General features: G+C 42.4%; 1 protein-coding gene across 1 annotated transcript; it reads left to right on the top strand.

Annotated features, from left to right (window-relative positions):
• The first annotated feature begins 30,757 nt into the window (after window positions 1–30,757).
• LOC138361513 (F-box DNA helicase 1-like) lies at window positions 30,758–62,328 on the top strand. Its single transcript, XM_069320812.1, has 14 exons — window positions 30,758–30,895; window positions 31,306–31,484; window positions 32,923–33,086; window positions 34,544–34,691; window positions 37,449–37,569; window positions 39,470–39,663; window positions 40,665–40,751; window positions 48,911–49,052; window positions 52,595–52,669; window positions 52,952–53,080; window positions 58,045–58,980; window positions 59,180–59,277; window positions 60,287–60,401; window positions 62,308–62,328. Exons 1-14 carry the CDS (start codon window positions 30,758–30,760, stop codon window positions 62,326–62,328), a joined length of 2,547 nt encoding a protein of 848 aa, XP_069176913.1.
• The last annotated feature ends 9,761 nt before the right edge of the window (window positions 62,329–72,089 follow it).

The following is a 72,089-nucleotide window of genomic DNA, read 5'->3' as shown; positions in this document are numbered from 1 at the left end:
GTTAGCACCAGCTAACGAGCTCACTGTAGCTCACCCTGTCAACACTGTTGACGAGTTCACTGTAACTCACTCTGTTAACTGTTAACGAGCTCCATGTAGCTCACCCTGTTAGCACCAGCTAACGAGCTCACTGTAGCTCACCCTGTCAACACTGTTGACGAGTTCACTGCAACTCACCCTGTTAGCACTAGCTGACGAGCTCCATGCAGCTCACCCTGTTAGCACCAGCTAACGAGCTCACTGTAGCTCACCCTGTCAGCACTGCTGACGAGCTCACTGTAGCTCACCATGTTCAAGAGTTTAATATAACTCGACTTGTTAATGAGCTTAATACTGCTCACAATGTTAATTTGAGTACATATTTGCTCACAATTAGCTTAGTCCCTTACTTAGGTAGGTTAGAAATTCAAACCATTTATTTAGGTAGGCTTAGGGACTTTAGTAGTGTCAACTGAGTACTAGCCTAATCTGTACTCACCATTAATTACAGTTGACTATACTTATAGAGACTGATCTAATCAACTCAAATTCATGTAAAGGTGATTTCGTATTAAACAGTTTACAGTGTCAAACCTATGAGCTACCATTTAATTAGCTCATAAGTCAGAATGACTAGGCTACTAATCTCACTGTCGACTCAGACTTGATTTTAATGAATAAACTTTTCAGTTCTCTACTTTTCTACTAATTTAGCTAGTTAGCAATTAGTTGTACCATCAGTCAACATGACTACTGCACGGTAGTGCACATTTAATTCAATTTCCTCATTTGAATTTGAGGTGATCGTGATGCTGCGGGATGTTATTGTCTAGTAACTCAATAGTTACAAGTCACAGTGACCTTACTGTAGTATCATAGTCTCCTTGACCTTGAATGACTAATAATACTTTACTGTATAATTATACAATAGTGTTATCAGTTCTTAGGAACTTATTCTGAGTTTACCTACGATTCAGCAGCTACGTAATACACCATTACATGTCACTGCGACCCTAGTTGTTGAGTTTATTGTGAGCTTTAGAGTGTTCCTGATTACCGATAACTTAATCATTTAATGTTTCGTTATTTCATGCATGTTTCCACTAAGGGAAACTGCAAGCCTATTACAACTCTGAAGAATGGTAATTTCCTTCACTTCCCACTGAGATAACTATGATGAAACTACGATGTGATATCACGTAACGAAACATTACACGTCACCATGACCCAAGATATCACATCACTGTAGATTCTGTTAGTTTAAATTGGGAGAGTTAAATTCTATAAATCTTGTGTAGGCTACAAACAACATGTTTCATTTGACATGCACATAGCAAGACTCAAGTTCTTGTAAGTCCTTGATAAAATCGGGACGTTCGTTATGTGTGTACTAACATACTAATGTATTAATCTTAATATCACTTCGGGATAGGTCAGTACAACACAGTACACTGCGACCCTGAGAATCCCCCCCCCGGAGTTATGTTGGATATTTCCAACATCGAATACAGCATTGTTGTATTCTCATTACTTATTACTAACCATATTAATATTGTAGTAAGTGAAATTAACAACTCGTAGAATTCTCATGTACTAATAATTCATCTGTGCATTAGGCTAGAATTCTCACGTCACCTGACTCCAGTATTGCGTCAGATTTCTTTACAGTAAAACACATTATATTCAATTTGTGTGAGAATTAAATACGATTCTCCATAATTAAAGCATTCTGTATGACAACTGATTGCAGACGAATTGTTCTCTAACTAAAAGCCGAATAGAGCGTTAGAATCATAGCGTCTACCTCACAATAGAGTTACGTCATCAATGAATGCCATGGGGAGACATTAATTCCTCTCCCTTATATATTTACTATCCTTAAATAGTTAAATAATAATATTTCGTTCCTCTAAATAATAAACCCGTCCAGTCTTTAGAGTTTCAAGCGCGAATGCGAGAAATATTAATGTTCAAGACAATAATTTGTGTAATGAACGTCGACTCGGCGTGGGTAGGGGGACGCCATCCTCAGTCGGGAAGCGGACACGTGCAAGGCCAGAAGGAGGCAAAGCTGCGCTTACCGTACTCACAAAAGACGCCATTGTCCAGCAAATAGGACAAGTGTGTCCATCCACAGATGAAAGCCGCCACTGTGAGGCGTGAACGACCTTGCAGATAATATCTTCAACTAGTGCTGGTGTTAAATAAGGGACCCCTAGACTTGGTTCCTGACGACACGTGATCAGCCAGCTTGAAACGCATCAATCCAGGATAGGTTCACCGGAACTTGGGATGCGTAATTACGGCAATCTTAATACTTACAGTGCCCACAGCTAAGTACTTTTTATTTGATGCATCATTTATAAGTTTATTAATAGCGGGGTGATTGCACGTCACGCGGCAAGACAACACCTAATAACAGGTGATTAGAATTCAATCTGTAGATATCAATAATCTTGAATATGAATTGAGTAGTTAAATCAATTGCTACTGGTAGTTATTTATCTTGCAGCTTGAGAGACGGATTCCTCATGCTGCCTTCTCCATGTTAATCGTGCCATTCGTCAATGTGCCAGACTTGGAGATTAAGAGGACTTCCAGAGTTATCTAAAGGAACCTACTACAAGCTAAGGCTTATTTCTTTTTCCTATATTTTAGCAATTTGATACATTCAGAATGTTCAACATAATGTGTGATTTACTGTAACTCATTACTATGCTCATATTCATGTTCTTCTTTGTATGAATAATATTATATTCAACATTATTTATAGGATTAGATTATTAATAATTGAATTAGTGAACGAACCACACTGATTCCTGGACGTACTGACCTCCAGTAATAACCCCCAATGTAGGTGTTTGAGGTTTGGTTTTTAATAATACAGCCCATTAATTATTCTTATAAGAACATAAGAACATAAGAACAAAGGTAACTGCAGAAGGCCTATTGGCCCATACGAGGCAGCTCCTATTCTATAACCACCCAATCCCACTCATATACTTGTCCAACCCGTGCTTGAAACAATCGAGGGACCCCACCTCCACAATGTTACGCGGCAATTGGTTCCACAAATCAACAACCCTGTTACTGAACCAGTATTTACCCAAGTCTTTCCTAAATCTAAACTTATCCAATTTATACCCATTGTTTCGTGTTCTGTCCTGTGTTGATACTTTTAATACCCTATTAATATCCCCCCGGTTATGTCCATTCATCCACTTGTAAACCTCTATCATGTCACCCCTAACTCTTCGCCTTTCCAGTGAATGCAACTTAAGCTTTGTTAATCTTTCTTCATATGAAAGATTTCTAATTTGGGGAATTAACTTAGTCATCCTACGCTGGACACGTTCAAGTGAATTTATATCCATTCTATAATATGGCGACCAAAACTGAACTGCATAATCTAAATGGGGCCTAACTAGAGCAAGATATAGCTTGAGAACCACACCAGGTGTCTTGTTACTAACGCTGCGATTAATAAATCCAAGTGTCCGATTTGCCTTATTACGAACATTTATGCATTGATCCTTTTGTTTTAAATTCTTACTAATCATAACTCCCAGATCCCTTTCGCAATCCGACTTCGCAATCACAACACCATCTAGCTCGTATCTTGTAACTCTATCATCATTACCTAACCTCAGAACTTTACATTTATCAGCATTAAACTGCATCTGCCAATCCTTTGACCATTTCAAAACCCTATCTAGATCAACTTGAAGTGATAGTGAGTCCTCCTCCGAATTAATTTCCCTACCGATTTTCGTATCATCGGCAAATTTGCAAATGTTGCTACTCAAACCTGAATCTAAATCATTTATATATATTATAAACAACAGAGGTCCCAGGACAGAGCCTTGAGGCACTCCACTTACAACATTTTCCCACTCTGACTTGATTCCATTTATACTAACTCTCTGTTTCCTTTGGTATAGCCATGCCCTAATCCAGCTTAATATAGCACCCCCAATACCATGAGACTCTATCTTTTTAATCAGTCTTTCATGTGGCACTGTATCAAAAGCTTTGCTAAAGTCAAGGTATACAACATCGCAATCCTTACCACTATCAACTGCCTCAACAATGCTAGAATAAAAAGATAACAAATTTGACAAATTTGTTAAACATGAAATGTTTAACAAATTTGTTTATGATCATACTTTCTAGTCATATCCATAGTCACTGGTTTTCTCTAGAATTTTATCTAATGATCTGAAATTCTCAGTTTCCCTCTTTACTTTAAAAGCGGGTGGTCCTTCGTAATTTAATTTACTACTTTAATTATTAATTAATCAGAATCAAACCCAAATATCCCACATGGCCTGTTGGCCCATACTAGGCAGCTCCTATTTATAACCACCCAATCCCACTCATATACATGTCCAACCCATGCTTGAAACAATCGAGGGATCCCACCTCCACAATGTTACGCGGCCATTTGTTCCACAAATCAACAACCCTGTTACTGAACCAGTATTTACCCAAGTCTTTCCTAAATCTAAACTTATCCAATTTATACCCATTGTTTCGTGTTCTGTCTTGTGTTGATACTTTTAATACCCTATTAATATCCCCTTTGTTATGTCCATTCACCCACTTGTAAACCTCTATCATGTCACCCCTAACTCTTCGCCTTTCCAGTGAATGCAACTTAAGCTTTGTTAATCTTTCTTCATATGAAAGATTTCTAATTTGGGGAATTAATTTAGTCATCCTACGCTGGACACGTTCAAGTGAATTTATATCCATTCTATAATATGGCGACCAAAACTGAACTGCATAATCTAAATGGGGCCTAACTAGAGCAAGATATAGATTGAGAACCACACCAGGTGTCTTGTTACTAACGCTGCGATTAATAAATCCAAGTGTCCGATTTGCCTTATTACGAACATTTATGCATTGATCCTTTTGTTTTAAATTCTTACTAATCATAACTCCCAGATCCCTTTCGCAATTCGACTTCGCAATCTCAACACCATCTAGCTCGTATCTTGTAACCCTATCATCATTACATAACCTCAGAACTTTACATTTATCAACATTAAGCTGCATCTGCCAATCCTTTGACCATTTCAAAACCCTATCTAGATCAACTTGAAGTGATAGTGAGTCCTCCTCCGAATTAATTTCCCTACCGATTTTCGTATCATCGGCAAATTTGCAAATGTTGCTACTCAAACATAAGAACATAAGAACAAAGGTAACTGCAGAAGGCCTATTGGCCCATACGAGGCAGCTCCTATCTATAACCACCCAATCCCACTCATATACTTGTCCAACCCGTGCTTGAAACAATCGAGGGACCCCACCTCCACCACGTTACGCTGCAATTGGTTCCACAAATCAACAACCCTGTTACTGAACCAGTATTTACCCAAGTCTTTCCTAAATCTAAACTTATCCAATTTATACCCATTGTTTCGTGTTCTGTCTTGTGTTGATATTTTTAATACCCTATTAATATCCCCCCTATTATGTCCATTCACCCACTTGTAAACCTCTATCATGTCACCCCTAACTCTTTGCCTTTCTAGTGAATGCAACTTAAGCTTTGTTAATCTTTCTTCATATGAAAGATTTCTAATTTGGGGAATTAACTAAGTCATCCTACGTTGGACACGTTCAAGTGAATTTATATCCATTCTATAATACGGCGACCAAAACTGAACTACATAATCTAAATGGTGCCTAACCAGAGCAAGATATAGCTTAAGAACCACACCCGGTGTCTTGTTACTAACGCTTCGATAAATAAATCCCAGTGTCCTATTCGCCTTATTACGAACATTTATGCATTGATCCTTTTGTTTTAAATTCTTACTAATCATAAGAACAAAGGCAACTGCAGATGGCCTGTTGGCCCATACTAGGCAGCTCCTATTTATAACCACCCAATCCCACTCATATACATGTCCAACCCATGCTTGAAACAATCGAGGGATCCCACCTCCACAATGTTACGCGGCCATTTGTTCCACAAATCAACAACCCTGTTACTGAACCAGTATTTACCCAAGTCTTTCCTAAATCTAAACTTATCCAATTTATACCCATTGTTTCGTGTTCTGTCTTGTGTTGATGATTTTAATACCCTATTAATATCCCCTTTGTTATGTCCATTCACCCACTTGTAAACCTCTATCATGTCACCCCTAACTCTTCGCCTTTCCAGTGAATGCAACTTAAGCTTTGTTAATCTTTCTTCATATGAAAGATTTCTAATTTGGGGAATTAACTTAGTCATCCTACGCTGGACACGTTGAAGTGAATTTATATCCATTCTATAATATGGCGACCAAAACTGAACTGCATAATCTAAATGGGGCCTAACTAGAGCAAGATATAGATTGAGAACCACACCAGGTGTCTTGTTACTAACGCTGCGATTAATAAATCCAAGTTTCCGATTTGCCTTATTACGAACATTTATGCATTGATCCTTTTGTTTTAATTTCTTACTAATCATAACTCCCAGATCCCTTTCGCAATTCGACTTCGCAATCTCAACACTATCTAGCTCGTATCTTGTAACCCTATCATCATTACCTAACCTCAGAACTTTACATTTATCAGCATTAAACTGCATCTACCAATCCTTCGACCATTTCAAAACCCTATCTAGATCAACTTGAAGTGATAGTGAGTCCTCCTCCGAATTAATTTCCCTACCGATTTTCGTATCATCGGCAAATTTGCAAATGTTGCTACTCAAACCTGAATCTAAATCATTTATATATATTATAAACAACAGAGGTCCCAGGATAGAGCCCTGAGGCACCCCACTTACAACATTTTCCCACCGATTGATTGATTGATAAAGATTAAGCCACCCAAGAGGTGGCACGGGCATGAATAGCCCGTAAGTGGTACAATTTTCTTTTTCTCAGTATTCTGAGGTTGCATTTAACCATCAAGCTGTTATCGCGGGGGAGGATACTGCTTCACAGTCTTTATGAGGGTGTCCAGCTGCTGGACACCTTTGTTGACCAGGAGAGTAGCTGTGTTGATGGCTTCAGGGTGGCCACTGCATGATTCAGGAACTCTTAAAGCTCTTCTAAGGTCATTGGTTGCTTCACATTCCAGAAGATAGTGAAGTAATGGCTTTTCTGTGACAGTTTGACAGAAGATGCACTCTCTCTGTCGGGGTTCACCAATATCCCAGTTGCATCTGTAACCTAGACGTAGTCTATATAGCCTAACTGCTATTTCCCTGTGGATTCCTTTTGGGATATTTAACCTTTCTAATTTGGTTGCCTGAAGATACCATGTTGCAGATGGCGAACCTTCAGCTATTCTCTGGTGCAGGTAGGCTTTGTTGAGATGTGAGAGTTTTTTGGTGATGATGTTTTTTATGTTCTCTAGGCTGGGTTGAATTGTTTTATGTATCACTGGATGACGAGTTGCCAATTTAGCAATTTCATCAGCTTTTTCATTTAATGGGATTCCAATATGGGATGGGATCCAGTTTAAAGTTATGTTGAGTCCTTTGCCTTTAGCGACTGCTCCAAGATACAAAATGGTGGTAATTATTTCCACATTATCTTTCCACTGTTTTTGTCCTAGTATTTGAAGTGCAGCTTTTGAGTCTGTGTGTATGATTGCATTTTGAGTGTTTTGTTCAATCACATATGTGAATGCCTGTTGTATGGCGAACAGCTCAGTTTGGGTTAATGATACTAGTCCTCCCAGTCTCCAATATGCCTGTACGCTGGTCGTGCAAAGAGCAGCGCCAGCACTCTCATTTTCTGTGTCCACCGATCCGTCTGTGAAGATGTGGGTGGCTCCTGCTACTGCTATGCTATACATTTGCTCTTCTATTATGCGCCTTAGGATTGTCGGATCATAGGCAGCCTTTTTCATTGGCAGGCTTTCAATTACTATTTTGAAAGTAGGCTCTTCCCACGGTGCGGGAGGAGTGTAATTTGGGTGTGGATGATCACCCTCTCTATCAAGAATCATGTTTTTTAAATGTAGTCTGTTTAGGACTTTTCCTGCTCTTGCAACCCAAGAGTTTCCATTGTTTTGGCCTAGTCCAACCACCAAGGCCTGCCGTATTGGGATTGGATCAGAAGAAATAATTATCTTACTGATAATTGTAGCTGTCCTTTGTGATATTCTTTCTTGTAGAGAGGGCAAACCCGTCTCCAGTCTAAGAGTTTCAAACCTGGTCCACATGGAAGCTCCCAGTGCAGCTCTCATAGCATTGTTTTGGGCAACTTCAAACTTTTTCCACTGTTGGTGTGATAAATTTGTGAGTGCAGGTGCGGCATAATCGATCACTGATCTGACTGCCTGTACATAGTATGTGCGAAGGACTTGCAGATTGGCTCCTCCAGAAAGGGAGGTTAGCGACCTGAGGATTGCCATCCGGGCCGCAGTTCGCTCTCTCAAGTAAGTGACCTCAGAATTGAAATTCATGTGTGTGTCCAGGATGATTCCTAGATACTGATAGGTGTCGACTCATTCTATTGGTTGACCCTGTACTGTGAGTTGGATGTTGGGCTTCGCTATTTTTATGGGCATGGCCTTTGACTTTGAGGGGTTGAGTTTGATCCCAATCTGTTTTGCCTCTTTACTGATGCAGTCTAAGCATTTGGGTGCAAGGCGCGCCGCATCCCTTCCTTTTATGATGATGACAAAGTCGTCCGCGTAGTTTAGCAGCCTGCAGTGATGTGGGAGTTTCAACCTCATTATTCTTTCCATTAAACAGTTGAAGAGAAGAGGGCTAAGAATACATCCTTGCGGTGTACCATTTTCATGTCTTTTGTACTCAGAGACTGTGCCATGAAGTTTTACTCTTGCTTCTCTGTTTATGAGACAGTTTTTGGTCCAGGAGAGCAGGTTGCCTCTGACCTCTTTGTCAATGAAGCAGCAGAGAATAGCTGGGGCGCTAGCCAGTTCAAAGGCTTTTTCGAGGTCCTGGAATATCAGCATTCCTGGTCTGTCATTCATGTGGGCTAACAAAGTTGTAATACATTCCACTGTGCCAACCCCTCTTGTATAGGCATACATATCATGGTGCAGTTTAGGCATTTTCCACTCCAGTCTGTTGAGTGCCATTCTGTCAGCCGACTTGGCTGCACAGCTTTGAAGAGAGAGAGGCCTGGGATTAGCTGGATCTTTGGGTTTTGGGATCGGCACTATGTCTGCTCTGTTCCAAGCAGAAGGTCTAGTTTGAGAAGTCCAGGCTAAATTAATTAACCTTAGGTATGCAGCGTCTCCCTCTGGGCCGAGGTTTCTAATAATTGTATAGGTTATTTTGTCGGCTCCAGGGGATGTATCCTTGGAGTTTTTCTTAGCCCGATTGAGCTCATCCAGTGTGAAGGAGGCATTAGTGTCAGAGACTTCTTCACATGCTGTAAGGATTCTGTGCCACCTTTCTTCCTCTAGTCCGGTCTGTACTGCTAATACATCTGGTGGAAGTTGATTGCTGGCTGCTCTCACTGCAAACCTGGTTGCCAGTACTTCGGCTTCCTGTTGAGGATCCTTGGGGTGTGGAGCTTTAGGCGTTTTATTCCCTTTGGCCCGGTGAATTTGCTGCCACATCTCTCCGAGAGAGGTGTGTTCATTCAGGTGTGAACACCATTCCAGCCACTTTTGTTCTTTTATTTGTCTGGTCTCTCGATGTACATGTTCCTTGACCTCACAAAGTAAGATCCTGTTGCGGTCACTTGGCTGCTTTTTGTATAGCTTTCTTGTTCTATTGAGTCTATGGTTGAGTTCTTTGACACGTTCGCAATAGTACCAATGATCTTTATGGTGTCCGGTGGACTGTTTTTTCAGTGGGATTGAGTGGTTGGCTGCACTTTGAATCACTTTGACAAATTCTTGTTCTGCCTGATTAATGTCTTCGGGAAGATCATAGTTTCTTTGTCACTCTGAAATGATGTTTTGAAATCGGTTCCAGTTTGCTAAAGCAAAGTTCCAGGCTTCAGATGGAGGCGGAGGTGGGGTGGGTAGGTCTAACTGAAGATCAATTTGGACCCCATAGTGGTCGCTTGTCAGTGTGGGCTCAACTGACCATGTTGCTGCATCTCTTAGGGAGGCTGAAACGAAGGTTAGATCTAATCTGCCTCCTTGGATGTGGGTAGGTTCATTCTTGTTTAGGATTTGTATTTCTGGAAGCTGGTCCAGTAGATGTGTAATGTGTATGCCGGCTTCATTTGTTTTGTTCGAGCCCAGTGCCAATCGATGATGGGCATTAAAATCTCCACAAATGATTGTGTTTGTTGTTGTCGCGTGTCCAAATAACACAGAGAGATCCATTTCGGCTTGTGGAGACCTGTACACATTGAACACTTCAAGTTTGTCGTGTCTTAGCTCAATGGTGACTCCCATTACCTCTGTCCCTGCTCCACAATTGGGTGGGCTGGTTATGGATTTGGAGATCAGGTCACATTTTACATAGATTGCACATCCCCTGGATTGCCCATTGATCCATGGAAGGAAGAAGCCTCGATAGCCTGAGATTTTAGGTTCTAATCCGGCTCGAAGCAAGCTCTCCTGTAGTATCAGGATGTCTATGCCCTTGGTTGATGCTATGCATTGCAAGTGTTGCAATTTAGTGCGCAGTCCTTGCGCATTCCATTGCAGGATCTTTAGAATTCTAGGTTCTTGGAATTTGCTGATAATTCCGTGGTATCCATGGAATCTGATGAACACGCCATGGAAGTTGCAATTGGTGTATAGGTTCTTAGTGGACCTGAAATTGACTCATCAATGTCGCTTTCCGACGAGCTGGACTCTATCTGCTTTTTATGGGGGTGTCTCCTGCCCTGCTGTCTTGAAGGTGTGGATATTACGTCTTCGAATTTTTTGAGCTTGTGCTCAATTGTTTTCCGAGTCTCTGTGGTTTGCTTGATTCCATGTGAAGACAGCAGACTTTCGATCAACTCAGTGACCAAAGTTTTGAGCATTGGCCAGAGAGCGTTCAGTTCAGTGGGAGCACTATTTAATGTTGTGCAGGTTAGGGGCCTAGTGGCTTTTAGACCCTTCTCGGTGGTAACTTTGGCACTGGAATTGCTACTCCTATTGGCCCCAGTGTGCTTGCTATTTTCCCACCCTGACTTGACTCCATTTATACTAACTCTCTGTTTCCTTTGGTATAGCCATGCCCAAATCCAGCTTAATATAGCACCCCCAATACCATGAGACTCTATCTTTTTAATCAGTCTTTCATGTGGCACTGTATCAAAAGCTTTGTCAAGGTACACAACATCGCAATCCTTACCACTATCAACTGCCTCAACAATGCTAGAATAAAAAGATAACATTTTTGTTAAACATGAACGGCCATTTATAAAACCATGTTGCGACTCAATTATTAATTTATGTTTTTCAAGATGAAGACGAATTTTATTTGCTATTATAGATTCGAGTAACTTTCCCACAATAGACGTTAGGCTAATTGGTCGATAGTTGGACGCAAGTGATCTATCTCCTTTCTTAAAAACTGGTATCACATTAGACACTTTCCAAAACTCTGGCACTCTGCCTGACTATTGATTTATTAAATATGGTTGACAGTGGGTCACAAAGCTCCTCTTTGCATTCTTTAAGCACCCTGGCAAACACTTCATCCGGCCCTGGGGATTTGTTTGCTTTGAGTTTTAGTATTTGTTTAAGAACATCCTCCCTGGTAACTGCTAAACTCATCAACCTGTCCTCGTCCCCACCCACATAGACTTGTTCGGCTTAAGGCATATTGTTTAGTTCCTCTTTAGTAAATACAGAAAAAAAATATTTATTAAAAATACTACTCATCTCTTTATCACTATCTGTTATTTGACCTGTCTCAGTTTTTAATGGACCTATCCTTTCCCTAGTCTTAGTTCGATATAACTGAAAAACCCTTTAGGATTTGTCTTTGCTTGCCCTGCTATGCGAACTTCATAGTTTCTTTTTGCTTTCCTTATCTCTTTTTTAACATTTCTAACCAGTTGTACGAATTCCTGTTCTAAAGTGACCTCCCCATTTTTAATCCTTTTGTACCAAGCTCTCTTTTTACCTATAAGGTTCTTCAAATTCTTTGTTATCCACTTTGGGTCATTAGCATTCGATCTATTCAATTTGTATGGTATACTACGTTCCTGTGCTTTGTTTAGAATATTCTTAAATATGTTATATATTGAATCCACATCGAAATCCCCATTTACGTCACCTATCGCTGGGTTCATGTAACCTCCAAAACCGGCCCCCACCCCATACCCAAGACTTTCCAATCAATTTGACCCAAAAAATTTCTTAGGCTATTAAAATCAGCTTTTCGAAAATCTGGCACTTTAACAGAATTTTCTCCTACAGGTCTATTCCATTCTATGCTAAATCTGATTTCTTTGTGATCACTGTTCCCTAGCTCATTTCCTGTTTCGATGTCATTAATTTGTGTTTCCCTGTTAGTTAACACTAAATCTAAAATATTATTTTCCCGTGTTGGTTCCTTAATGTGTTGCGTAAGAAAGCAATCGTCAATTAATTCTAGAAAATTTTCTGCTTCACTATTCCCTGTTTTGTTCAACCAGTTTATTCCACTAAAATTAAAGTCACCCATGACGTAAATACTGTTAGATCTAGATGCCCTAGATATTTCATCCCATAGATGCTTTGCTTCCTTTCTGTCTAAATTTTGGTGGCCTATATATAACTCCTATAATAATGTTATTTGCTTTTTCGTATAATTCTATCCAAATAGTTTCTGTGTGTGGCTCAGTTTTGATTCCCTCTTTGAGACTACATTTCAAATTATCCCTAACATATACGGCTACTCCCCCTCCTCGTCTAATATATCTATCTGCGTGCAATAGTTTAAATCCATTTATTTGATATTCAGCTAATAGTTCTCTATTTTCTACATTCATCCACGTTTCGGCAAGTGCAATAATATCTATTTTTTCTGTGCAGACAAGAGCATTTAATTCGTTAATTTTATTTCTTAGACTTCTACTGTTAGTGTAATATACCCTAAGTGAATTGTTATTTTGAGGCCCTTCTCTTTCCCTGATCATTTTGCCAATTCCTTTTTCCCACAAATACATACTTTTATTATCTCCTTCCTCCAAATCAATTCCCATATCTCTATCTACTAACAGTTTAACCCCAAACACCTCTAACCACTTCTTCCAACGAGTTCGCAGCAGCAACAACCCCAGCTCTCGATAGATGCACCCCATCCCGAGCCTACATTTCATTTCTTCCAAAGAAGTGTTCCCAGTTGTCTATGAAAGATATTGCATTTGATTTGCATTTGATTTGCAATATCTTTCCAGCCGGCAATTGACACCAATTGCCCTCGACATCCATTCATTTCCCACTCCCTTTCTTGGAAGAATGCCACATATGATCGGGATTCCTCCCTTGCTCCTAACTAATTCAATGGCTGTCCTGAATCTCTGTATTAGTTCCTCACTCCTAACTCGTCCAACATCATTACCCCCTACACTAATACAAATAATGGGTTTGTTCCCATTTCCTGTCATAATATCATTCATGTGATAATGATGATAGAGTTATAAGAGACGAGTTAGATGGTGTTGAGATTGAGAAGTCGAATTGCGAAAGGGATCTAGGAGTTATGATAAGTAAGAATTTAAAACAAAAGGATCAATGCATGAATGTTCATAATAAGGCAAATAGGACACTGGGATTTGTTAATCGAAGCATTAGTAACAAGACACCTGGTGTGGTTCTTCAGCTATATCTTGCTCTGGTTAGGTCCCATTTAGGGTATGCAGTTCAGTTTTGGTCGCCATACTATAGAATGGATATAAATTCACTTGACCGTGTCCAACGTAGGATGACTAAGTTAATTCCCCAAATTAGAAATCTTTCATATGAAGAAAGATTAACAAAGCTTATATTGCATTCACTGGAAAGGCGAAGAGTTAGTGGTAACATGATAGAGGTTTACAAGTGGAAGAATGGGTCAGTCAGGTGAAGTCACAGTGAGAGGTTGTGTTAACCGGAGCTCCTGAGTGTTGTTATATTATCATAGCAATATGGAAGTTGTAGTTAAGGACCTGGTGACTCTAGTGGGAGCCCTGAGGACAGAGTTGGACTCTCTGCGGGAGGAGGTGCGTCAGCTTAAAGAACAACGAGAAGTAACGAAGGAGGAGACCAGTAGTAAAGGGACCTCGTCTTGGAGAGTTGTGAAAGACAGGGGCCTTAAGAAGACTTTGATAAAGCCGCCTTCAAACGCCATAGCAACTTCTAATTCATTTGACGTTTTGGAGGACGAGTGCTGTGGTGAGACTGCGGATCGCGCAAAAGGGAAAGCAACGAAGAGAAAGGAAGCGCAGGCCCCTCAGAAAGTAAAGGTACCTAAGCAAACATTAGTTGTGGGAGATTCCCAGATAAGGTATTTGGATAGAGCGTTTTGTGCTAGAGATAGGGGGAACAGGTTAAGGGTTTGCTATCCCGGAGCTGGCATTGGTGATATTATAAACAACATGAATGATATTATGGCTGGTAATGGGAACAATCCCATTATTTGCATTAGCGTGGGAGGAAATGATGTTGGTCGAGTTAGGAGTGAGGAACTGATTCAGAGGTATAAAACAGCCATAGAATTAGTTAGGAGCAAGGGAGGAATCCCGATCATATGTGGCATTCTTCCAAGAAAGGGAGTGGGAAATGAATGGATATCGAGGGCACTTGGTGTCAATTGCCGGCTGGAAAGATATTGCAAATCAAATGCAATATCTTTCATAGACAACTGGGAACACTTCTATGGAAGAAATGAAATGTATGCTCGTGATGGGGTGCATCTATCGAGAGCTGGGGTTGTTGCTGTTGCGAACTCGTTGGAAGAAGTGGTTAGAGGTGTTTGTTTGGGTTTAAACTGTTAGTAGATAGAGGTATGGGAATTGATTTGGAGGAAGGAGGTAATAAAAGTATGTGTTTGTGGGAGAAAGGAATTGGCAAAACGATCAGGGAAAGAGAAGGTCCGCAAAATAACAATTCACTTAGGGTATATTACACTAACAGTAGAAGTCTAAGAAATAAAATTAACGAATTAAATGCTCTTGTCTGCACAGAAAAAATAGATATTATTGCACTTACCGAAACGTGGATGAATGTAGAAAATAAAGAACTATTAGCTGAATATCAAATATACGGATTTAAACTATTTCACACAGATAGATATATTAGGCGAGGAGGTGGAGTAGCCATATATGTTAGGGACAATTTGAAATGTAGTCTCAAAGAGGGAATCAAAACAGAGCCACACACAGAAACTATTTGGATAGAATTAAACGAAAAAGCTAATAATATTATAATAGGAGTAATATATAGGCCACCAAATTTAGACAGAATGGAAGCAAAGCACCTATGGGATGAAATATCTAGAGCATCTAGATCTTACAGTATTTATGTCATGGGTGACTTTAATTTTAGCAGAATAAACTGGTTGAACAAAACAGGGAATAGTGAAGCAGAAGATTTTCTAGAATTAATTGACGATCGCTTTCTTACGCAACACATTAAGGAACCAACACGGGAAAATAATATTTTAGATTTAGTGTTAACTAACAGGGAAACGCAAATTAATGACATCGAAATAGGGAGTGAGCTAGGGAACAGTGATCACAAAGAAATCAGATTTAGCATAGAATGGAATAGACCAGTAGGAGAAAATTCTGTTAAAGTGCCAGATTTTCGAAAAGCTGATTTTAATAGCCTAAGAAATTTTTTGGGTCAAATTGATTGGAAAGTCTTGGGTATGGGGTGTGGGCCGGTCTTGGAGCGAGACATGAACCCAGCGATAGGTGACTTATATGGGGATTTCGATGTGGATTCAATATATAACTTATTTAAGAATATTCTAAACAAAGCACAGGAACGTAGTATACCATACAAATTGAATAGATCGAATACTAATGACCCAAAGTGGATAACAAAGAATTTGAAGAACCTTATAGGTAAAAAGAGAGCTTGGTACAAAAGGATTAAAAATGGGGAGGTCACTTTAGAACAGGAATTCGTACAACTGGTTAGAAATGTTAAAAAAGAGATAAGGAAAGCAAAAAGAAACTATGAAGTTCGCATAGCAGGGCAAGCAAAGACAAATCCTAAAGGGTTTTTTCAGTTATATCGTACTAAGACTAGGGAAAGGATAGGTCCATTAAAAACTGATACAGGTCAAATAACAGATAGTGATGAAGAGATGAGTAGTATTTTTAATAAATATTTTGTATCTGTATTTACTAAAGAGGAACTTAACAATATGCCTTCAGCTGAACAAGTCTATGTGGGTGGGGACGAGGACAGGTTGACGAGTTTAGCAGTTACCAGGGAGGATGTTCTTAAACAAATAGTAAAACTCAAACCAAACAAATCCCCAGGGCCGGATGAAGTGTTTGCCAGGGTGCTTAAAGAATGCAAAGAGGAGCTTTGTGACCCACTGTCAACCATATTTAATAAATCAATAGAGTCAGGCAGAGTGCCAGAGTTTTGGAAAGTTGCTAATGTGATACCAGTTTTTAAGAAAGGAGATAGATCACTTGCGTCTAACTATCGACCAATTAGCCTAACGTCTATTGTGGGAAAGTTACTCGAATCTATAATAGCAAATAAAATTCGTCTTCATCTTGAAAAACATAAATTAATAATTGAGTCTCAACATGGTTTTATAAATGGCCGTTCATGTTTAACAAATTTGTTATCTTTTTATTCTAGCATTGTTGAGGCAGTTGATAGTGGTAAGGATTGCGATGTTGTATACCTTGACTTTAGCAAAGCTTTTGATACAGTGCCACATGAAAGACTGATTAAAAAGATAGAGTCTCATGGTATTGGGGGTGCTATATTAAGCTGGATTAGGGCATGGCTATACCAAAGGAAACAGAGAGTTAGTATAAATGGAATCAAGTCAGAGTGGGAAAATGTTGTAAGCGGAGTGCCTCAAGGCTCTGTCCTGGGACCTCTGTTGTTTATAATATATATAAATGATTTAGATTCAGGTTTGAGTAGCAACATTTGCAAATTTGCCGATGATACGAAAATCGGTAGGGAAATTAATTCGGAGGAGGACTCACTATCACTTCAAGTTGATCTAGATAGGGTTTTGAAATGGTCAAAGGATTGGCAGATGCAGTTTAATGCTGATAAATGTAAAGTTCTGAGGTTAGGTAATGATGATAGAGTTACAAGATACGAGCTAGATGGTGTTGTGATTGCGAAGTCGGATTGCGAAAGGGATCTGGGAGTTATGATTAGTAAGAATTTAAAACAAAAGGATCAATGCATAAATGTTCGTAATAAGGCAAATCGGACACTTGGATTTATTAATCGCAGCGTTAGTAACAAGACACCTGGTGTGGTTCTCAAGCTATATCTTGCTCTAGTTAGGCCCCATTTAGATTATGCAGTTCAGTTTTGGTCGCCATATTATAGAATGGATATAAATTCACTTGAACGTGTCCAGCGTAGGATGACTAAGTTAATTCCCCAAATTAGAAATCTTTCTATGAAGAAAGATTAACAAAGCTTAAGTTGCATTCACTGGAAAGGCGAAGAGTTAGGGGCGACATGATAGAGGTTTACAAGTGGGTGAATGGACATAACAAGGGGGATATTAATAGGGTATTAAAAGTATCAACACAGGACAGAACACGAAATAATGGGTATAAATTGGATAAGTTTAGATTTAGGAAAGACTTGGGTAAATACTGGTTCAGTAACAGGGTTGTTGATTTGTGGAACCAATTGCCGCGTAACGTGGTGGAGGTGGGGTCCCTCGATTGTTTCAAGCACGGGTTGGACAAGTATATGAGTGGGATTGGGTGGTTATAGAATAGGAGCTGCCTCGAATGGGCCAATAGGCCTTCTGCAGTTACCTTTGTTCTTATGTTCTTAATGGACATAACAAAGGAGATATTAATAGGGTAATAAAAGTATCAACACAAAACAGAACACGAAACAATGGGTATAAATTGGATAAGTTTAGATTTAGGAAAGACTTGGGTAAATACTGGTTCGGTAACAGGGTTGTTGATTTGTGGAACCAATTACCGTCTAACGTGGTGGAGGTGGGGTCCCACTATTGTTTCTAGCGCGGGTTGGACAAGTATATGAGTGGGATTGGGGGGTTATAGATAGGAGCTGCCTCGTATGGGCCAATAGGCCTTCTGCAGTTACCTTTGTTCTTATGTTCTTAAATAGTTTAAATTCATTTTTTGATAATCAGCTAATAGTTCTTTATTTTCTACATTCATCCACGTTTCGGTAAGCGCGATAATATCTATTTTTTCTGTGCAGACAAGGGCATTTATTTCGTTTATTTCGTTGAAAGAAATTTTATTTCTTAGACTTCTACTGTTAGTGTAATATACCCTAAGTGAATTGTTATTTTGAGAGCCCTGATCATTTTGTCAATTCCTTTCTCCCTCAAACACATACTTTTATTACCTCCTTCCTCCCTATAAATTCCCATACCACTATCTACTAACAGTTTAAACCCAAACAAATGCATCTGATAAATGGTTCCAACGAGTTCGCAATAGCAACAACCCCAGCCCTCGATAGATGCACCCCATCCCGAGCATACATTTCATTTCTTCCAAAGAAGTGTTCCCAGTTGTCTATGAAAGATATTGCATTAGATTTGCAATATCTTTCCAGCCGGCAATTGACACCAAGTGCCCTCGACATCCATTCATTTCCAACTCCCTTTCTTGGAAGAATGCCACATATGATCCTTCCATTATTTCTATATCATGCTCTGGTTAGGCCCCATTTAGATTATGCAGTTCAGTTTTGGTCGCCATATTATAGAATGGATATAAATTCACTTGAACGTGTCCAGCGTAGGATGACTAAGTTAATTCACCAAATTAGAAATATTTCATATGAAGAAAGATTAACAAAGCTTAATGCATTCACTGGAAAGGCGAAGAGTTAGGGGTGACATGATAGAGGTTTACAAGTGGACGAATGGACATAACAAAGGGGATATTAATAGGGTATTAAAAGTATCGACACAACACAGAACATGAAACAATGGGTATAAATTGGATAACTTTAGATTTAGGAAAGACTTGGGTAAATACTGGTTCGGTAACAGGGTTGTTGATTTGTGGATCCAATTGCCGCGTAACATGGTGGAGGTGGGATCCCTCGATTGTTTCAAGATACATGGGTTGTACATGTATATGAGTGGGATTGGGTGGTTATAAATAGGAGCTGCCTCGCATGGCCAGTAGGTCTTCTGCAATTGCCTTTGTTCTTATGTAACAGTTGATTGTTTCAAGCGTGGGTTCGACATGTATATGAGTAGGATTGTGTGGTTATAAATAGGAGCTGCGTCGTATGGGCCAATAGGCCTTCTGCAGTTACCTTTGTTCTTATGGTCATATGGTATTAAAAGTATCAACACAAGACAGAACACGAAACAATGGGTATAAATTGGATAAGTATAGATATAGGAAAGACTTGGGCAAATACTGGTTCGGTAACAAGGTTGTTGATTCGTGGAACCAATTATTAGAAGTCTTTCATATGAAGAAAGATTAATAAAGCTTAAATTGCATTCACTGGAAAGACGAAGAATTAGGGGTGACATGATAGAAGTTTACAAGTGAATGAATGGACATAACAAAGGGGATATTAATAGGGTATTAAAAGTATCAACACAAGACAGAACACGAAACAATGGGTATAAATTGGATAAGTTTAGATTTAGGAACGACCTGGGTAAAAATAAATTATAAATATTCTGGGTAAATACTGGTTCGGTAACAGGGTTGTTGATTTGTGGAACTAATTACCGCGTAACGTGGTGGAGGTGGGGTCCCTCGATTGTTTCAATCGCGGGTTGGACATGTATATGAGTGGGATTTGGTGGTTATAGATAGGAGCTGCCTCGTATGGGCCAATAGGCCTTCTGCAGTTACCTTTGTTCTTATGTTCTCCTAGACTGGAGACGGGTTTGCCCTCTCTACAAGAAAGAATATCACAAAGGACAGCTACAATTTTCCGTAAGATAATTATTTCTTCTGATCCAATCCCAGAACGGCAGGCCTTGGTGGTTAATAGGTGGAGGTGGGGTCCCTAGATTGTTTCAAACGCGGGTTGGACAAGTATATGAGTGGGATTGGGTGGTTATTGATAGGAACTGCCTCGTATGTGCCAATAGGCCTGCTGCAGTTACCTTTGTTCTTATGTTCTTATATAGGCCACCAAATTTAGACAGAATGGAAGCAAAGCATCTATGGGATGAAATATCTAGAGCATCTAGATATTTCTAACAATATTTATGTCATGGGTGACTTTAATTTTAGTGGAATAAACTGATTGAACAAAACAGGGAATAATGAAGCAGAAGATTTTCTAGAATTAATTGACGATTGCATTCATTCTAGATGAAATATCTAGAGCATCTAGATATTTCTAACAATATTTATGTCATGGGTGACTTTAATTTTAGTGGAATAAACTGATTGAACAAAACAGGGAATAATGAAGCAGAAGATTTTCTATAATTATTTGACGATTGCATTCTTACGCAACACATTAAGGAACAAACGCGGGAAAATAATATTTTAAAATTAACTTTTCTACTATACACAGACGCCGTCTTGTAGAATCGGCTCTGATACACAATGTACCCAACATGAACATGAGTCCTGGCTTTGTTGCTGTGGACTCTTCTCTTTCACAGTATATACTCAAATGCTCTAATCTTTCTAACAAACGTGACTTAACATAAGCTTACCCCTTCAATTTATCTTTCTTTCTCTTTCCTTTTCTTTCTCTCTTCTCCCCTTTTTCTGTTCATTGTCTTCTCCTGTCTTGCTATCCTCTTCTTTTTCCTATTACTATCTCCTTCTCATTCGGTGCTTATAATAGCGAGGAGCTGCCTCGTAAGAGCCAATAGGCTCTCTGCAATTCTCCTTATTACTACTATCCCCTACACCTTACTTCCCTCCTCAGCTCTCTCTTGCCTATTTATTGCCTGTCTAGAATAGAGTGATGGTCCAGGACGGTCGTAAACGTCGTCGTCCCTTCAACTTGTAGTGTGTGATCTGGTCAACATACTTCAGCCGATCAATCATACTCCGATTGGTCAACATACTTCAGCCACGTTATTGTGACTCATCGCCTGTACATTCATCCATGTTTCAGTAAGCATGATAATATCTATTTTTTTCTGCATTTAATTAAATTAGCATTTAAATCGTTTATTTTATTTCTTAGACTTCTACTGTTAGTGTAATATACCCTAAGTGAATTGTTATTTTGAGGCCCTTCAATTTCAATGATCATTTTGCCAATTCCTTTCTCCCCCAAACATATACTTTTATTATGTCCTTCCTCCAAATCAATTCCCATACCAATATCTACTCACAGTTTAAACCCAAACAAACACCTCTAATCACTGGTTCCAACGAGTTCGCAACAGCAACGACCCAAGCCCTTGATAGATGCACCCAATCCCGAGCATACATATCATTTCTTCCATAGAAGTGTTCCCAGTTGTCTATGAAAGATATTGCATTAGATTTGCAATATCTTTCCAGCCTGCAATTGACACCAAGTGCCCTCGACATCCATTCATTTCCCACTCCCTTTCTTGGAAGAATGCCACATATGATCGGGATTCCTCCCTTGCTCCTAATTCTATTGTTGCTTTGAATCTGTATTCAAATCAATAAAATCAAATATTTATTTAGGTAAGCTACATACAAGAGATTTTACAAAGAGTGATGGATTGCCATATTGGCTAAGTATATTGTGTTTGGCTAGATAAGAGTTAAGCTGCTTGTAGATTAGTTTTTCAAAAATTTGTGACAAGTTAGGCAGGATTGATATAGGTCTGTAGTTGTTAACATCTGTAAGATCACCACATTTGTGTACAGGGGTTACTCTCGCTCTTTTTAGGATATCTGGAAAGGTTTGGAGTTCAAGTGACTTGCTATTAGTTCCTCACTCCTAACTAGCCCAACATCATTACCCCCTGCACAAATACAAATAATGGGTTTGTTCCCATTTCCTGTCATGATATCTTTTATGTTTCCAACAATATCACCAATACCAGCTCCCGGATAGCAAATCCTTAACCTGTTCCCCTTATCTCTGGCACAAAACGTTCTGTCTAAATATCTCACCTGGGAATCTCCCACAACCAAAATTCGCTTCGTTCCAATCAGGAACGTTAGTTTACCTGCGCTTCAATTCTCCTCGTTGCTTTGCCTCCTCCTTGAACTACAGGTTCACCACAGCACTCGTCCTCTAAGACATCAAATGCGTTAGAAGTCTTTAGGCTATTAGGTGTCGGTTTTGCCAAGGTCTTCTTAAGACCCCTGTCCTTTACAACTTGCCAAGACGAGGCTTTTTAATACTGGTTAATATATATAATATGCCTAAATATTTATATATATTAACTCTATATTTTTACCGTTTATTTTCAATATAATGGGCCTCCGACGTCTACATTCAACGGTTTGTGTCTTCTTGGCTGGAGTGGAGACTTTCTTCTTGGTGGGTGAGGAGACTCTTGGTTGGGTTGAAGCGTTGCTACATCCAGCTACTGGGGCATTTGATGATGTAGGAATCATCATTTCTGCTTGGGAGGTCTTGGAGGCAACGGCAGGTATGTTCGTTTTGCTGCCTTGATCTATTCCGTTGCTGTTTCTTAGTGGAGTAGTGCTTCTTTGTTTCCTCCAGTTGTTGGAGGCCCTGTCCTTGCTCAGACTAGAAGGATTTGGTATGTCAGTTTGTTGCTGATCATCATTTATTCGGATTTGTCGAGGGGTGTACCACTGGCTTTTTACCGAGGGTCTGGTCGATTGGGGTCTAGAAGTTGTTACTTTGGGTTGCTGGGTTGACCCGAAAGCTAATATTATTTTTCCCCTTTCTGGACATCGTTTGTCGCTTTCTGGACAGCGTGATGTGTATCCCCGCAGTTCGGATACTGCGGGGGATACACATTTTTGTGTATGGGGGATACACGGGGGATCTTTCGTTTGTTTGCCTTCTTTGTGCAGATTCTTGCATATGTCGGTATTGTGGAGCTCCCTACATACACCACATCGTTCCGGGCCTCTGCAGCCATCTTTGTGGTGGCCGAAGCGCTGATATCTGTAGCAGCGCATGGGTTCTGGGTTGTACAGTCTTAGCCTGAATTGACCATAGATCCCAACACTCAGTGTTGATGCGAGGTCCTTTTATTGTTACAAGAACCTGTCTTGTTTCTATATTGTTGTGCTTGCATCTTTCCGCCGTTGTAACATTTGGGCATTCTAAGAGACTGTTTACATGAACTTCGACCGGGAAATTTTGAACTATCATTTTGGTGATTTTTTCTTCTGGTTTCAGTTCAACTAGGTGTTCTGTGTTCCTGAGGTTTGTGACTATATTCGGATTAGCTGTGGATATATTATATTTACCTCTAATGTCGGGTTTGGCTCTAAGATCTGATCCTGGATTTTTGGTTTTGAATATGGTCCTTGTCATTGGTTTGGGTGCTGTTCTTGAGTTCTGGTTGGCTTCTAGTATGGTTTCTTTGGACGTTTCTTCGGTTCTTCTTCGTTTGTTTGCCTACAAGTTGCCACGGTGCTTCGTTTAGGGTTGGGTCGTCTTTAGCAATTTTCCTTGCTCTTGCTACTAGATCACTGTGTCCTTCTGACGTTAATAATTCAGGAAGGATGGTTAGGAAAGACATATACGGGGGAGACATGGTTACACTGTATTAAAAGAGTAACTGAGGGAGTGACTGTAACTGTGTACTGCTACACTCAGCGACTAACCTTTTTCGACTGAACCTTGGGTGACAAGAAACCGCAATTATAGTTCCTATTCCAAAACCTAAAGTCCCAGGAAATCCAAGACCCATCTCATTAACAAGCTGTCTGGCCAAAACTGCAGAAAGAATGGCCCTTAATCGAACTGAATGGAAAGCCAATCCACTACACCAAAATATGTTTGCTTACAGAAAAGGTGTTGGAACCATAGAATGCCTTACCTCCCTCCTGAATCAAATCAATGACAAACCTGGAATCCTTATTTTTCACAACCAGTTTTTCACAACCCTATTTTTAAACAACCAGTTGAAATTTACTCAAGAAATTGAATATCCAAGGAGTGCCGGACCAACCGGGCTGTGGTGGGTATGTGGGCCTGCGGGCCGCTCCAAGCAACAGCCTGGTGGACCAAACTCTCACAAGTCGAGCCTGGCCTCGGACCGGGCTTGGGGAGTAGAAGAACTCCCAGAACCCCATCAACTAGGTATCAACCAGGTATCTTCGGCAACGCTGTAAAGACAGAAACTCAGCTTTGCGCTCCCTGACCAGTCTTAGAGAGGGTGCATCTCTACCAGTACTCAAAATGTACTACGTTCAAGCAGTTAGGTCACTCATCGACTATGCTTCCCTTGCTCTTACATCCCTCAGTGATAACCAATGGGAGAAACTGGAAGTGTCTCAAAATGATGCTCTGAGAACAATGCTGGGAGCACCTATATGGACGCGTAGAGAGAACCTTAGAATGGAAACAAATTTACCAGCATTAGAAAACAGGATGAAACAAAGGATAGCCACCATAATAGGAAAACTTACTGGAACAACCGCCAGACTGTCAATCAAAGACAGCATACATAGATCCTTTCAGAAAGACCTACAGTATAGAACAAGCTCATGGATGGATAATGTGGTCAAGATTTTAGAGAAAATGAACCATTGAAAACAGAGGGGAAGATAGACCATATCAACACTTTCGACAGCCTCCTCCATGGGAAGAATCGAATCTAAAGATAATCATTGAAAGATTACCAGTTAAAAAAACAGCATGTGACCCGCAGAGGCTCAAGGAAGTAATAGAGCAACAAATGGAAACTATCTCTGGACCTACGACTCACATCTTCACAGACGGATCAGTTGATCAAGAAAAAGGTTCTGCTGTGGCAGTAGTTTACACTAGCAACCATGAAGCTTACTGGGTGCTCAACATTGCAAACAGAATTATATGCCCTGAAAGAGGCAATAAACTACACAGTTGACAATAATTTACATGTCATCATTCATACAGACTCTAAATCTTCGCTCCATGCATTGTTATTCAGTCAGCACAGAGATAATATACAACTTCTCACAGAAATTCAACATATAGGAAAAGAAGCCCATAATCGAGGGCTGTCAATCACCCTAAATTGGATACCAAGTCACATCGGCATAGATGGTAATGAAAAGGCAGACTCACTAGCAAAAACTGTCACTACTCTACCTGTTGTACAGGTTCAAATACCTCCAAGTTTCTCACAGATAAAGGAGCAAATCAAGAAGAAAATATTCTCAACTATCAAAAGTCGCCAAAGTAGCGGAAGGAAGATCCACTGCGATATGGTACGAACAAGCCACTGATTACTCCTCTTTCAAGCCTGGTAAAAAGATATCCAGAGACATTGCAGTAGCCATACACAGACTCAGACTTGGTTACAAGTGCTGCTGGGAGGTAATGAACCCAATAGTTAAAGAGTGTCACATCTGTGAAACCGAAACAAAGGCGCCAAAATTGCACTACTTACTGGAATGTGAAGCTACTGAACCCCTGCACATCAAACTCAACATTAATTCAACGACAGCAGCTGCATTAGATGTGCATTCCACCGACTATTGAAAGGAAAAGCTATTGAGGAATGGGACTCATTAGTGAGCATTCTGCATCTACATCCGCAACCAAGATAATATTAACAAAACAAGATTAAAACCAGTGCACTAAAACAGAAGCGATAAATAAGCAGGGAAAAAGGAGATCTCCTCAATTCTAAACGTAGACCCAAATATCACAGGAAAAAGGTTATCATGTATAACCAAACTCAATTACGGGCTCACCATAGCCCGTGCTACATGGACACTTCGTCCTGAGTAGCTAAATCTGAAACAACAACATTCTACATTCAAACTTAGTTTTGTCTTCATTAACCACCAGTCCCATATGGTGTTGGATAATTCCGAAATTATCCAACACTGTTTGAACCTTTGAAATATCTTTGCCCTGAAACAAAATATCATCGGCATATATGATCGGAGTTACCCCATTTGAGAATCTCTGAGATGCTATCATATTCATTAGCACATTAAACACTCCTCCCTGAGGTGTGCCGAGTTCAAAAGATCTCACACCTGACATACAACCCTTGATACCACACCTAAGCCTTCCTTTCGTAAAGATAATCCCCTATCCAGCACAATATTCTCCCTTTAACACCAAGACCAGCTAATTCATATAAAATAACCTCTTTGTTGGCTTTATCAAAAGCTCCTTGTAAATCAATAAAAAATTCTATAATAATCATTATCATTAACTAGACATTTAATAATACAGTCAGAGGTACTTTTTCCTCTGAGGAATCCGAACAAATTACTAGACAGCTGATCACCTGTTATATATAAAAGTCTATTTAAAATGATCCTCTACATCATTTTACAAAAACACGAGGGTAAGGACACAGATCTGTACTCTCCATTAGCTTTAGGAATAGGGATGATCAAAGCTTTTTTTCCATTTACTGGGAATTCTGCCCTCCTTATAACTAATATTAAAGAGGTATATCAGTGGGCTTTTCGTCATAATGGCAAGTTCATTAAGTATTTCATAAGTTACTCCATCCTCCCCAGGGGCGGTAGATTTCCCAACTTTAATCGCCGTTATTAGTTCTTCTCTGGTAATACCAGAGAAGAACCCGAACAAATTGCTGGCCATTTTTGCTTCCTGACACTGTTTATTAAACCATGGGTTATTATATTCCCTTTACTGTTGGTATAAATCTCTCTTCGGCCTCCTGGTATTTCCGTATGACTAGGTCCATCATATCTTGGACTGTTTTTCATCTAATTTTTTCCTCCCACTGCACTTTTTCACTCCCACTCCCGGATAGTCCCTTATCCTCCTGTAGTCAACTCTCCTTTCCCAGACTTCTTGTCCTATGGTCACAAGTTTGAATTCCATCATGTAGTCAAAGACTAGGACACAATTTTTCGCTGGCCCCTAGAGGTATTTCATGCTCCAAATTCTTGATGTCTTCTACGTTCTGGGTGAAAATCAGGTCTAATAGACTCGGTGCATCTCCTCTTAACTTTGTGTCTTCCTTCACATGTTGTGTTAGGAAATTCCTGTCTATAACATCTACTAACTTTGCTCCCCACGTTTCGTCCCCTCCATAGGGATTCCTTGATTCCCAATTTATCATGATTTAGGTCCCCCATGACCGGCAATTGCTCTCATTCTGTGAGCTAATGTTGCTGCCTTCTGCAGTTCATCTATGCATGCCTTATTGTTGTCATCATACTCCTGCCTGGGTCTTCTACTGTTTGGTGGGGGATTGTATATTACCAAGATCACAATCTTTCTCCCATCTGCTGTCAGGGTGTCATGTATGAAGCTTGTGCTCTCATTGGTAACCCGATTTCCCAGGTCTTCAATCTTCCCTTTCCGCTCTATTAGGAGTGCCACTCCCCCTCCCTATCTCTGTCCTCTCTTTTCTTATCACCTGGTAGCCCTCCAGAAAGATTGCATCTGAGATTCTTATGTTTTGATAAGTTCTTATGTTTTGATACAGTGCCACATGAAAGACTGATTAAAAAAATAGAGTCTCATGGTATTGGGGGTGCTATATTAAGCTGGATTAGGGCATGGCTATACCAAAGGAAACAGAGAGTTAGTATAAATGGAATCAAGTCAGAGTGGGAAAATGTTGTAAGTGGAGTGCCTCAAGGCTCTGTCCTGGGACCTCTGTTGTTTATAATATATATAAATGATTTAGATTCAGGTTTGAGTAGCAACATTTGCAAATTTGCCGATGATACGAAAATCGGTAGGGAAATTAATTCGGAGGAGGACTCACTATCACTTCAAGTTGATCTAGATAGGGTTTTGAAATGGTCAAAGGATTGGCAGATGCAGTTTAATGCTGATAAATGTAAAGTTCTGAGGTTAGGTAATGATGATAGAGTTACAAGATACGAGCTAGATGGTGTTGTGATTGCGAAGTCGGATTGCGAAAGGGATCTGGGAGTTATGATTAGTAAGAATTTAAAACAAAAGGATCAATGCATAAATGTTCGTAATAAGGCAAATCGGACACTTGGATTTATTAATCGCAGCGTTAGTAACAAGACACCTGGTGTGGTTCTCAAGCTATATCTTGCTCTAGTTAGGCCCCATTTAGATTATGCAGTTCAGTTTTGGTCGCCATATTATAGAATGGATATAAATTCACTTGAACGTGTCCAGCGTAGGATGACTAAGTTAATTCCCCAAATTAGAAATCTTTCATATGAAGAAAGATTAACAAAGCTTAAGTTGCATTCACTGGAAAGGCGAAGAGTTAGGGGTGACATGATAGAGGTTTACAAGTGGATGAATGGACATAACCGGGGGGATATTAATAGGGTATTAAAAGTATCAACACAGGACAGAACACGAAACAATGGATATAAATTGGATAAGTTTAGATTTAGGAAAGACTTGGGTAAATACTGGTTCAGTAACAGGGTTGTTGATTTGTGGAACCAATTGCCGCGTAACATTGTGGAGGTGGGGTCCCTCGATTGTTTCAAGCACGGGTTGGACAAGTATATGAGTGGGATTGGGTGGTTATAGAATAGAAGCTGCCTCGTATGGGCCAATAGGCCTTCTGCAGTTACCTTTGTTCTTATGTTCTTATGTTCTTATGAGATCACGTCATTTATTTTCCACTATTGCAACTATATCAGGATCTGCCTCACTCACTTTATAAGAACATAAGACAAAGGTAACTGCAGAAGGCCTATTGGCCCATACAATGCCAATATTTTATAACCATAACCATATATTATAACTATAACCATATTACTATAAATATATAATCTATTTATAACCACCCAATCTCACTCATATACATGTCCAACCCACGTTTGAAACAATCGAGGGACCCCACCTCCACCATGTTACTCGGCAATTGGTTCCACAAATCAACAACATTGTTACTGAACCAGTATTTACCCAAGTCTTTCCTAAATCTAAACTTATCCAATTTATACCCATTGTTTTGTCTTCTGTCTTGTGTTGATACTTTTAATACCATATTAATATCCCCTTTGTTATGTCCATTCATCCACTTGTAAACCTCTATCATGTCAACCCTAACTTTTCGCCTTTCCAGTGAATGCATCTTAAGCTTTGTTAATCTTTCTTCGTGTGAAAGATTTCTAATTTGTAGAATTAACTTAGTAATCCTACACTGGACACGTTCAAGTGAATTTATATTCATTCTTTAGTACGGCGACAAAAACTACGGAGACTTTACCAGTCTCCACGGAGACTTTACCAGTCTCCGTGGTGTAGTGGTAAGACACTCGCCTGGCGTTTTCAAAATCTGGTCACCATTTGGTCCGGGAGACATCTCCCGTCACGCTGGGTGCAGTCGCACCTCCACAGATCTCTAGTATCATCTATTGATACTGGTGATCGCTCAAAAGGGCCACCACTTACGAGCTATTCATGCCCGTGCCACCTTTTGGGTGGCTTCATCTTCATCGTAACACATTCACAAGGGAGACATCATGCAGGGTGCATTCGCACCTCCACAGATCTTCAGTATCAGCTCTTGATACTGGTAATGGCTTAAAATAGCCACCACTTATGGGCTATTTATGCCTGTGCCACCTTTTGGGTTGCTTCATCTTCATCTTAACACATTCATAAGGGAGACATCTCCCGTCATGCAGGGTGCATTCGCACCTCCACAGATCTCCAGTATCAGCTCTTGATACTGGTAATGGCTTAAAAGGGCCACCACTTACGGGCTATTCATGCCCGTGCCACCTTTTAGGTGGCTTAATCTTCATCATCATCACCTGGCGTTCCTGGAGGGGTGTTTGGTGGGGTGAATGTGGGCTGGGGGGATCCGAGAAGTATCTGGGGGGGTGAATGGGGGTCTGGGGGAGGTGCTTGGGGGGCGAATGGGGGCTGGGCATCTAGGGAGGTAGGTAGGAAGGTCTGGGGGGTAGGGCCTGGTTAGGTAGGTTTGGAGTAGGAAGGGAATACTGGGTCTGAAGATTAGGAAGGGTCTGAGAGGCTGAGAGGGGTTGAGAGGTAGCGTATGGTTGAGAGTCAGATAGAGGTTGAGAGGTTAGGGGGAGAAGGATAGAGGGGGTAGGGGGGGGAAGAGGGGCGGATGGAGCATAGATAGTGAGAGGGGGGAGGTGTTATTAGTCAGGGGGAACTCAGGGTAGGAGTGGTCATTAGGGAAGAAGGGAGGGAAAAGGGAAATGGAGGAAGAGGTGTAGGGTCCCCCCATCCCCCATGGGGGGACCATGTGCCCCCCCCTCTCGCAAGGGTAGGGGGGTCACATGGCAGGAGAAGGAATGAGGAGGGGTGATGGCTGGGCAGGTTTTGGGGGTTGAAAGGATGAGGGCTGGGAGGGTTTTGGGGGTTGAGGGGATGAGGACACCCTTGGAATGTGGGATGAAGCAGATGGATTTGAATGCGATGGTGTCAGGGGAGGTGTTGGGGAGATAAGAAGGAGGAGGGAGGGCTGATTTGGGGAGGAAGTGACCTGGGAAGCAGGTGTGAGCTGGTTAGCACCGGGTTGGGCACGGGGTGGGTACTACGCTCAAATGGAAAGAGTTGTATCGTGGAGGTTTGCTCGCCTGTGGGCTATCTGTTCCTCTTTTGTCATGTATCTGTCAATATACATGTTGTAGTAGTTTTTGCTACCTTTTGGGTAAGTGTTTGTGATGCAGTATGTAATCTTGCCAGATGTGTTCCAAAGTAATGAACATGTAGCTATTGCAGGATGTGTTCGGAAGTGGTGTATTTCAGCCTGCCCACAGAGGTGCTGGAGCTGGTGTTTGCACATGTGCCTATAGTACATCTGTTGACTGTCGATGCAACTGTCTGCCGCTACTGGTACACAGTTATACTTAACCCTGCGGTGAGTAATGCAACCCTACAGTGAGTAATGCAACCCTGCAGTGAGTAGTAGAACCCTGCAGTGAGTAATTCAACCCTTCAGTTAGTAATAAAACATAATGTTGATATATGTAATCGTTCACTGAGTAATACATTATAGTGGTGAGTAATATAAACCTACAATGAGTAATACAACACTGAATTAAATATTACATAAATTGTACATTGAAGTTTTCATGTTATGTAGGAAATGAATTTCGAAATTATATGTAAGTATGGAAAATTGCTGCATTCAGAATGTGAATTTTTCGTAATTTACGTAATGTTCGTACTGATACATTAATGTACATACATAATGTACGTATTGTTATGTAATTACATAATGTCATACTGTTAATTCGTTTGTCTTAATTCTCTATTGAACTATTTCAGTTTATCCCCTGGAGAAAAATTCACCATAGACTGAAACTGGCGACATGGAGAGTACCATCCAGCATACCGCTCTTCCACACTTGCAGGAGTGACATGGTGCCAACCACTCACATCATGTCTACCCACTGTCAGCGCCACGGTTTTACTTCCGTGAGAGACTGTATCCCCAGTGTCATCAGGTAAGATAACACAACGATAGACTGTATCACCAGTATCATCAGGTAATATATCACCACGAGAGACTGAATCCCAAGTGTCATCAGGTAGGATAACACCATGAGAGACTGTATTACCAGTGTCATAAGGTAAGATAACACCATGATAGACTGTATCACCAGTGTTATCAGTTAAGATAACACCATGAGAAACTGTATCCCTAGTGTCATCAGGTAAGATAACATCACGAGAAGTTGTATTCCCAATTTCATCAGGTAAAATAACAGCATGAGAGACTATATCACCTGTGTTATCAGTTTAGATAACACCATGATAGACTGAATCACCAGTGCCAGCAGGTGAGATAACACCATGAGAGACTATATCACCAGTGTCATCAAGTAGGATAATACCATGAAAGACAGTATAAGTAGTGTCATCATGTAAGATAACAGTAGTGGATACCAAGACTATAACAGTTCATTTTAGCTTTCTCATGGCAGGATTGTAGTCTGGGTCGTTTTAAGTTACGTGGTGACACACGGTCATAGTCTGGGCCCTTTTTAGTTACCCCTACAATGCAGTTGTAACACAGGGCATTTTAGTTACCTCGGTGATGCGCGGTTCCAGTCATCCCTAATTTTAGATGAGTGACAAAATCAGCCAGTTTTAATCATCTTTCAAATAGTCCAGTTTTTGAAAATGAAATGAAAATCAATGAAAATGGGATTTTTAATAAATAATTGAAAATGGGGAAAAATATGCAATCATTATTGCATATTTTTTCCCATTTTCAATTATTTATTATAAATCCCATTTCCATTGATTATTTATTTATACCCATTTTCAATTATTTATAATTAAATCATATTTTCAGTGATCGCATGTGTATTACCATTTTCAAAGATTGCTTGTTTATACCAAATAGCTACTTATAGATTACTTATTTAATGCAGGCCAAACCTGAAACACATTTATTCCCCCCCCCCTATGTCAAGTCAGTCATTAACTGACACTAAAAATTTAAATAAACTGCAGAAGGCCTCTCCACAAGAAGCAAGAAAAAAGCACAATGCTCTCTCTCACACACACACATAGCCGGTGGCCGAGCGGACAGCACGCTGGGCACGTGATCCTGTGGTCCCAGGTTCAATCCCGGTCGCCGTCGAGAAACGATGGGCAGAGTTTCTTTCACCCTATGCCCCTGTTACCTAGCAGTAAATAGGTACCTGGGAGTTAGTCAGCTGTTAGTTAGCAGAATTCTGTGTTTAGTTTCATGTAGGAGAGGGAGAATGCTGAGAAGCTGCCCTTTCTAGATGTAACAGATGTAGATGTAAGAGACAACATTAGCAGCATGATAGAGCATCACTAACGGTGTTGTGGATATTGGAGGATGATGGGCAGCAGGCAGGTGCCAGAAGAAAGGGTAAAGGATCACTAACAGTATTGTGAATATTGCAGGATGATGGGAAGCAGGCAGGGGCCAGGAGCTGGAGCAGCCACCAAGTTGGTCCTTGAGAGACACAGACTGTACACCTTGGCAAGTGATACTCTGGAGAACATGGAGGAGGCGCTCATGCCCAGACCCTTCAACCTCTGGCACGTCGCTACCCTCATTGTGTTCCGTAGGTGTTCCATGCTCATGTTCTCCTCTCATTGTATTTATTTTCCTGCCTCGCTCCTGTTCTCCTCCACTTGGTCCTGTTCTCTTTCCTCCTCCTTCCCAAGTCTGCAGTTCTCCTCTAGTTGTTCGTGTTCTCACTTTTATCCTGTTCTTCCATAGCTCGTGTTCACCTTCAATTGCTCATGTTTTCCTCCCCTTTCTCCTGTTCTCCTTCCCTTCCTTCTGTTCTCCCTCCCACTATGTCCTGCTCTCCTTCCCTTTCTTCTGTTTCTCCTCCAACTGTTATTCTTCTCCTCCTATGCTATTGCTATACTCCACCTGTTCCTGTTCTACTCCCATTTTTTCTGTTTTAGCTGTTCTGTTCACTATCCATTGCTTCCGTTCTCCTTTCCTTGCTTCTGATTTCCTCCCTTAGCTTCTGTTCTCCTCTCCTTTCTTCTGTTGTCCTTTTCTTTCTCCCGTTCTCGTACTAATACTGTTCTCCTCCTTTGCTCTTGTTCATCTCTCATTGCCCTCCTCTCAGCTCACCTTCTCGTTGTCCTGATCCTGTTCTCCTTCCCTGGCTCCGGATTTCCTACATTTCCTCTTGTTCTCCTCCCGTTGCCCCAGTTCTAGTTGTTCCGTTTCTGTTCTATTTCCCTTGCATCTGTTTTCCTCCCCTTGCTTCTGTTCTCCTCCCCATTCTCCAGTTCGCCTTTCCTTTCTGCAGTTCTCCTCCTCTTCTTCCGGTTCTCGTAGCACTGATACTGTACTCTTCCTCTTGCTCTTGTTCACCTCTCATTGCCAAAGTTCCCTTTGATCCGATCCTGTTCTCCTTCTCTTGATCCGGCTTTCCTTCATTTCCTCTTGGTCTTCACCCCCTAGCTCGTGTTTTAATCCATAGATCGTGTTCCCCTCCACTTGATCGTGTTCTCCTCCCCCTATTTCGCGTTCTCATTCCATTGATCGTGTTATCCTCCCCATGATTGTGTTCTAAACCCCATAGCACGTGTTACCCTCCCCTTGATCGTGTTCTCCTTCCCTTAGCACGTGTTCTCATCCCATTGATCATGATATCCTCCTCTTGATCATGTTTTCCTGCCCTTAGTTCGCGTTCTCATCCCATTGATCGTGTTATCCTTACCTTGATTGTGGATTGTGGTACCCATTATAATTATGATCAAATTTATTCATTTGATATATCAAGGAATAGTGATTTCTGTATGTATCGAACTGAGTTAGGTTGAGTATAAATAGGAGGTGTCACGTATGGGCCAAGTAGGAAGATGCCTTTTTTATTGTTTTTAGATAGCCAATACTTTCCACAGCCAGGCTGTTTACTCATCCTTGCTGATAAGCAACAATAAATGTTATACAGGTGGAAATGGTAATTGAATATCGACAAGGAAATATACTCCATAATTCACCTATTCCGTATAATGTGAGGGAAGTGTATTAGCAATGATTTGATGTTGGCAGTGTCGGAGGACGTGTGGGACGTGGAGGGGGCGGTCCACCTGCTGCTTCACCCTCACTCTCCCCTCACTTATGTTGATGTCACAGAGGCCTTCTACTGCTTAGCTTCCCTTCTGATTTACTGCACAGATCACTTCTGTTTTCCAACAAGGTGAGTTAACTATTATTATTATGTTCGGGTCATTCTTGTGGTGAGAAGTTTCACGATAAAAAGTATAAATGATCACAATAGTAGCAACAATAGTAATCTCATCTGGATAATATATAAGAAACGTTATATAGATGCAATGTGGTTTGTCGAATTGCCCCTTTAAAAGAATGTCGGATAGCAAGGTGACCCTCACGAACTTGGTGGTATTGGACCTGAAGAGTCTCTGGAATTCTACTATTATGTGACCTTTGTAATCTAAATACAAAAAAGAGAGAGATGTCTGTCCAATGTCAAAGGCAATACGCTTGCATAGCCTCACCCAGTTTTGTAAAGTGATTACCGAGGTGTATTTGTCCAACACAGTCGGATTGGGTCTGCTTTATTATCTAACTATAAAGTGGTCGGCTCCCATTGTCACCACCATCAAGTTGGTGGAAACTCTGGCACTATGTTAATGACGTAAAATATTCAATTCCCAGGCATGTTTCCAGGTTGTGTTGACATAGGGTGGGATCCAGCACGGATGTATCGACATTAGATTAATGATGCCCGTCTTACCAAGCACTTGGTTGATCCGGTACCAGGTTGATCTGGGCACTTGATCGATCCGGGCACCAGGTTGATCTAGGTGCTGGTTTGATTAGGGAACTGGGCTAATTTGGGTACTAGGTTGATATCGGAATTGGGTTGATATGAGCAATGGTTGATATGGGCATTGAGTTACTCTGAGCACTGGGTTGATCTGGGCACTGGGCTGATCTGGGGTCTTGGGTTGATCTTGGCACTGGATTGTCCTTGGCACTGGGTTGTCTTAGCATTGGTTAGTCTGGAAACCAGGATGATCTGAGCACTGTGTTGATCTGGGTACTGAGTTAGACTGGGAACCGGGATGATCTGAGCACTGTGTTGATCTGGTCACTGGGTTAGTCTTGGGAACCGGGATGATCTGGGCACTGGGTAGATCTGCGTACTTGGTTAGTGTCAAGAAACCTGAAGTACAATGTGTAGTGTCACAGTAATCTGACGTACGAAGAGTAGCGTCACAGTGACCTGACGAACCAATGACCTATCACACAACGTCAGGTGTCAGAGTGACCTGATGCACCCAGTGTAGCGTCACAGTTACCTGACAAATTGTCGTTTCACAATGACCTGACGTTCCAGGTGTTGCGTCACATTGACCTGACGTACCAAGTGTAGCGTCACAGTTACCTGACGTTCGAAGTGTAGCGTCACAGTGACCTGACGTACCAATGTAATGTCACAATGACCTGACGTACCAAGTGTATCGTCACAATGTCCTGACGTACTAAGTGTAACGTCACAGTGACCTGACGTACCAAGCGTAGTGTCACAATGACCTGACGTACCAAGCGTAGTGTCACAATGACCTGACGTACCAAGTGTAGTGTCACAATGACCTGACGTACCAAGTGTAGTGTCACAATGACCTGACGTACCAAGTGTAGTGTCACTATGACATGACGTACCAAGTGTAGCGCCACAGTGACCTGACGTTCCAAGTGTAGTGTCACAATGACCTGACGTACCAAGTGTAGTGTCATAATGACATGACGTACCAAGCGTAGTGTCACAATGACATGACGTACCAAGTGTAGCGTCACAGTGACCTGACGTACCATGTGTAGCGTCACAATGGCCTTATGTACCAATGTAGTGTAACAATGACCTGACGTACCAAGTGTTGCGTAACAATGACCTAACGTACTAATTGTTGCGTCACAATGACCTGACGTACCAATTGTTGCGTCAAAATGACCTGACGTACCAAGTGTAGCGTCAAAGTGACCTCAAGTTCGAAGTGTAGCGTCACATATACCTGATGTACCAAGTGTTGCGTCAAAATAACCAGGCGTACGAAGTGTAGCGTCACAGTTACCTGACGTACAGAGTGTAACATCAGAACGACCTGACGTGTCCAGTTGAGCGTCACAGAAATCTGACGTAACAGATGGAATAAGTTGTAACAGGTCCGGACTTGGGACAGTTCTAACAGGTTGAGTGTCCGACAAAGTAGAGTCTAGGGACTTTTGTAACAAGTAGCGTCATAGCAGTGAGTCTTCCACATTGGTGTGAACATCAGATGGTGTTTTATCAAGAAGTAGAAAGAGGGTTAATAATTAATCAATTTTAGTAATTATAGTTAATTTAAGTTCGTTCAAGGGAAATATTTTTATGATGTTTACAGTCCAGAGACTGATGTTTAAGAAGAATTCACGATATTATTAGCTGGTGAGGTTAATGGTGACATATTGCAATGATTTCCTCGTGTTCTTCTGAGGGAAAAATCCATGGCAATCTCGTTTTCCTTTGAGTTATCTTGTTAGTAGTAAATAAACAGGAAGAATATTTGTCAAATGTATTGAAAGTTAATAAATGGGGTTGTTTTTCCGATAAGTACCACCACCTGGAGTATTAAACTCTACCTCTATGATAACTTACAGGTACTACAACCTAGTGTATTATACGCTACCGCTATGATAGCCTTACAGGTACTAACTTCTGTATGGTGTATTATACACTACCTCTTTGATAACATTACAAGTACTACCACCTAGTGCATTATGCTCTACCACTATGAAAAGCCATTCAGGTTCCACCACCAGGTGCATTATTCTCTTTCACTATGATAACCTTAGAGCTACTTCAACCTGTTGTATTATACAATTTCTCTATGATAATCTTAGAGGAACTACCACATGTGTATTATATACTACCTCTATGATTTACTTACAGGTACTACTACATGGTGAATTATACACTACACCTGTATGAGAACAGATGGAGAACTGCAGGAATAAATTATCACGAAGACCTACAGCAGGTGATTGGGGGTCAACAGCTGCAGCAGGTGTCTGTGGGTCAACAGTGGCAGCAGGTGTCTGAGGGTCACCTGCTCCAGCAGGTGCCTGTGGGTCAACAGCTGCAGCAGGTGTCTGTGGGTCAACAGCTGCAGCAGGTGTCTGAGGGTCACCAGCTCCAGCAGGTGTCTGTGGGTCAACAGTTCCAGCAGGTGCCTGTGGGTCAACAGAGGCAGCAGGTGTCTGAGGGTCAACAGCAGCAGCAGGTGTCTGAGGGTCAACAGCAGCAGCAGGTGTCTGTGGGTCAACAGCTCCAGCAGGTGTCTGTGGGTCAACAGCAGCAGCAGGTGCCTGTGGGTCAAAAGCGGCAGCGGGTGTCTGAAGGTCAACAGCTCCAGCAGGTGTCTGTGGGTCAAAAGCGGCAGCGGGTGTCTGAGGGTCAACAGCGGCAGCAGGTGTCTGTGGGTCAACAGTGGCAGCAGGTGTCTGTGGGGTCAACAGCGGCAGGTGTCTGTGGGTCAACAGCGGCAGCACGTGTCTGTGGGTCAACAGCGGCAGGTGTCTGAGGGTCAACAGCGGCAGCAGGTGTCTGTGAGTCAACAGCGGCAGCAGGTGTCTGAGGGTCAACAGCGGCAGCAGGTGTCTGTGGGTCAACAGCGGCAGCAGGTGTCTGTGGGTCAACAGGGGCAGCAGGTGTATGTGGGTCAACAGCGGCAGCGGGTGTCTGTGGGTCAACAGCGGCAGCAGGTGTCTGTGGGTCAACAGCGGCAGCAGGTGGCGTTGGGGTCAACAGCTGCAGCAGGTGGCGTTGGGTCAACAGCTGCAGCAGGTGTCTGTGGGTCAACAGCGGCAGCAGGTGGCGTCAGGTCAACATAGAACACAGAAGGTCATCCACAGCGAGACTCTTCATCTTACTCAAGAACAACTAAGAATCATCAATCATAAAATAAAAGCTAATCATGTAAGTAACGTCCTTTAGTTTGCACTTTCTGCCAGTAATGTAAGTAACGTAACAATGTGTGTGTACTTACTGAAGACAGTCATGTAAGTAACGCCATAATATATGTACTTACAGCCAGTCATGTAAGTAACGTCACTACGTGTGCACTTACAAAAAGCCATTCAAGTAAGTAGCATCATTCCGTGTGTACTTAGATCCATTCATGTAAGTAACTTCGCAATGTGTGTTCCTACAGCTAATCATGTAAGTAACTTCGCAATGTGTGTTTTTACTGTCGGTCATATAAGTAACGTTACTACTTGTGAACTTACAGAAGACAGTCATATAAGTAACGTCCACTACGTGTGTACTTACAGTAAACACCGGGTTGTACAGTTACAGTACCGGGTTGAGAAGAATGTTATAATTGTTGTCCAGATTGTGAAGAATGATATAATTCAAGCAGGTAATGTTGACCAGACCACACACTAGAAGTTGAAGGGACGACGACGTTTTCGGTCCGTCCTGGACCATTCTCAAGTCGATTGAGAATGGTCCAGGACGGACCGAAACGTCGTCGTCCCTTCAACTTCTAGTGTGTGGTCTGGTCAACATACTTCAGCCACGTTATTGACTCATCGCCTGCAAGCAGGTAATATTATAATCAAGCAGATAATTGTTGTCAGGTGTGAATGATGCTAAAATAATTGTCATGTTGTGAATGATGTCATAATTGTTGTCCAGGTTTCAGTGGATGTTATATTTCCCGTCCATGTTGTGAATGATTGTATTATTGTTGTCAAGGTTGTGAATGATGATATAATAATTGCCTGAACTTTGAGGATGTTATAATTGTTGTAAGGCTGTGAATTATGTTATAACTGGTGGTTCAGGTTATGAATTATATTTTTAATTTGTTGTCTAGGGTCTGAAACCTAGAATAATAGATATGCTAATTGTCAATGACATTAAAGATGGTTGTCCAGTTTGTGAATAATGTTATAATTATTGTCCAGGTTGTGAAGATCGACGCCTTTGCAGGAGCAGGCAAGACTACAACCCTGCGGAGGTTGTGCCAAGAGCGACCACACACAAGGTTTCTCCTGCTTGTCCCCACTAAGTCACTCGAAGAACAATGTTCACAAACATTCCCCATCAATGTTACGGTGAACACTGCTCAGTCTATGGCTTTAGCACAAATTGGAACAAAGTAAGTTGAGCATGCTGGTTACAATCATACTATTTGGCTATCCGGTGGCTACATTCACACTACAGGGTGCATGGTGGCTACAATCACACTACAGGGCTGCCTGGTTGCTACATTCACAATACAGGGCTGCCTGGTGGCTACAATCACACTACAGGGCTGTGTGTGGCTACATTCACACTACAGGGTGCCTGGTGGCTACACTCACATTACAAGGCAGCCTGGTGGCTACACTTACACTACAGGGCTGCCTGGTGGCTATGCGCACATTATAGGGCTGCCTGGTGGTTACACTCACACTATAGGGCTGCCTGTGGCTACACTCACACTATAGGGGCTGCCCGATGGCTACACTCACACTATAGGGCTGCCTGGTGGCTACACTCACACTATAGGGCTCCCTGGGTGGCTACACTCACACTATAGGGCTGCCTGGTTGCTGCACTCATACTATAGGGCTGCCTGGTGGCTACACCCACACTATAGGGCCTGCCTGGCGGCGACACTCACATTACAGGGCTGCCTGGTGGTTACACTCACACTATAGGGCTGCCTGGTGGTTACACTCACACTATAGGGCTGCCTGGCGGCTTCACTCACACTATAGGGCTGCCTGGTGGCTTCACGCACACTAGAGCCTCAAACTAAAGCTCTGGTGCTGGTTTAAGATTATCTGAACCTCACACTTGGCAGTGCTGTTGTCGCGTGTTTGATCTTAACTACGTCTCTCTTCTTGGAAATGTAATAGTCATATACGAACCTGACTGATCTACAGTTGATGGCAGTTGTACTAAAGCAACTTCCTGCTGTTCTCCAGGTTCATGAGGAAACTATTCGCCCGCACCAGTCTTCATCAATGTGATGGACAAAACAAATATATCTTAATATTTCAAGAAATCTGACATTTCAGTGTTTGGATTAGGGATTTCAAAAGAGCAACAAATCTTTATGGTTGGTTTGGAAGAAATTATTATTCAATAATGTTTTGTTCTTTTGTTTTTCAGGTTTTCGTCAATTAATAAATTGGAGGACACATTTGGTCTGATTGATATATCTAAGTTCATCGACTTATGTAACCAGTCAAAAACCAGGTAAGACCAGCAAAGGCAATGACAGTAGGATGTGTTGAATATGGTCTCTAAATTACTACATTATTTTCTCAATGTCTAATTTAAATGTCATCACAAACATTAGAGAATTGATGTGTGAAAGTCTGGTATAATATTATGTTTCATGTTGATCATTTAAGTCATTGGACACTTAACTCCCTTGGAATTAATTATCTGTATGTATGACAGCTATCTGTATAGCTTATGAGTGAAACACTGCCTCTCCTGTATGTATAGTAGCTGATTGTACAGCTTAATAGGGACACACGTACTGTTTGTCCTACATGAATGACAGCTGCTATTACAGCTTAATAGTGGCACACTGTATATCTTGCATATACAGCTTAACGATATACTGCATGCATGACAGCTTCACAGTGACACACTGCATGTCCGGCATGTATGATAGCTGCTTGTACGGCTTAACAGTGACACACTGTATGTCCGGCTTGTATGACACCTGCTTGTTACGCTTAACAGTGACACACTGTATGTCCTGCACTTATGACACCTGCTTGTACGGCTTAGCAGTGATACACTGCATGTCGAGCATGTATGGCAGCTGCATGTACAGCTTAACAGTTATACACTGCATTTCCTGCAATTTATGACATCTACTGTCATACATGCAGGGAATCACTGCATGTCCAGCATGTATGATACCTGCTTTTACGGCTTAACAGTGACACTGTATGTTCTGCATGAATAACAGCTGCTTGTACGGCTTAACTGTGATACACTGCATGTCCAGCATGTATGACAGCTGCTTGTACAGCTTAATAGTGACACACAACATGTATAGCTGGAAAAACCCTTTCCAGCTATACAACCGGTATAGCTGGAAAAACCAGCTATACAACCGGTATAGCTGGAAAAAACCTTTAGGATTTGTCTTCGCTTGCTCTGCTATGCGAACTTCAAAGTTTCTTTTTGCTTTCTTTATCTCCTTTTTTAGTATTTCTAACCAGTTGTACGAATTCCTGTTCTAAACTGACTTCCCAATTCTTAATCCTTTTTGTACCACGCTCTCTTTTTACCTATAAGGTTCCTCAGATCCTTTGTTATCCACTTTGGATTATTAGTATTCAATCTATTCAATTTATATGGTATACTACATTCCTGGGCTTTGCTTAGAATATTTTTAAATAGGTTATATATTTTGAATCCACATCGAAAACCCATTTTACGTCACCTATCGCTGGGTTCACGTCTTGCTCCAAGACAGGCCCACACCCTATTCCCAAGACTTTCCAATCTATTTGACCCAAAAAATTTCTTAGGCTATTGAAATCAGCTTTTCGAAAGACAGGCACTAACAGAATTTTCTCCTACAGATATATTCCATTCAATGCTAAACCTGATTTCTTCATGATCACTGTTCCCTAGCTCACTCCCTATTTCGATGTCCTTAATTTGTGTTTCCCTGTTAGTTTACACTAAATCTAAAATATTATTTCCCCGCGTTGGTTCCTTTATGTGTTGCGCAAGAAAGCAATCGTCAATTAATTCTAGAAAATCTTCTGCTTCATTATTCCTGTTTTGTTTAACCAGTTTATTCCACTAAAATTAGAGTCACCCATGACATAAATACTGTTAGATATAGATGCTCTAGATATTTCATCCCATAGATGCTTTGCTTCCATTCTGTCTAAATTTGGTGGCCTATATATAAATCCTATTATAATATTATTTGCTTTTTCGTTTAATTCCATCCAAATAGTTTCTGTATGTGGCTCAGTTTTGAAAACTTTCTTTGAGACTACATTTCAAATTGTCCCTAACATATATGGCTACTCCCCTCCTCGTCTAATATATCTATCCGTGCGAAATAGTTTTAATACATTTATTTGATATTCACAATCTTTAGCACAAAACGTTCTATCCAAATATCATATCTGGGAATCTCTCACAACTAAAGTTCGCTTAGGTACTTCCTTTACTCTCTGAGGGGCCTGCGCTTCATTGCTTTCCCTTTCGCGTGATCTGCAGTATCACCACAGCACTCGTCCTCCAATATGACAAATGAATTAGAAGTTCTTAGGGTGTCCTGTAGGCGGCTTTATCAAAGTCTTCTTCTTCCCCTGAACTTTACAACTTTCCAAGACGAGATCTTTTTACTACTGGTCTCCTTCGTTTCTTCTTGTTGTCGTTTCAGCTGTAGTACCTCCTCCCGTAAAGAGTCCAACTCTGTCTTCAGGGCTCCAACTAGAGTCATCAGGTCCCTCACTACAACTTCCATATTGCTATGATAATATAACTACACTCAGGAGCTCCGGCTAACACACCCTCTCACCCTTACACAACTAGTGCATTATACCACTAGGGTATAATACTATATATACCACTATACCACAAAACCAAGATAATACTAAACTCGTTTTTTAGACCACTAGGGTATTTCACCACTGGTTTATTACAAAAGTAGGTTTTAAACCACTAGGTTATTAAGCAAATAGATGGTTTTTATGGTTATGAATAGATGGTTATTAATAATGGTTATTAATTTCCAGCTATACCGGTTGTATAGCTGGAAAGGGTTTTCCAGCTATACATGTTGTGTGTCACTATTAAGCTGTACAAGCAGCTGTCATACATGCTGGACACCACTAGGGTATTACACCACAAGGTTACTACACCAGCAGGATTTTACACCAATAGATTATTACACCACTAGGTTGAACAAATCCCATTCTGCTCGGGTGCAGGGGGGGGGGGGATTGTGTAAAAGCCTGGTTTGTGCCTCGGAAGGCTACGGGATCCAGTAAGTTCAGTACAACTTCGGTTTCAACCCATTTTACCCTGTCGTAAGCTCAGTCGATTAAGGCAGTGTCTGGATGGCTCCCAGACGCAGGTTCGAATCCTCGTCACTGCCCTTGTGGATTTCTTCATTTGATGCATCACGTTAGTGTGATCTCTGTGTGTGACCACTAGGTTATTACTCTACATGATTCTTACACCACTAGGTTATTACTCTACATGGTTCTTACTCCACTACGCTATTTCTCTACATGGTTCTTACACCACTAGGCTATTACTCTACATGGTTCTTACACCACTAGGCTATTACTCTACATGGTTCTTACACCACTAGGTTATTTCATCACTATGCTATTACACAACTAGCTTATTACGCCAATGGTTATTATGCCACTAGGTTTATTACACTTCCAGCTTACTACACCTCTTGGCTATTACACCACTAGTTATTTCATCACTATGCTATTACACAACTAGCTTATTACGCCAATTATTATGCCACTAGGTTATTACACTTCCAGCTTACTACACCTCTTGGCTATTACACCACTAGGTTACTACTCAATTAGGTTATTGCACTTCGAGTTAGTACATTAATAGGTGATTAATCCAATAGGTTATTACTACTCTAGGTTATTATACCACCAGCTTATTTCACCACTACTCCATTTGGTTATTACACCTCAAGGTTTATTACTCCACTAAATTATTACAATACTAGATTATTTTCACTACTAGGTTATTACACCATTATGTTATTACTCCACAAGGTTATTACACCAAAAGATTATTACACTACTAGCTTATTACACTACTAGCTTATTACACCACTTGGTATTTCTCCGCAAGGTTCTTACACCACTAGGGTTATTACCACACTAGTGCATTATACCATAGGAAATTACAAAAACCAAGTTAATACTAAACTCGGTTTTTAGACCCACTAGGGTATTTCACCACTAGGTTTATTACACACAAGGTTGTCGCACTACTAGTATATTTCATTACTTGTTTATTAACACAGCTAGGTTTTTAAAGCACTAGGATTTTATTTAAAATATTATAAAATTATATATAACTATTAAGCCACTATATATTACACCACTAGGTTATTACACAATTATAATATTACATCACTAAATAATTTCACCACTAGGTTATTACACTACTATATTATTACACCACTAGGTTATTACACAATTAGAAATATTAAATCACTAAATAATTTCACCACTAGGTTATTACACTACTATATTTTTACACCACTAGGTTATTACACAACTAGAATATTACATCACTAAATAATTTCACCACTAGGTTATTACACTACTAGATTATTACACCACTATGTTATTACACTACTAGAATATTACACATTAGGTTATTAAAAAAGATTATTACACATTAGGTTATTAAACTAGATTATTACACCTCTTTGTTATTACACAATTAGGTTAATATACCACTAGGGTAATACACTACTAGATTATTACACTACTAGAGTAATACACTAGATTATTGCACTACTAGAGGCTACACTCAGACTACAGGGCACCCTGGTGGCTACTCTTACTTCAAGGCTGCGTGGTGGCAACATTCACACTAAAGGGTTCTTGGTGGCTACAGTCACGTTACAAGGCTCCCTTTTTGGCTACACTCAACCTTCAAGGCTGCCTGGTCGGCTACGTTCACACTACAGGGTCTCCTTGTGGCTACACTCACACTCCAGAGCTGCAACGTGGCTATACTCACACTACAGGCTCCCTTGTGGCTACACTCTCACTCCAGAGCTGCCATTTGGCTACACTCACACTACAGGGGCTCCCTTGTGGCTACACTCACACTCCAGAGCTGCCTGATGGCTACACACGCATTACAGGGCTGCGTGGTGGCCACACTCACACTACAGGTCTGCCTGGTACATATACTCACACTACAAGGTCTGCCTGGTAGCTATATTCACACATCAAGGTTGCCTTGTGGCTATACACAAACTTCAGTGCTGTCCGGTGGCTACACTCATATTACAGGGCGCCCTGGTGGCTACACTCATATTACAGGGCTCCCTGGTGGCTACACTCACATTAGGTGCTGCCCGGAGGCTATATTCACATTTCAGTGCTCCTTGTTTGCTGCACTCACATTATAAGGCTGCCTGTTGGCAACACTCACAACCACAATGCTGCCTGTTGGCTTCACTCATACATCAAGGCTACATTGTGACTACACTCACACTGCAAGGTCGCCTGGTGGCTACAATCACACTACAGGGGGCTACCTGGTGGCTTCATTCACATTACAGGGCTGTCTAGTGGGCTACACATTACAGCCCCGTTCCTGTGCTAGGTTAGTCCACTACGGGCTCACCATATCCCGTGCTACTTGGAACTTTTTGTTCCCTGCAGATGAATCTTAAACAATAACGACAGAGCCTACACTCACTATATAGAGCTGCCTGGTGACAACACTCAGACTTTTTGCTGTTGTTTTTAGATTCAGCTTTTCAGAACTAGTACCAAGTAGCACGGGCTATGATGAGCCCGTAGTGGACTTACCTGGCACAGGAGCGGGGCTGTAACCGCTTTCTTTCTTGCTGTCTGGTGTCCACATTCCCACTACAGGGCTGCTTGGTTGCTACACTCACTGTTACAGCCACTTAGGACCAGTAACCGGGTTTCCTGATGGAAGAACCTCTTTTAGTGTATCCGACCCCAAGTCAGTAGTACGCTCTTAGGAATTGGTTATATTGTGCAATAGAGGAAAAGGGGGGATGAACAAAACACTATTTCCTTTACCAATATATTTTACACTTTCACCAATTAAAATATTTGAATAAATAGACTATTACTATACTTATTTACAATAGTGTCACTTGCACACACGAACACCAAAACGCCACACTATGCGAGTAATTCGTCACCCCAGTGTTTTCCACTACCTAGTACACTCGTCCACACGTACTGAGGAAACATTAGCGAGTTCACCTTATACGTGGGCCAGTCCACCGACACAGTATCACGAGGTGCCTATTCTCTACTATCGCTCTCCAGCTACACACTGGCAGAGGGACTTCAGCCACATGCTGCCGGGGGTCCTCAACAATCATATACAGGGGTAGCTAACCACTGCAGAAGCCTCCTAGCGACCAGCACGATAGCGACCAGCACGATAGCAGCACTGTCTCTCTCTCTCTCCAAGTTCTTCTCTCTTTCTCTCTCGTTCTTCTCTCTCTCTCTCTCTCTCTCTCTCTCTCTCTCTCTCTCTCTCCTCTCTCTCTCTCTCTCTCTATCTCTCTCTCTATCTCTCTCTCTCTCTCTCTCTCTCTCTTCTCTCTCTCCTCTCCTCTCTCTCCTCTCTCTCTCTCTCTCTCTCTCTCTCCTCTCTCTCTCCTCTCTCCTCTCTCTATCTCTCTCTCTCTCCTCTCTCTCTCTCTCTCTCTCTCTCTCTCTCTCTCTTCTCTCTCTCTCTCTCTCTCTCTCTCTCTCTCTCTCTCTCTCTCTCTCTCCTCTCTCTCTCTCTCTCTCCTCTCTCTCTCTCTCTCTCTCTCTCTCTCTCTCTCTCCTCTCTCTCTCTCTCTCTCTCTCTCTCTCTCTCTCTCTCTCTCTCCTCTCTCTCTCTCTCTCTCTCTCTCTCTCTCTCTCTCTCTCTCTCTCTCTCTCTCTCTCTCTCTCTCTCTCCTCTCTCTCTCTCTCTCTCTCTCTCTCTCTCTCTCTCTCTCTCTCTCTCTCTCTCTCTCTCTCTCTCTCTCTCTCTCTCTCTCTCTCTCTCTCTCTCTCTCTCTCTCTCTCTCTCTCTCTCTCTCTCTCTCTCTCTCTCTCTCTCTCTCTCTCTCTCTCTCTCTCTCTCTCTTCTCTCTCTCTTCTCTCTCTCTCTTCTCTATTTTGCTGTATCTCTCTCTTCTCCCTCTCATCATTTTTCTAAATGCAATAAAGATAATTTTTCCTAATAATTGCAATAAATAAAAATTAGAACTATCATTTTAAAAACTTCTGCTCCAAAACGTTATCGCATAACATTTAAAACATTTATTAAAACGTTATGACCTCATGTTTTATACGTGTACTTTTAAATTCTAAAAACATGTATATTAAATGTAATTTAAAACGTACCCAAAACAATGAAATGTCGTTTTAAGCACGTTTTGAAAACGGGAAAATGTTTAGTGGAACAAGGCTACCTATTGGATACAATCTCACTACAAAGTTTCCTGGTGGCTACACTGACACTTCAGGGCTGCCTGATGGCTAGACTCTCACTACAGGGCAGTTTGGTGGCTACATCCATACTTCAGGGCTGTCTGGAGGCTACAAGGTACACTACAGAACAGCTTCGTGGCTACACTCACACTACAGCCCAGCCTGGTGGCTACACTCACACTACAGGGTGGCCTGGAGACTACAGTCACACTACAAGGCTGCATGGTGGCTACAAGAACACTACTGAGTTGCATGGGGTCTACAATCACACTACAGGGCAGCTTTATTACACATTACATGGCAGCTTGGTGGCTACATCCACACTACAAGACTGCCTGGATTGTACACTCACATTTCAGGGCGGCCTGGTGGCTACACACACACTACAGGGCTGCCTGGTGGGTGCACTCACACTATAAGGGTGCCAGATAGTTACACTCACACTACAGGCTGCCTGCTTGTTTCAATCACAGTACTGAGATGACTGGTGGCTACACTTACTCTGTAGGGCTGCCTGGTGGCTATAATCGCAGTACAGTAATAAATAACTTGTTTGCACTATTCCAATAACTTGTATACACTCTTCCAACAACTTGGTACACTTCCAATAACTTGTGTACACATTCCAATATTTCCGTGGTGAACAGTTTCCGTGGTGTAGTGGTAAGACACTCGCCTGGCGTTCCGCGAGCGCTTTGTCATGGGTTCGTATCCTGGCCGGGGAGGATTTACTGGGCGCAATTCCTTAACTGTAGCCTCTGTTTAACGCAACAGTAAAATGTGTACTTGGATGAAAAAACGATTCTTCGCGGCAGGGGATCGTATTCCAGGGACCATAGGATTAAGGACTTGCCCGAAACGCTGCGCGTACTAGTGGCTGTACAAGAATGTAACAACTCTTGTATATATCTAAAAAAAAAAAACTTTTATACACTCGCCAATAACGTTTGAAAATTTCCCAATAGCGTTTGAATATTCCCCAATAACGTTTGAATATTCCCTAATAACGTTTGAATATTCGCCAATAACTTGTGTCACTATTACAATAATATGTGTACACTCTTTCAATATCTTGTGTGAACTCTTCATATAACTTTTGAATACAATGCCAATAACTTGTGTACAATCTGTCAATAACTTGTGTAAACTGTACTAATAAGTGTTGTACACTTCTCCAACAACTTACAGCTCTAAGACTCTTGACTTGGTAAGAAGAACTATTGATTGCTTCATGAGTTCCTCGAACGAGTACATCACCCTGCAGCACGTGCCCAACGACACGCGCCATATTTGGGAAATTGAGACCCTGACGGACGAATGTCGATATAAGGTTAGTCCAATTTGTTGGTGTGTAATATAATGTGTAGGTTAAGTCCATGTTAAGTGTTAGTAAAATATGTTGGTGAGTCTGTAATATAATGTATAGGTTCAGTCCATGTGGAAGGTTAGTCTAATATGTCGTTGAATCTGTAATATAATGTGTAGGTTCCGTCATGTAAAGTGTTAATCCAATATGCTGGTGAGCCTATAATATAATGTCTAAGTTCAGTCCATGTAGATCCTAAGTCCAGTATATCGGTGAGTCTGTAAATTAATGTGTAGGTTCAATCCATGTAGATGGTTAGTCTAATATGTTGGTGAGTCTGCATTATAATGTGTAGGCTCAGCCCATGTTGAGTGTTAGTCCAATATATTGGTGAGTCTGTAAAATAATATGAAGGTTCAATCCATGTAGAGTGTTAGTCCAATATGTTGTTAAGTCTGTAGTATAATGTGTAGGTTCAGTTCCTGTTGAGTGTTAGTCCAATTTGTTGGTGAGTCCTTAATATAATGTGTAGGTTCAGTCCATGTTGAGTGTTAGTCTAATTTGTTGGTGGGTCTGTAAAATAATGTATAGGCTCAGTCCATGTGGATGGTTTGTCCAATATGTTGGTGAGTCTGTAATGTAATGTGTAGGTTCAGTCCATATTGAAGGATAGTCTAACGTGGTGTTGAGTCTGTAATAAGGTGTAGGTTCAGTCCATGTAGAAAGTTAGTCCAATATATTGTTGAGTCTGTAATATAATGTGTAGGTTCAGTTTAAGTAGAAGTTTAGTCCAATATGTTGGCGAGTCTGTAATATAAAGTGTAGGTTCAGTCCATGTAAATGGTTAATCCAAAATGTTGATGAGTCTGTAATATAATGTGAAGGTTCAGTCCATGTTGAGTGTTAGTCTAATAATTGCTGAGTCTGTAATATATAGTGTGTAAGTTCAGTCCATGTTGAGGGTTAGTCCGATATGTTGGTGAGTTTGTAATATAAAATACAGGTTCAGTACATGTTGAGGTTAGTCCAATATGTTGTTGTGCTGGTAAGTTAACGTGTTGGTCCAGTGCGTGTCAAGGCAAGATGTGTTGACACATTGTTGACGGGGTATCACCTCAAGAGGACTCCACTGACATTAGAGAAAGCAACTGTTTTTTTTTGCATTTAGTGCATTCAGGAAGTAGCAAAGAGACACAACGGTAGTACAAGTAATGCATCAATGTATACAGTAAAGACAACCTTGACAACTGCGAACTCATTGTTGATTTAATGAAATAATATTATGTGACAAAGAAAAGATGAGGTTTTTTCCTCAGATGGGGAGAAGGTATGAGTTGTAGCAGACATACGTGATGCTATGTTAGTCTGGATTAATCCCTTAAACGACGAAACGTTATGTATAAAGGTAACTCTCATCTCACTGTTTCACTGACCTACTAGACAAGTACAAAACAGAAATTGTGTTGGTAACTCCATTTGAGGTGAATGTTGAATATAATTCTCCACGTGAGGGAAATGTTGGCTGTAACTCTCCCAACTGAGTGAATTGTTGACTGTAACTCTCACCTTAAGGGAAAAGTTTGGCTATAACTTTCGACTTGAAGGGAATGTTGTTTATTCTACCACTTGAAAAGGAATGCGGACTATTGCTCTCCACTTGAATGCAATAATCATTGCAACTCTTGTTCCCTTTTTGCAATCACTAAAATGGAATCCCAATACCAAGATAAAGGACACTAAACTCCCCACTGGTCTCCCAAGCATTGTGGAATAGAGTGGAGAGTCTCATGTCGTCCGTCTATCGGCCTGCCGTATCATCTGTCGTGAATCTATTGATCTGAACACCAGCAATCTGAACACCACAAGAAGTAAATGTGGAACAGGAACACACTCCGGCTGAGTAAGGGTCCTCGGTGCTGTGGTTCTCACCAACACTACAGAACATGGCAGGTCGTCGGGTGCAACGAGAGCAAAGTTGGTTGCAATTTTCAATCTGAGAAGATCATTGGCTTTAGCTCTGCTTATAGGAAATGTTGGCTGTATTTCGCGACTTAGAGGGAATATCTGCTGTATTTCTCCACTTGAGGGGAATGATTGCTGTATTTATCCACTTCAAGGGAATGTTGGCTGCAACTGGCCACTTGAGGGAAATGTTTGCTGTATTTATGCACTTGAGGGGAATGTTTGCTGTATTTATGCACTTGAGGGGAATGTTTGGTGTATTTTTTCACTTGTCACTTGAAGGAAATATTGGCTGCAACTCTCTACATGAGGAGTGAATGAATGTGGTCTGTAAACATCACTTAAAGTGAATGTAGTCTGTAGCTCCTCATATAAAAGGCATGCTGGCTGCAACTTACTGGGAATGTGGTTTGGAGCTCGTTACTTAAGAGGAATATTGGTTGCATCTTCCCACATGAGAGGAATACTGGCTACAACTTTCCACTGGAGGGGAACTTTTCACTTACCCGGAATCACTGGTGATGTACACTTACCCTAGGATGCTAGATGAGCATATTTTCCTTTGGGCGCTAAGAGGGCATATTTTCCCTAAGTAACAAAGTAGCATACTTTCCCTTGAGTGCCAAATGAGTATATTTCCCTTAAGCGCTAGGGAAGCATACATCCCTAGAGGTACATACTTCCCTTAGAGAATCATGTTTCTCTTAACTAATTTAATTTAAGTTAATTAATTTAATATAACACTTTCAGCCTCCCGGCGAACAAGGAAAAACTAAGCTCAAAGTGCTCTTGGAGTTTCGGGGGATCCAGCGGAAACACTGAAAAGTGTATACTCTTTTCACTGTTCTGATCTTAATTTTTGATGTACACATTTCATTTTTGTACCAATGTGTTCGCAATAGAATGTTCTAGAAAAACATATGTATAAAATGTCATCAAACTGTGATTTAAACCACTACCAATAAAGAAACTACGTCGATCACTAGCCCAAACAGCGACGAGATGTTTCCATTCTTTTCAGGGTTGTCAACTCCACACTTGTCCTACAGCGTTAAATTTGGTATCTTTGAAAACGCAATAAAATTCCCTACACGAACATATGCATATAAATGAAGAATGAGGACCGCAGCCTACCCGCAAGAGTGTGGGAAGTGGGCGAAGTGTTATCTGTCACCTCACATCGGCGATCTACAATAGCCTTACCACGATACAACACAGTGCCGTTCTCCCAAATAGGCTATGTGGCTACTAAAGAAAACGTAAATTTTATGGCAAACATGTTCATACTATCCCCAAGTCGATCAGATAAGATTTGAATTTTATAGAAATATTTGTTCGTCGGACATAAAAATATGTCCAACAATACAATATGGGCAACTTAAAGTGGACTCCGTCGGACACGCTCTTGTGTCCACGTGGGAGGAAAGTTTAATCACTAGATGATCATACTGCCCTCATGCGCTAGAGGAGAATATTTTCCTGTATCTTCACATATAGATGCAAGGTCAAGTGCAGAACTATTGCATTATGTTCCGCTGTAGTTACAGTGACGATAACTGATCTGCGATGTACTTTGTGTTTATATTTGAATTTTGTATTGTCAGGTCCTGTCACTTGCCGAGTCAGTGTGGATGGAGATGAACAGGTGCTGGGAGAGGCAGCAAATTTCCATGACACAGGTGAGTGAGTTATGAACAGTGTTGTAACAAGTGCTCGGCCAGGCTGCAGGTGTCCATGACACAGGTGTGTTATTGACAGTGTTGTAATCCACTTTCTTGAAATGGGAAATCAGCAGCCAGGAGAGGTGTACTGGAAAACTGGGAAACTTTGTGACATTTTCCAATTTAATAACACTGATGGATCGCATACTTCCCATTGTTACCCAACTGACAGATGGTATGTTTTCCATTTATATAAATGTTGTGGTGCGAGCACGTGTGACGGCTGTGTGTTGTCAACAGGACGGACTGGTGAAGGCCTGGCAGCTAACGAAGCCTCGTATCCAGGGGTATGACGTGTTGCTGGTCGACGGAGCAGAGGACATCAATGATGCCGTCTTGGATATCCTCCTCAACCAACACTGTGCGAAGGTCAGTAGGGGAAGAACGGAGAGGAAGAGCAGCAGGGGAGAGACGGAGAGGGTAGAGCCGCAAGGGAGAGAACGGAGAGGGTAGAGCAGCAAGGGAGAGAACGGAGAGGGTAGAGCAGCAGGGGAGAGAACGGAGAGGGTAGAGCAGCAAGGGAGAGAACGGATAGGGGAGAGAACGGATAGGGTAGAGCAGCAGGGGAGAGAACGGATAGGGTAGAGCAGCAGGGGAGAGAACGGAGAGGGTAGAGCAGCAGGGGAGAGAAAGGAGAGGGTAGAACAGCAGGCGAGAGAACGGAGAGGGGTAGAGCAGCAGGGGGAGAGAACGGAGAGGGTAGAGCAGCAGGGGGAGAGAACGGAGAGGGTAGAGCAGCAGGCGAGAGAACGGAGAGGGGTAGAGCAGCAGGGGGGAGAGAATGGAGAGGGTAGAGCAGCAGAGGGAGAGAACGGAGAGGGTAGAGCAGCAGGGGGAGAACGGAGAGGGTAGAGCAGCAAAAAGGGAGAGAACGGAGAGGGTAGAGCAGCGGGTGGAGAACGGAGAGGGTAGAGCAGCAGTGGGAGAGAACGGAGAGGGTAGAGCAGCAGCAGGGGAGAGAACGGAGAGGGTAGAGCAGCAGAAAGGGAGAGAACTGAGAGGGTAGAGCAGCGCGTGGAGAACGGAGAGGGTAGAGCAGCAGTGGGAGAGAACGGAGAGGGTAGAGCAGCAGCAGGGAAGAGAACGAAGAGGGTAGAGCAGCAGCAGGGGTGAGAACGGAGAAGGTAGAGCAGCAGGGGAGAGAACGGAGAAGGTAGTGCAGCAGGGGGAGAGAACGGAGAGGGTAGAGCAGCAGGGGGAGAACGGAGAGGGTAGAGCAGCAGGGGGAGAACGGAGAGGGTAGAGCAGCAGGGAGAGAGAACGGAGAGGGTAGAGCAACAGGCGAGAGAACGGAGAGGGTAGAGCAGCAGGGGAGAATTGCGAGGGTAGAGCAGCAGGCGAGAGAACGGAGAGGGGTAGAGCAGCAGGGGGGAGAGAATGGAGAGGGTAGAGCAGCAGAGGGAGAGAACGGAGAGGGTAGAGCAGCAGGGGGAGAACGGAGAGGGTAGAGCAGCAAAAAGGGAGAGAACGGAGAGGGTAGAGCAGCGGGTGGAGAACGGAGAGGGTAGAGCAGCATGCGAGAGAACGGAGATGGTAGAGCAGCAGGCGAGAGAACAGAGAGGGTAGAGCAGCAGGGGGGAGAGAACAGAGAGGGTAGAGCAGCAGGGGGAGAGAACAGAGAGGGTAGAGCAGCAGGCGAGAGAACGGAGAGGGTAGAGCAGCAGGCGAGAGAACGGAGAGGGTAGAGCAGCAGTGGGAGAGAACGGAGAGGGTAGAGCAGCAGCAGGGAGAGAACGGAGAGGGTAGAGCAGCAGAAAGGGAGAGAACTGAGAGGGTAGAGCAGCGCGTGGAGAACGGAGAGGGTAGAGCAGCAGTGGGAGAGAACGGAGAGGGTAGAGCAGCAGCAGGGAAGAGAACGAAGAGGGTAGAGCAGCAGCAGGGGAGAGAACGGAGAAGGTAGAGCAGCAGGGGAGAGAACGGAGAAGGTAGTGCAGCAGGGGGAGAGAACGGAGAGGGTAGAGCAGCAGGGGGAGAACGGAGAGGGTAGAGCAGCAGGGGGAGAACGGAGAGGGTAGAGCAGCAGGGAGAGAGAACGGAGAGGGTAGAGCAACAGGCGAGAGAACGGAGAGGGTAGAGCAGCAGGGGGAGAATTGCGAGGGTAGAGCAGCAGGCGAGAGAACGGAGAGGGGTAGAGCAGCAGGGGGGAGAGAATGGAGAGGGTAGAGCAGCAGAGGGAGAGAACGGAGAGGGTAGAGCAGCAGGGGGAGAACGGAGAGGGTAGAGCAGCAAAAAGGGAGAGAACGGAGAGGGTAGAGCAGCGGGTGGAGAACGGAGAGGGTAGAGCAGCATGCGAGAGAACGGAGATGGTAGAGCAGCAGGCGAGAGAACAGAGAGGGTAGAGCAGCAGGGGGAGAGAACAGAGAGGGTAGAGCAGCAGGGGGAGAGAACAGAGAGGGTAGAGCAGCAGGCGAGAGAACGGAGAGGGTAGAGCAGCAGGCGAGAGAACGGAGAGGGTAGAGCAGCAGGGGAGAGATCTAAGAGGGTCGAGCATCATGGGAGAGAACAGTGAATAGCGGCAGGAGAGATAAGGGAGAGGGAAGAACAGCAGGGAAGACAAGGGAATGGGTAGAGCAGCTGGGGAGAGAAGGGAGATGAGTGAGGGACCTGGTGAGAAAAGAAGAATGGAAGAGGACTGGAGGAGAGAGGAGGGATGCGGGTGAGAGTGAAAGAAGGATGGCAGACAAGTCAGGGGTCAGGGCATTGAACGACGACGCTGGAGAGAGAAGGAAAACAGCTGGAGAACTGCTGAGGAGGGTGGACAGAGGGCAGGCGAGTTATATTTAGATCGGAGAGATTGTCGAGTGAGAGGTCTGAGGAGGCATGCCGGAGAGGAGACATGATGCTGGCTTCCAATTTTCATACACTTTCTAACACCCTCTTTCGTGACGCTGGCTGCCCACTACCCTAAACTCTCCTACGTGATGCTAACTCCTCATTACCCTAAACTCTCCTACGTGATGCTGGCTGCCCACTATCCTACACTTTCCTACGTGATACTGGCTGCCCACTACCCTAAACTCTCCTACGTGATGCTGGCTGCCTACTACCCTACACTCCTCTACCTGATGCTGCCTGCCCACTACCCTACACTCTCCTACGTGATGCTGGCTGCCCAGTGCCCCACACTCTCCTACGTGATGCTAGCTGCCCACTATCCTACATTCTCACACAGCACCCTCTACGTGGTGCTGGCTGTCATCTATTATAAACTCCTTCACCCTTCCATTATATTGTGCTGGCTTTCATCTACCCTATACTCCGTTACTCTTCCGTTGTGTTGTGCTGGTTTTCATCTACCCTATACTCCGTCACCCTTCCTTTATGTTGTGCTGGCTTTCATCTACCCTATACTCCGTCACCCTTCCTTTACGTGGTGCTGGCTGTCATCTATTGTATACTCCTTAGCCCTTGTATTAGATGGTGCTGGCTGTCATCTGCCTTATAATCAGTCGCCCATCCTTTACATGGTGCTGGCTGTCATCTACTCTATACTTCACCACTATTAAATTCTGTGATGTTGGCTGTCATCTACTCTGTCACCCAACGTTGACGGGGTGCTGGCAATCATCTACTTTCTTTACTTCTTTACGTCACCCTTCTTTTATGGTGTGCTGGATGTCATCTACTGTATACTCCTTAACCCTTTTATTTGGTGGTGCTGACTGTCATCTACCCTGACTCCGTCACCCTTCCTTGACGTATTGCTAACTGTCATATATGCTATACTCGATTACCCTTCCTTGACGTGGTGCTTGCTGTCATCAACATTATATTCCGTCACCCTTCCAACATGGTGCTGGCTGTCACCTATCCTACACACCGTCACCCTTCCTTGACGTGGCGATGGCAGTCTTCTACCCTATACTCCTTTAAACTTCCATAACGTGGTGCTGGCTGACATTTACCCTATGCTCCGTTGCCCTTCCTTGACGTGGGGCTGCCTGTCATCTATCCTATAATCCGCCACCCTTCCTTGACATGTTGCAGGCTGTCGTCAACCTTACACTTAGTCACCCTTCGTTTACGTGGTGTTGGCTGTCATATACCCTATACTCCGTTACCCTTCCTTTACGTTGTGGTAGCTATCATTTACCCTATACTCCATCATTATTCCTTTACATGGTTTTGGCTGACATCTACCCTATACTCCATCACCCTTCCTTTCTGTGGTGCATGCTGTCATCTACCCTATACTCTGCCACTCTTCCTTGACGTGGTGTTGGTAATCATCTCCCCTGTTCTCCGGCACCCTTCCTTTACGTGGAGCTCCTGTCATTTAACATATGCTCTGTCACCTTTCCTTGATGTGGTGCCGGCTGTCATCTAACCTTTTCACCGTCATCCTTCCTTTAACCGGTGCTGGATGTCATCTACCCTGTAAGCTATCACCCTTCCTTGAAGTGGTGCTGACTGTCAATCTACCCTATTCTTCATAACCCTTCCTTTATGTGGTGTAGGATCTCATCTTCCCTATACTCCGTCACCCTTCCTTGAAGTGGAGCTGTCTGTCATCTACTTTATAATCCATCACCCTTCCATGTCGTGGTGCTGGCTGTCGACTACCATACACTCTGTCACCCTTCGTTTACGCTGTGCTGACTGTCATTTATCCTATCACCTTTGCATGACGTGGTGTTGGCTGTCATCTACTCTTTACTCCGTCACCCTTCCATGATGTGGTGCTGGCTGTCATATACCCTATTCTCCATGACCCTTAGTTGCCTTAGTGTCGGCTGCCAACTACCCTATTCTCTATCACCCTTCCTTTAGGCGGTGCTGGCAATATACTCTGCCATATACTCTGTCACCTTTCCTTTATGTGGTGCTGACTGTCAACTACCCTATACACCGTCACCCTTTCTTGAAGTGGTGCAGACTATTATCTACCCTAAAATACGTAACCCTTCCTTTATGTGGTGTTTGCTCTAATCCACCCAATACTCTATCACCCTTCCTTAACGGGTGCTGGTTGTATTCTACCCTATACTCCGTCACCCTTCCTTGTCGTGGAGCTGGCTGTCATCTACCCTATATTCCATCACCCTTCTATGATGTGGTGCTAGCTGTCATCTACCCTATACTCCATCACCCTTCTATGATGTGGTGCTGGCTGTCATCTACCCTATACTCCATCACCCTTCTATGATGTGGTGCTGGCTGTCATCTACCCTATACTCCGTCACCCTTCTATGATGTGGTGCTGGCTGTCATCAACCTATACTCCGTCACCCTTCATTTACTTGGTACTGGGTGATATTTCATATATATCTATTGTGCGCAGATTTTCATCTGGTGACAGTTGTCATTGAATTGTGTTGTTGTTTATGTTTCAGGTGTTTGTGGGAGACTCTTGCCAACAGCTGCGCTTCTTCGGAGGGACAGTCAGCGCCCTGGATAAGGTGACAGCCACTCACAAGTTTTCCCTCAGCCAGTCCTTCAGGTTCGGACCGGAGGTGTCATATGTAGCACAATGTGCTCTGGAGGCTCGCCTATTGGTTCCCCACCGGACTGTCGTCGGAGCAAGAAAAAAAGACTCATTTGTCCATGCTCCAGATCCTAAACTTTTTGACCCAAGCTCAAAACTCAAAAGGGCTTATATAGCTATGACAAATACGGAACTTTATAGAATAGCCACGAAGATATGTGAGGATAAAGAGTACATTGCAGCATCCATGACATTTGCTGGTGGATTGAGTAAGTATGGATATGACGATGTTATGGACATATTTAATTTAAATCAAATTCAGGAGGGTCTTGCCACAAGAGAATCAGCAAATATTCAGAATCCATTAGTGGCCAAATTCGAAACCATAGCCGACCTTACGAACTTTGCTAAAACGTGTGAAGACCGGGAGCTACTTTCCAAAATTAATATGTTCCATTACAGTGGGAGTAGGACACCCTATCACGTGACTCTGCTTACTCAGAGGTGCAACACAGAGGCATCCGAGGCAGATATATGCTTCAGTACCGTTCACATGGCCAAAGGACTTGAATGGGACTGGGTTATATTGACAGATGGCATTATTAACCCATTATTCAACTTACATGACTTATATGCATATAATGATGAAATGTTGAGGCAGGCGTATGTGTCCTCGACACGAGCCAAGAAGTTCTTAACCATCAACAATGCGGTTCTCTATGCCCTCCTTTCCGCCCATGACGAGCTGGACGTGTTAGTAGCGAGGAAGAGCGTCCAGGAGAGCGTTGTGTGTCTGTGGTGCCACGCCCCCGTCACCCCCTCGCCCTCCCCGCTCATAATTAAGGTACCCTCGCAATCACTTTTTTAATAAACTCTTGTCATGATTTTTGTTCAAAGGTATTATATATATTAAGTGGTAATTTTGTGTAATATATAATTGCCGGACTTGAAAATAGTAATGATACATGACATATTATATTTCTTATATAGGAGAAAGATGTCACATAATCTTGAATATACTTAATTTTGTATATAATTTTTAGGCACTGTCATACTACATATCTGATAAAGGTTACCGGTTTCCCGGAGGATATATGTGCGACGGGTGTGCAACAAACGCAGTAGTCACAAGCCTCACCAGGTGAGAAACAATTTGTTAGTGGTGCTGTGAGTTGTTAGTGGTGCTGTGAGTTGTTAGTGGTGCTGTGAGTTGTTAGTGGTGCTGTGAGTTGTTAGTGGTGCTGTGAGTGTTAGTGGTGCTGTGAGTTGTTAGTGGTGCTGTGAGTTGTTACTAGTGCTGTGAGATGTTAGAGGTGCTGTGAGTTGTTAGTGGTGCTGTGAGTTGTTAGTGGTGTTGTGAGTTGTTAGTGGTGCTGTGAGTTGTTAGTGGTGCTGTGAGATGTTAGTGGTGCTGTGAGTTGTTAGTGGTGCTGTGAGTTGTTAGTGGTGCTGTGAGATGTTAGAGGTGCTGTGAGTTGTTAGTGGTGCTGTGAGTTGTTAGTGGTGCTGTGAATTGTTAGTGGTGCTGTGAGATGTTAGTGGTGCAGTGAGTTTTAAGTGATGTTGTGAGGTGATAGTGGTGTTTTGAGTTGTTAGTGGGGCATTATGTTGTTAATTGTACATAACGTTGTTAGTGGTGCATCAAGTTGTTAGGTGGTGCTGTGAGTTGTTAGTGCTGCATCAAGTTGTTAGTGGTGCTGTGAGTTATTAGTGGTGCATCAATTTGTTAGTGGTGCATCAAGTTGTCAGAGGAACATTAAAGTTCTTAGATGTGCATCAAGTTGTTAGTGGTGCATCAAGTTGTTAGTGGTGCATCAAGTTGTTAGCGGTGCTGTGAGTTGTTAGTTGTGCTGTGAGTTGTTATTGGTGCTGTGAGCTATTTGCGGTGTTATGAGTTGTTAGTGGGGATCAAGTTTTTAGAGGTGCTGTGATTTGTAAGTTGTGTTGTGAGTTGTTACTTGGGCATCAAGTTGTTAGTTGTACTGTGAGTTAGTGAGGCTGTGAGTTGTTGGTGGTGCTCTGAGTTGTTAATGGTGTGTGAGTTGTTAGCGGTGCATCAACTAACAAAGCATTAATATTATTGTTTTAATTACCTTTATTCTTCTATTGAAATTCATATATTTTTCTTCATGAATAATATTATGTTTCAGAATCACTGGAATAGAAGGTGGTGAAATGCAAATCTTTGCTCGAGCCTCCCGCTTAAGGTTGATCACTGGGAAGCAGCACGAATCAACCCTCTACAACGAGAACGCAATGAGATGGGTAATTATTATGTTACAAAGGTCTACAGACTAATAGCAGACATTTAAAGCTCAGTTGACTATTTCCTGACCTAAAAAGCTCAGTAGACTGAAATCTATTGTTCAAAGCTTTGGTGCCTAACCCATGATCTTTCAAAGATTAGTAGACAAACACCTTATCTTCAAAGCACATTACACTACTAAATGACCGTCAAAGTTCAGTAAACTAATACCTGACCTTCAAAGCAAAGTAAACTAGTGCCTGACCTTCAAAGCTCAGTAAACTAATACCAGACCTTCAAAGCTCAGTAGACTAATAAACAACCTTCAAAATCAGAAGATTAAGACCTGACCTTAAAAACTGTGTTGACTATTACCTGACCTTTGAAATCTCAGATTCACATCGAAACTTAAAAAATTATTAGATTAACGCCAGACCCTCAAATCAGAGTAGAGTAATCCCTGACCTTGAAAGCTTTGTAGACTAACACCTAACTTCAAAAAATTAGTAGACTAACACCTAACTTCAAAAGTTTAGTAGACTAACACCTAACTTCAAAAGATTAGTAGACTAACACATGATCTTCAAATCTTAGTAGCCAAAACCGTACTTGCTAAGCAGAGAAGACTAAGACAACAATTAAAACACAATAGACTAACAACTTACTTTCAAAGCATAGTAGACTAATACCTGACTTTCAAAGATCAATAGATTAATAAGTTATCTTCAAAGTTCAATACACTAATACGTGACCTTCAGAGCTAAATATACTAATTCCTGCAACTCAAAGCACAGTAGATTAACACCAGCCCTTCAGAGTACAGTTTTCTCTCACTTGACCCTCAAAGTTTAGTAGACAAACACTTGTCCTTCAAAGCACAGTTGGCTCACTTCTGACCTTCAAGGTTTATAAGATTAACACCTGATCTTCTAAGCTTAGAAGACTAACACCTGACCTTAAAGCACAGTAGACTTGCATCTGACCTGCAAAGCACCGTAGATTTACAATTGCCCTTCAAAGCACAGTAGACTAATACCTGACCTTCAGAGCACAGTACATTAACACCTGACCTTCAAAGCACAGTTGATTAACACCTGACCTTCAAAGCACAGTATACTAACTCCTGACCTTCAGAGCACAGTACACTAATACCTGACCTTCAAAGCACAGTACACTAATACCTCACCTTCAAAGCACAGTAGACTAGCACCTGACCTTCAGAGCACAGCACCCTAGCACCTGACCTTCAAAGCACAGTAGACTGGCACCTGACCTTCAGAGCACAGTAGACTAGCACCTGACCTTCAGAGCACAGTACACTAATTCAACTAGCACCTGACCTTCAAAGCACAGTAGACTAGCACCTGACCTTCAAAGCACAGTAGACTTGCATCTAATCTTCAAAGCACAGTAGACTAGCACCTGACCTTCAGAGCACAGTAGACTAGCACCTGACCTTCATAGCACAGTAGACTAGCACCTGACCTTCAAAGTACAGTAGACTAGCACCTGACCTTCAAAGCACTGTAGACTAAGACCTGACCTTCAAAGCATAGTATAATATCACATGACCTTCAAAGCACAGTAGACTAACACTTGCCCTGCAAAGCACAGTTGACTAATACCTGCCCTGCAAAGCACAGTAGACTAATACCTGACCTTCAAAGCTCGGTAGACGAACATCTGACCTTCAAAGCACAGTAGACTAACACCTGACTTTCAAAGCACAGTAGACTAACACCTGCCCTGCAAAGCTCGGTAGACTTACACCTGCCCTTCAAAGCTCAATAAACTAACACCTACTCTTCAAAGTACAGTAGACTAACACATTTTTATTTTTATTTGTTTCAGTGTTATTCTGGCATAGGCCTTAAGCCTCTGGCTGGCCCACTATGTGTTACTTGTTTTTGTTTCTCTTTTATTTAGGCAGAGTATGAGTATTTATGACTTGTATGTTCGTTTCAGTATGAATGCTGCATGTGTTTGACAACTTCTTCTGCTCTGTTGAATCATAGTTATCATATTGGGTTTGTGACTGCACTGTGTTAGATAATGTTTCAGTGGTGTGTGTCGGGCATTTCTCCACAGTGCTGACATTTCCTCCCAACTTCTGGAACCTGTATGCCTATTTCCTATGCACATGGGTATCGAAGCTTGATGCTATATAAGTGTACTTATGTTTTGTGTTTTTGATAAAAGGCTTCCTTTTATCAAAATAAGCGGTTCCTAGTTAGTTGAATTCTTGCACAAAACCGCAGATCCTGATGTTGCTGCTGCTTTGTTGTGGTCACTGTACATCTTCTGCATTACTCTATTTAAATTAACTGTACTCACTTAAATCGTGATGGACTCTGTGAAATGTAAATGTCTATATTTCTTCTCTTAGTTGCAAGTTCTGAAACTTTGTGTACAATATCCTTCCCTATTAATCCCACATGACTTGGAACCAAGTTGATAAGTACCCGACGGCCTTGACTTTTGAATCTTTGCATTAATGCTATGACGTTTGTGGTCAGATGGATGTTATCACGTATGTGTTCTTGTTGGAAGGTTTCAGTGGCAGTTCTCGAATCTGTATGTATAACATGTTGTCTGTGTTCAGCAAGAGTATGTTCCAAAGCATTTTGAATGGCTAGCATTTCTGTTTGTAAAGTTGAACACCCGTTTGAGAGTCTCCAACTAACTACAGAATTTCCTGCATGAACAAATCCACAAAGGCAGTGACGAGGGTTCGAACCTATGTCCGAGAGCATCCCATACACTGCCTTAATCGACTGAGTTACAACAAGGTTAACAGAATTGCATCCAGAAGTTCTTCTGACTTTACTTGGATCCTGCAGCCTCTCCGAGACACAAACCATGATTTTACGCAATTACCCCATGCACTCGAGCTCTGTCAATAGGCCGTTCTACCTCTTCGCCCTTACTTCATTACACACAGAAATGACAATAGCGTGATGCCTCAAATGAACAAATACATATGGGCCGTAACGAGGGTTCGAACCTACGTCCGAGAGCATCCCAGACGCTGCCCTAATCGACTGAGCTACGACATGGTTAAAAGAATTGCAACCAGAAGTTCTACTTCAACTCTACTTCAGAATGCGCTCTATAAGTCATCTAATTATTGGGACCGCTTAAAAGTTGACACACTCCCGCTACACAAACACACCTCCTTGACAAACACCTCCAAGAATTACCGGATTCATACGTCAGGCTGCGAGCAGCCGCGTCCAAAAGCCTTTTTTGACCATACGACTAACCGGCGGGCTGAGGGGCCATTGAACCCCAGAAGCTACACAAGGAAAGACGCTGACTTGTGAAGAGTTTTTTAAATTTGTCAGTTACCAATCCAGTTTGGACTTGGGACTTGGCCAAGTGATGGTTCACTGACTTAAGTTTATTGTCTGTCTCTTGTGTTGAATGATTCCGTTGATCTTGAGTTGCCACTACTTCTTGCAGTTGTTTTTGTGGATTTTTATGGTCTGGTGTCTTGACTACCCGACTGTTGTTGGTTGTCTGTATGTCCATGTCGCGTTGTTTGTCCTCTTGTGCTCTGTCTTGTCTCATTCTGTTTCTTGTGTAACTGAGGTCTGCTGCAGGATCTTGTCCATTATTACACAAGTGATTTCTTGAGTCTATTGTTGTGAGGCGTTCTTCATCATCTGTAGGCAATTGATAATGGTCTCTGCCATGATCTTCAGGATGTTTTTATAGCTGGATTTCGGTAAAACAGTAAATTTGCTGTGTTGATTCCGAAAGTGATTGCTGTTCCTCCCATGTCTCACACTTGCCTTCTGGACTGTGTCTTGCCCTCCCACATCTCACACTGGTCCTGTATTGCATGTCCGCTCCACCCATCCTCACACACTTGCTTTATAATTATATAAAATATAATTGTGACTGTAAGGGTTGTATACGTGCCCGTCTTCTCTGGAATTACATGGGGTTGTATCGCAGCAACCTCCCCCCCCCCCCAACCACCAGACGTATACAGTACTGTACTCCGGCTTCTCCCAAAATGCCACATATAAGACTTGTGTTTTATGATAGTGAAGCAAGACACTTATCTTACTTAGTACACTTAAAAAACAATCATGAACGTTTGGGCAAGATTTTTTAAATCGAGACTTACATAATTATTGTTTACTGTAAGATTAGAATAATGTTTGTTTTCTCTCAGGAACAGCAGGGTGCTATTAACAGAACAAAAAGGAGGATCCGCGTTTTAGCCAATCTGATTGTCTTAAAACGCCATAGGTCCCTGGTTTCCAATGATGGTCTTCCCCCGGTCGTCTAGGTCCAGAACCACCACCATGATTAAATGATCATGAAAATTTTGAAGAATTCTGTAAAAGAAAAAAAAATTATTTCCATTTCAATAATTTTTCCAATGTTAGAGTGTTTGATTTTCATTTATGACTTATTTGTGTTTATTTTACTTTTCCTGTGATACCTCCTGTGTGTGTGTGTGTGTGTGTGTACTCACCTATTTGTGCTTGCGGGGGTTGAGCTTTGGCTCTTTGGTCCCGCCTCTCAACTGTCAATCAACTGGTGTACAGATTCCTGAGCCTAGTGGGCTCTATCATATCTACATTTAAAACTGTGTATGGAGTCAGCCTCCACCACATCACTGCCTAATGCATTCCATCCGTTAACTAACCTGACACTGAAAAGTTCCTTCTAACGTCTCTGTGGCTCATGTGGGTACTCAGTTTCCACCTGTGTCCCCTTGTTCGCGTCCAAGGAACGTGTCCCTTGTTCGCGTTGTGTGTGTGTGTGTGTGTGTGTGTGTGTGTGTGTACTTACCTAATTGTACTTACTGTGCTTGCGGGGTTGAGCTCTGGCTCTTTGGTCCCGCCTCTCAACCGTCAATCAACTGGTGTACAGATTCCTGAGCCTATTGGGCTCTATCATATCTACATTTGAAACTGTGAATGGAGTCAGCCTCCACCACATCACTTCCTAATGCATTCCATTTGCTAACTACTCTGACACTGAAAAAAGTTCTTTCTAACGTCTCTGTGGCTCATTTGGGTACTCAGCTTCCACCTGTGTCCCCTTGTTCGCGTCCCACCAGTGTTGAAAAGTTCGTCCTTGTTTACCCGGTCGATTCCCCTGAGGATTTTGTAGGTTGTGATCATGTCCCCCCTTACTCTTCTGTCTTCCAGTGTCGTGAGGTGCATTTCCCGCAGCCTTTCCTCATAACTCATGCCTCTTAGTTCTGGGACTAGTCTAGTAGCATACCTTTGGACTTTTTCCAGCTTCGTCTTGTGCTTGACAAGGTACGGGCTCCATGCTGGGGCCGCATACTCCAGGATTGGTCTTACATATGTGGTGTACAAGATTCTGAATGATTCCTTACACAGGTTCCTGAACGCCGTTCTGATGTTAGCCAGCCTCGCATATGCCGCAGACGTTATTCTCTTTATGTGGGCTTCAGGAGACAGGTTTGGTGTGATATCAACTCCTAGATCTTTCTCTCTGTCTGTTTCATTAAGTACTTCATCTCCTATTCTGTATCCTGTGCCTGGCCTCCTGTTTCCACTGCCTAGTTTCATTACTTTGCATTTACTCGGGTTGAACTTCAACAGCCATTTGTTGGACCATTCACTCAGTCTATCCAGGTCATCTTGTAGCCTCCTACTATCATCCTCTGTTTCAATCCTCCTCATAATTTTTGCATCGTCGGCAAACATTGAGAGGAACGAATCTATACCCTCTGGGAGATCATTTACATATACCAGAAACAGTATAGGTCCAAGGACTGACCCCTGCGGGACTCCACTTGTGACGTCTCGCCAATCTGAGACCTCACCCCTCACAGACTCGTTGTCTCCTGTTGCTTAGGTATTCCTCTATCCACCGGAGTACCTTCCCTCGTGTGTGTGTGTGTGTGTGTGTGTGTGTGTGGTGTGTGTGTGTGTGTGTGTGTGTGTGTGTGTGTGTGTGTGTGTGTGTGTGTGTGTGTGTTTTCACAGTTTTTCATAGTACAGTTTTCTCTCACTTGACCCTCAAAGTTTAGTAGAGAAACACTTGTCCTTCAGAGCACAGTTGGCTCACTTCTGACCTTCAAGGTTTATAAGATTAACACCTGATCTTCTAAGCTTAGAAGACTAACACCTGACCTTAAAGCACAGTAGACTTGCATCTGACCTGCAAAGCACCGTAGATTTACAATTGCCCTTCAAAGCACAGTAGACTAATACCTGACCTTCAGAGCACAGTACATTAACACCTGACTTTCAAAGCACAGTAGACTAACACCTGACCTTCAAAGCACAGTATACTAACTCCTGACCTTCAGAGCACAGTACACTAATACCTGACCTTCAAAGCACAGTACACTAATACCTCACCTTCAAAGCACAGTAGACTAGCACCTGACCTTCAGAGCACAGCACCCTAGCACCTGACCTTCAAAGCACAGTAGACTGGCACCTATCCTTCAGAGCACAATAGACTAGCACCTGACCTTCAGAGCACAGTACACTAGCACCTGACCTTCAAAGCACAGTACACTAGCACCTGACCTTCAAAGCACAGTAGACTAGCACCTGACCTTCAGAGCACAGTAGACTAGCATCTAATCTTTAAAGCACAGTAGACTAGCACCTGACCTTCAGAGCACAGTAGACTAGCACCTGACCTTCATAGCACAGTAGACTAGCACCTGACCTTCAAAGCACAGTAGACTAGCACCTGACCTTCAAAGCACAGTAGACTAACCTGACCTTCAAAGCATAGTATAATATCACATGACCTTCAAAGCACAGTAGACTAACACTTGCCCTGCAAAGCACAGTTGACTAATACCTGCCCTGCAAAGCACAGTACACTAATACCTGACCTTCAAAGCTCGGTAGACGAACATCTGACCTTCAAAGCACAGTAGACTAACACCTGACTTTCAAAGCACAGTAGACTAACACCTGCCCTGCAAAGCTCGGTAGACTTACACCTGCCCTTCAAAGCTCAATAAACTAACACCACTCTTCAAAGTACAGTAGACTAACACATTTTTATTTTTATTTGTTTCAGTGTTATTCTGGCATAGGCCTTAAGCCTCTGGCTGGCCCACTATGTGTTACTTGTTTTTGTTTCTCTTTTATTTAGGCAGAGTATGAGTATTTATGACTTGTATGTTCGTTTCAGTATGAATATGCTGCATGTGTTTGACAACTTCTTCTGCTCTGTTGAATCATAGTTATCATATTGGGTTTGTGACTGCACTGTGTTAGATAATGTTTCAGTGGTGTGTGTCGGGCATTTCTCCACAGTGCTGACATTTCCTCCCAACTTCTGGAACCTGTATGACTATTTCCTATGCACATGGGTATCGAAGCTTGATGCTATATAAGTGTACTTATGTTTTGTGTATTTTGATAAAAGGCTTCCTTTTATCAAAATAAGCGGTTCCTAGTTAGTTGAATTCTTGCACAAAACCGCAGATCCTGATGTTGCTGCTGCTTTGTTGTGGTCACTGTACATCTTCTGCATTACTCTATTTAAATTAACTGTACTCACTTAAATCGTGATGGACTCTGTGAAATGTAAATGTGTATATTTCTTCTCTTAGTTGCAAGTTCTGAAACTTTGTGTACAATATCCTTCCCTATTAATCCCACATGACTTGGAACCAAGTTGATAAGTACCCGACGGCCTTGACTTTTGAATCTTTGCATTAATGCTATGACGTTTGTGGTCAGATGGATGTTATCACGTATGTGTTCTTGTTGGAAGGTTTCAGTGGCAGTTCTCGAATCTGTATGTATAACATGTTGTCTGTGTTCAGCAAGAGTATGTTCCAAAGCATTTTGAATGGCTAGCATTTCTGTTTGTAAAGTTGAACACCCGTTTGAGAGTCTCCAACTAACTACAGAATTTCCTGCATGAACAAATCCACAAAGGCAGTGACGAGGGTTCGAACCTATGTCCGAGAGCATCCCATACACTGCCTTAATCGACTGAGTTACAACAAGGTTAACAGAATTGCATCCAGAAGTTCTTCTGACTTTACTTGGATCCTGCAGCCTCTCCGAGACACAAACCATGATTTTACGCAATTACCCCATGCACTCGAGCTCTGTCAATAGGCCGTTCTACCTCTTCGCCCTTACTTCATTACACACAGAAATGACAATAGCGTGATGCCTCAAATGAACAAATACATATGGGCCGTAACGAGGGTTCGAACCTACGTCCGAGAGCATCCCAGACGCTGCCCTAATCGACTGAGCTACGACATGGTTAAAAGAATTGCAACCAGAAGTTCTACTTCAACTACTTCAGAATGCGTTCTATGTCATCTTAATTATTGGGACCGCTTAAAAGTTGACACACTCCCGCTACACAAACACACCTCCTTGACAAACACCTCCAAGAATTACCGGATTCATATGTCAGGCTGCGAGCAGCCGCGTCCAAAAGCCTTTTTTGACCATACGACTAACCGGCTGGCTGAGGGGCCATTGAACCCCAGAAGCTACACAAGGAAAGACGCTGACTTGTGAAGAGTTTTTTAAATTTGTCAGATACCAATCCAGTTTGGACTTGGGACTTGGCCAAGTGATGGTTCACTGACTTAAGTTTATTGTCTGTCTCTTGTGTTGAATGATTCCGTTGATCTTGAGTTGCCACTACTTCTTGCAGTTGTTTTTGTGGATTTTTATGGTCTGGTGTCTTGACTACCCGACTGTTGTTGGTTGTCTGTATGTCCATGTCGCGTTGTTTGTCCTCTTGTGCTCTGTATTGTCTCATTCTGTTTCTTGTGTAACTGAGGTCTGCTGCAGGATCTTGTCCATTATTACACAAGTGATTTCTTGAGTCTATTGTTGTGAGGCGTTCTTCATCATCTGTAGGCAATTGATAATGGTCTCTGCCATGATCTTCAGGATGTTTTTATAGGTGGATTTCGGTAAAACAGTAAATTTGCTGTGTTGATTCCGAAAGTGATTGCTGTTCCTCCCATGTCTCACACTTGCCTTCTGGACTGTGTCTTGCCCTCCCACATCTCACACTGGTCCTGTATTGCATGTCCGCTCCACCCATCCTCACACACTTGCTTTATATATATAAAATATAATTGTGACTGTAAGGGTTGTATACGTGCCCGTCTTCTCTGGAATTACATGGGGTTGTATCACAGCAACCTCCCCCCCCTCCAACCACCAGACGTATACAGTACTGTACTCCGGCTTCTCCCAAAATGCCACATATAAGACTTGTGTTTTATGATAGTGAAGCAAGACACTTATCTTACTTAGTACACTTAAAAAACAATCATGAACGTTTGGGCAAGATTTTTTAAATCGAGACTTACATAATTATTGTTTACTGTAAGATTAGAATAATGTTTGTTTCTCTCTCAGGAACAGCAGGGTGCTATTAACAGAACAAAAAGGAGGATCCGCGTTTTAGCCAATCTGATTGTCTTAAAACGCCATAGGTCCCTGGTTTCCAATGATGGTCTTCCCCCGGTCGTCTAGGTCCAGAACCACCACCATGATTAAATGATCATGAAAATTTTGAAGAATTCTGTAAAAGAAAAAGAAAATTATTTCCATTTCAATAATTTTTCCAATGTTAGAGTGTTTGATTTTCATTTATGACTTATTTGTGTTTATTTTACTTTTCCTGTGATACCTCCTGTGTGTGTGTGTGTGTGTGTGTGTGTACTCACCTATTTGTGCTTGCGGGGGTTGAGCTTTGGCTCTTTGGTCCCGCCTCTCAACTGTCAATCAACTGGTGTACAGATTCCTGAGCCTAGTGGGCTCTATCATATCTACATTTAAAACTGTGTATGGAGTCAGCCTCCACCACATCACTTCCTAATGCATTCCATTTGTCAACCTCTGACACTAAAAAGTTCTTTCTAATATCTCTGTGGCTTATTTGGGCACTCAGTTTCCACCTGTGTCCCTTGTGCGTGTTCCCCTTGTGTTAAATAGACTGTCTTTATCTACCCTATCAATCCCCTTCAGAATCTTGAATGTGGTGATCATTTCCCCCCTAACTCTTCTGTCTTCCAGCGAAGTGAGGTTTAATTCCCGTAGTCTCTCCTCGTAGCTCATACCTCTCAGCTCGGGTACTAGTCTGGTGGCAAACCTTTGAACCTTTTCCAGTTTAGTCTTATCCTTGACTAGATATGGACTCCATGCTGGGTCTGCATACTCCAGGATTGCCTGACATATGTGGTATACAAAGTTCTGAATGATTCTTTACACAAGTTTCTGAATGCCGTTCGTATGTTGGCCAGCCTGGCATATGCCGCTGATGTTATCCGCTTGATATGTGCTGCAGGAGACAGGTCTGGCGTGATATCAACCCCCAAGTCTTTTTCCTTCTCTGACTCCTGAAGAATTTCCTCTCCCAGATGATACCTTGTATCTGGCCTCCTGCTCCCTACACCTATCTTCATTACATTACATTTGGTTGGGTTAAACTCTAACAACCATTTGTTCGACCATTCCTTCAGCTTGTCTAGGTCTTCTTGAAGCCTCAAACAGTCCTCTTCTGTTTTAATCCTTCTCATAATTTTAGCATCGTCCGCAAACATTGAGAGAAATGAATCGATACCCTCCGGGAGATCATTTACATATATCAGAAACAAGATAGGACCGAGTACAGAGCCCTGTGGGACTCCACTGGTGACTTCACGCCAATCGGAGGTCTCACCCCTCACCGTAACTCTCTGCTTCCTATTGCTTAGATACTCCCTTATCCACTGGAGCACCTTACCAGCTACACCTGCCTGTCTCTCCAGCTTATGTACCAGCCTCTTATGCGGTACTGTGTCAAAGGCTTTCCGACAATCCAAGAAAATGCAGTCCGCCCAGCCCTCTCTTTCTTGCTTAATCTGTGTCACCTGATCGTAGAATTCTATCAAGCCTGTAAGGCAAGATTTACCCTCCCTGAATCCATGTTGGCGATTTGTCACGAAGTCCCTTCTCTCCAGATGTGTTACCAGGTTTTTTCTCACGATCTTCTCCATCACCTTGCATGGTATACAAGTCAAGGACACTGGCCTGTAGTTCAGTGCCTCTTGTCTGTCGCCCTTTTTGTATATTGGGACCACATTCGCCGTCTTCCATATTTCTGGTAGGTCTCCCGTCTCTAGTGACTTACTATACACTATGGAGAGTGGCAGGCAAAGTGCCTCTGCACACTCTTTCAGTACCCATGGTGAGATCCCATCTGGACCAACAGCCTTTCTAACATCCAGATCCAGCAGGTGTCTCTTGACCTCCTCTCTCGTAATTTCGAACTCCTCCAAGGCCGCCTGGTTTACCTCCCTTTCTCCTAGCACAGTGACCTCACCTTGTTCTATTGTGAAGACCTCCTGGAACCTCTTGTTGAGTTCCTCACACACCTCTCTGTCATTCTCTGTATACCTGTCCTCGCCTGTTCTAAGTTTCAATACCGTTCTTTCACTGTTGTTTTCCTTCTGATGTGACTGTGGAGTAGCTTTGGTTCGGTCTTGGCTTTGTTTGCTATATCATTTTCAAAATTTTTCTCTGCTTCTCTTCTCACCCTGACGTACTCATTCCTGGTTCTCTGGTATCTCTCTCTGCTTTCTGGTGTTCTGTTATTCCGGAAGTTCCTCCACGCCTTTTTGTTCAGTTTCTTCGCTTCCATACATGCCCTATTATACCATGGATTCTTCTGTTGCTTCTCGGGTTTTTCCCTTTGGGCCGGGATGAACCTGT

This window comes from Procambarus clarkii, chromosome 8 (assembly GCF_040958095.1).
Source record: "Procambarus clarkii isolate CNS0578487 chromosome 8, FALCON_Pclarkii_2.0, whole genome shotgun sequence".
Taxonomy (NCBI): Eukaryota; Metazoa; Arthropoda; class Malacostraca; order Decapoda; family Cambaridae; genus Procambarus; species Procambarus clarkii.
The sequence above is the reverse complement of the archived record's forward strand: the minus strand, read 5'-3'. Positions and strand labels throughout refer to the sequence as shown.

What these genes read in the sequence shown, in the direction of transcription:
- LOC138361513 (XM_069320812.1), top strand. Translation starts at nt 30,758, where the DNA reads ATGTGTTCGGAAGTGGTGTATTTCAGCCTGCCCACAGAGGTGCTGGAG. An exon ending in TGTATCCCCAGTGTCATCAG is followed by an intron (nt 31,485 to 32,922) that starts GTAAGATAACAC and finishes TGAATATTGCAG; the next exon opens with GATGATGGGAAGCAGGCAGG. An exon ending in GTAGTCACAAGCCTCACCAG is followed by an intron (nt 59,278 to 60,286) that starts GTGAGAAACAAT and finishes ATTATGTTTCAG; the next exon opens with AATCACTGGAATAGAAGGTG.